The 62,449-nt window shown below is 30.6% G+C and overlaps 4 protein-coding genes across 4 annotated transcripts; 3 read left to right on the forward strand and 1 right to left on the reverse strand.

The window, feature by feature from the left end:
- The first annotated feature begins 992 nt into the window (after positions 1–992).
- On the forward strand, positions 993–13,069 carry LOC146141316 (receptor-type tyrosine-protein phosphatase alpha-like). Its single transcript, XM_083392880.1, has 18 exons — positions 993–1,085; positions 2,574–2,705; positions 3,260–3,308; positions 4,463–4,510; positions 4,781–4,839; positions 4,898–4,958; positions 5,904–5,971; positions 6,503–6,637; positions 7,746–7,885; positions 8,415–8,550; positions 8,991–9,091; positions 9,517–9,569; positions 9,892–9,935; positions 10,203–10,316; positions 10,796–10,936; positions 11,175–11,323; positions 12,153–12,288; positions 12,992–13,069. Exons 1-18 carry the CDS (start codon positions 993–995, stop codon positions 13,067–13,069), a joined length of 1,737 nt encoding a protein of 578 aa, XP_083249006.1.
- A 17,047-nt stretch (positions 13,070–30,116) lies between these two features.
- Positions 30,117–35,982, forward strand: LOC146141317 (receptor-type tyrosine-protein phosphatase alpha-like). The gene is made up of 10 exons (XM_083392259.1): positions 30,117–30,199; positions 30,720–30,855; positions 31,397–31,497; positions 31,954–32,006; positions 32,418–32,461; positions 32,746–32,859; positions 33,662–33,802; positions 34,040–34,188; positions 34,987–35,122; positions 35,635–35,982. Exons 1-10 carry the CDS (start codon positions 30,132–30,134, stop codon positions 35,710–35,712), a joined length of 1,020 nt encoding a protein of 339 aa, XP_083248385.1. The 5' UTR covers positions 30,117–30,131; the 3' UTR covers positions 35,713–35,982.
- A 230-nt stretch (positions 35,983–36,212) lies between these two features.
- Positions 36,213–45,426, forward strand: LOC146141318 (uncharacterized). Its single transcript, XM_083392881.1, has 12 exons — positions 36,213–36,353; positions 36,556–36,732; positions 37,061–37,223; positions 38,305–38,402; positions 38,715–38,882; positions 39,684–39,866; positions 40,469–40,578; positions 40,997–41,101; positions 41,162–41,332; positions 41,967–42,080; positions 42,687–42,792; positions 45,365–45,426. The coding sequence occupies exons 1-12, from the start codon at positions 36,278–36,280 to the stop codon at positions 45,424–45,426; spliced, it is 1,533 nt and encodes a 510-aa protein (XP_083249007.1). The 5' UTR covers positions 36,213–36,277.
- A 3,514-nt stretch (positions 45,427–48,940) lies between these two features.
- LOC146141319 (receptor-type tyrosine-protein phosphatase alpha-like) lies at positions 48,941–60,548 on the reverse strand. Its single transcript, XM_083392882.1, has 18 exons — positions 60,406–60,548; positions 59,887–59,966; positions 59,592–59,652; positions 59,276–59,349; positions 58,219–58,315; positions 57,922–57,989; positions 57,511–57,645; positions 56,743–56,871; positions 56,074–56,213; positions 54,532–54,667; positions 53,959–54,059; positions 53,233–53,291; positions 53,107–53,147; positions 52,318–52,431; positions 51,109–51,249; positions 50,363–50,511; positions 49,618–49,753; positions 48,941–49,059 (listed from the first exon to the last, which is right to left on the reverse strand). The coding sequence occupies exons 1-18, from the start codon at positions 60,425–60,427 to the stop codon at positions 48,985–48,987; spliced, it is 1,758 nt and encodes a 585-aa protein (XP_083249008.1). The 5' UTR covers positions 60,428–60,548; the 3' UTR covers positions 48,941–48,984.
- Positions 60,549–62,449: the final 1,901 nt, after the last annotated feature.

Here is a 62,449-nt window from a genome sequence, read left to right on the forward strand (position 1 = left end):
ACATAATTTGAAAGAAAAATAACTATTTATTAGTTCTGTCTCTAACTTGATTTCTTGTTCTGTTTACTTCCATTTTTACATAATAGTAAAGCACTGAAGTGTCATTATGATTACTTTAGTGTATAGTTCCTCTTAAACTATTTAAATGTTTCAGTTGTAATTTAGGCAGGGATTTTGTCTCATCAATGTTCAAGTAAATGTTAAATGTGCATTTAATTAATATTCTTTTAAGGTTGACACTAAAGTAGTGAAATTTAGGTTTTTTTTGTGTGTCAGTTAAATCATAAATGGTGTTAAAGTTTTGGTAAAATTGAAAACTTTTCAGTTGAATTTTCTGAGTTGTAGCACATTTTTGTTTATTTCAGCAATTTGCAATCCAGCTATAAATGGAGTTGGGTCAAAGCTGTTAAAGTTGTCAAATGATATTTTGAATTCAAATGATGCTGAAAACAATTGTGCATTGTTGGGAGGACATCTAGTGGTGAATAATGATGAGAAAACAAATCAAACAACAACATCGATGGCTGACACCTTACGGACAGGTTGAACAAAAACATTATATATTGCTAAGTTAAGGTTTTTATCCTGTACAATTGTTGTTAATCAACAGAAATAAATAGTGATATTACAATGTCAAAGAAGTAAAGTGTTTTTAGTTGATTTTTTTTTTAATTTTGGTTTGTGCAATATTAATCTAGACCAGTTAAATACCTTACACTAAAAAAATAATCTTAACCAAACAACATTTTTGAATTTATTTTGCAGATCTTACAAGAGTTTGGATTTTCTACAAGCGAAATAACAGTATTCATCTAAACGCATTGTTTTACAAATACTCGAAATCACCTGATAAAGTTGGTGATTGGAAAAGCACTTCTAGGTTGGGGCACTTGTCATATGTCGACCTTTACAACACGTAAGTCATCTGGATTACATCATATTCTCACATTATTCATCACATGAGTTTCATGCAATTTAACACATACACAGAAATGCGACTGGGAGGACTGCCATATACTTCTGTTATGCTGATGGAAGAAGATATAAATGGTCTGTTCAAAACGGAACAACATGTGATGGTGATGGTAAGAAATAGTTTACTCACATTGGTTGTTTAAATTTGCCAAACACCTAATTACAATAATTAGTTATTATCAATCTATCAATTGTCTGCATTGGAAACACTAGATTACTTACACAAATTTGTACAGGGTGTCTAAACAGTCTTTTGTAGACTGTCCCACTTCCAACTTAACAGATTCACTTAATCCAGTATTTTGAGGGCAAACTAATTTCTCAACGGAAACTATTAATTATGTAATAGAACTGCCAAACACACTTTACTGACATTTTTAATAAAGCATTACTTTTTAGGTTGGACTTATGATTTTACATTGTTCGCAAATAAATCACCAACCCCTGGACATAAAGCAATATTTATTTACCAACGAAGGATGAAAGAAATTTACTCGAATCGTTTGACAGACGTCAGTGGTGAGGTTCATTACAATCACAAGTTTACAGTTGGAACATTCTATGTACCAGGTAAAAATGTTTATGAAATTAGTAATCTAGTCCAAAATAAGATATCAATATTTAATAAAATAAATTTTAAAAGCTACAATTATTTGCTGCCTTGAAGATGACAAATACCCTTTAAGAACATAATATTCATCTTTTTCTGAAAGTTTTTATTAATAGTTAAGCTATTTTTTTTTAGATATTTGTGTATATTTTAGGTTTATTAACTGATTTTGTAAAAAAGTATATTGGTCATTGTCATGATTGCTCTTAGAAACAAAGTTTTGACTGAAGAGTTTATTTGTTTTAATAGTAGACAAAAAAATATTACTTGGAGCCAAATGGAAATCCAAGCAATGGTTGTGGAGCGATGGAACAACAGCAAACTTCACTTCACTAAATAAAACAACTTGTCAGCAAAAAGCACTTTCTTATGGAACTAATGGATGGGAGACAGTTAATGTCAACTGTACAACTAAAGCTTACTACATATGCCAAGTCAAATGTAAGGTTTTAAATTAATTAGGCTTGAAAAAGTCCTATTAAAATTTAAATCTGAAAAGGCAATTTTTAATAATGTTTTTTATATTTTCATTTTTACAGTTACCCCAATTTTAAAAGAAACAACAACTAAATGTAATTCGTCAAATGCTACTATAATGTGGACCGATCAGTTTGGTAAAATAACAAACCAAACTGGACTCACAATCAACAAGGTAAGTCTATAATTTCACAATAAATATGATTTTAACTCAAGTTTAACAGTTCCAGGTTGATCTATCAACACAAAGTTATGGAACTTTTGATTTCAATAAGCTTTCTAGCCTTAATAATAACTAGTTCTTGGTGCAATATAACTTCATATTTCAGGTTGATGTGTTAACCCAGAAAAACGATTTAAATGTTCAATCAAAAAGTATTCAGTATATTGACTTGCAAGCTACAATAAATACACTTAGACCAATGACAAAATATGCGCTGAAGGTATGTTCTCATTATGAGTTTCAATAAAAAGTTGAAAATCTACAATTTCAGCCTATATTATGTTTCAGATCGCAGTTGAATTTATCGGCTGCAGCAACTTTTCAGTTGAAAGCAGGTTAAACTTGACAACAAGAGCAGTAATACTTCCAGATGCAGTTACAAGTGCATCGGTGATCTCAAGCAATCCTTGTCTGTTGCAAGTAAACACAAACCACACAAACATTATCTACTATAATGTAGGTATTTTTCAATTTTGGGAATTTTCTATTTATTATAACAAGGAAACATGAAGCTTGAATAAGTAAACATCCTTGTAATAATTTCTTTCTCATGTCAGCACAAACAACTATTAGTCTGAAGCTTACACCATTGGTTCCTATTTTTTAAATCTCACTGTTCAGGTTTCGGCTTCAAGTGACATTTTGACAACACTTCAACTTTTTGAAGCCAAAAACAACAATTCATTGAAAATAAACACAACAATGCATCCAAATGGAAGAAATATTACTCTAAAAGTAAGCTGCATATGTTAATGTGTACAAATCAAACAAAGTGAAGTAATGTGATTTGTTATGCTGTATCGATTTTCCATCGGATAAATACACCAAATATGTATACAGTTTTATGCCTTTTTTATTCAAAAATCTGTTTTTTTTTATTCAGAGAAGGTAATGTCGTTGTAAAATCATTTAAATTTCGAATAAATTAGCAAAAAATATTGAATTATTCAAATTTAACTTAACATCGTTCCCAGATTCAAACTCTCACGTGCGAGGGGTCAAGTGAACAAAGTGAGGTCAAAGGTCAGTGTGAAAAAGCAAATAAAGAAGTAAAGAAACAAGAAACAAACACAGGTAAATAATATTTTGCTGAACATAGTAAGATCACATTTATTTAAAATATATTGCACAGAAATCTAGTTATAATGTATTTACTTTTAGTTATTATGTATTTTATTTAAGTTATTATGTATTGTGTTACATTCCATTAATATAGTACTTTCTATTTTCATAATTATTATTTAGTGAAAACAGTTGGCTATGTATTACATTAAAATTTGATAACCCAAGCTTGAAAGGTTGTAAACAATAAAATGACGATTTAATCGAATGTTATGACTTTAGTATATTTATCACAATTATCAATATGTGTATTGTGTTCCAAAAATAAATTAATATTGTTTTTACCTGTCAGTAGGCCTGATTGCTGGAATAGTTGGAGCAATAATACTGGCTTTGGTTGCAATGGCAGTTATGTTCTTTATTGTGAGGTAAATTGTGAAAGGAATACCATACTGTGGGTTATTAGATTTGCAAATCAGTCGTTTATTACTTTTTTTAAATAAATATGTTACATAGATAATGGCTTCTAATCTATCAATATACTTGTTAAATACAATATAATATGTATTCCCAAATACTTTCTTTGAAGTATGTATAATTGTAAATAGTGTGTAGCGTACATTTATTAAAAATAATGTTATTGACCTTTAAAAGTTTATGCATAAAACGTTTTTTTACAATTAAACCCTTGGGTACACTATGCAGTATACATAGATCTATAATGTAGCTTAATATAACACATTGCAAAGCCAAACTGGTTGAGATCGATATGAATTGACATCCTCTCGATTAAGACATTCCAAATGACTGAAAATAGCTTAATCAAGCTGATGTCGATCTACTCAACCTTTTTGGCTTGCAATTCATTATTAAGCTTAATAATGCCTTGGTGTAGCAAATCCTTGCATCATATTACAGGAAACGCCGAACTGCCAAGAAAAGTTTGCCACCTAGTCTTAATGTTACAGGTTTGTTTTGGGAGTTTGTTATAAGAATGGTCAGCCTACTACTAACCTATAAACTTTGTCTAGTAAATTTAATTACTATTTAGTTTAAGGTTTTCACAAATTTTCTAAAATAGGAATAAAACTATATCATTAAAACATTTATACTAGTCCCAGATGGACCAATTGGAAATGAACTGGATCAAATAAGTCTTCAAGGTAAGTTAATAAAATAAGGAAGAAAGTTAATTAATCACATTTGTGTTTAGGCACAGATTTAAAAGACAGAAATAATGCAGCATTCAAGGGATTTGCTTTTATCAAATTAATGCTCTCTCACACTATTTAGAAAATCATTGTAGAAAAATTATAGCTTATACAGTTTTAATGGTTTAGTTATTAGGGTCATTAAATTGTATGTGGCAGGTATCATTTATACTAAACCCTGGAAAAAGTGTTTTTGGATAATTAAAAACCTATTTTCTACAGCTGCCAGCAATACTGAAGCTCCTGAAATCTTGCCAAGACTAAACACTGAAGAGCCAAAGGTATGTAGACATATGCATAACACAGCACTACTTAATTAAATCATTTGCACTTTTATAGACTGAAGTATGCCACTATGAGAACTTTATTAAAGGAGATGGCAGTACTACAAAGCCACAAAGTAAGTTATTAATGTTATTTTACTGTTACTTATAAGTATGAGTGAATAACTAAAGACAAAATCAAGGAATCAAACTAAAAAACGCTTTTAGAAACTTGGAAAATGAAAATGTTGTTTGAAGAAAAGGCTGGAAATAACATGATGCTCTTCACCAAAGAATTTCAGGCAAGTTTATTGTTGTCTGTTAGACAATGCAAAATGCTTTTAGAGCAACTATTAATAATAATTAAATGATTTCTTTGAATTTGAAATCAGTTGCTGTCTTTAAGTCATGGATACCTACTAAAATAAACGTATTCAAATTGATGCTGTTTATTGTCATTAATACTGGAGTTTTATAGAAAACATTTAAGTAAAGGAAATAAATAGCAACAATGACTTACTGAGCTGAATTGTTAATATATTTTTCAGGAAATTGTCAATACGAGCAAAGTCAACACAAAGGAAAATCATTTCTCTCAACTTCCACAAAATGCTGAGAAGAATAGATACAGAAACATACATTCTTGTAAGTTGTACTAATTAAACATCTAACCAAGTTGTGTCTTAAATGACATAAAAACAACAACTCCTCATTGGAAGTATGTCTTTTTTCAGTTTTATTATTGTAACCTAATATATTAAGGTTCAATGTGTTTGTAGTTGACATTGTTAGGGAAAGGTAAATAATAATACATAAATGTTCTTTTTTTAGACTGTTTAATATAAAATAGGTGCAAAGCATAAATAATTTAATAAAATTTACAGAAATGTATAGTTCGCCGTATAAACACATATACCATCAGTATCTTAATTCTTATGAATCAATTAAACATTATACACATTTAAAGTTTCACAGTTATTGTCTGTACGAGATTTTTGTTTAACTAAAGTGTAACAAATTCTCCAACATAGAAGTGTAAGTGCTACAGAGCTAGAAATGACATACTTTTGTTATTATCACAGTTGACCATGCGAGAGTTGTACTTGGAGGGCAAGGACAGGATGATTACATAAACGCTTGTTTTATGGAGGTAAACAAACTTGTTTCCATCTGTTTTTAAATAAATACCTCAGTATGCATCGTTTGATGTTAAGTTAATTATTGTTGGCTTTATCTGTGTTGTGGCCTTTTTAGAATAAAGTTTTGTTTAAAAGTTGTCTGCTTACACGAGGTCTGCGACACGCTGTTACGTTGGAACGAAGATTTGGTGTAACATTTGTTTCGTTTCTGTTTTCGAAGACATTTAAGTTTGACACCTTAATCCTTCAATAATTACTTCTATATAAAACAGCGTTGAAGATATTAACATTTTAAAGTAGTTCAATGAAACATGCACACACATATGTGTGTCAACAACTGAGATCTAGCACCCCGGCTTGACCCGAGGTCGTGAGTTCGCAGTATATAAATAGCCAAAAATGGCATAACATTTATTTGTAGCTTGTTTCACGTTGTGCTTTAGAATTGAATAATTTGGATGAATTCTTTCAATATTTGCCACTAATATCTTATAGTGTGTTTTAACAGCCAACCAAAAAAATTAAATCCATTTTTTATAAAGGGATATTCCAAGAAGAATAAGTTCATAGCATCTCAAGGCCCCAAGCCAAACACTATGGGTGATTTCTGGCTGATGGTTTGGCAACAAAATGCTTCAATCATCGTCATGCTGACTGGAATTAAGGAAAGGAACAAGGTTCGGGAACTAAAATGTCAATTATTCTACCTGGGCAAAATTGCCAGGTTTAGTAGCTCCTTTTAAAAGTGTAGCAATAACAGACATTGTCGTCCGTATATTTTAAGTCGAAGATATACTGACGATGTTTTTTAAGGCAAAATATATACCTTTTTAAAACATCTTAAAAAGTATCTGATCTCAGTACTAGCTTTGCTAGATATCCTGTTTTTCCGGTCAGGAATTTAAAGTCAACATTGGTAAGAACTTAAAGCTTCAGGTTCCCATAGAGTGTAACCTAGTTTTTAGTATACGTCACAAAAGTCAACTTCTCAAAACCATATTTCTTAACCAAGTAAAAAAGGGTTTGAACTTCATAAATGGTATTAACTTCCCAACTATACAACACCATGTCCTTATTCAATGGTTTTTATAAATTAATGGATATTTCAATTATAATGCAATTTTTAATGAAATAAGTTGGTTGATAATATTACAAAAGTGAATGCTTTCCAGGCGAAATGTGCTAAATATTGGCCTGAACTTGGGACAAGTGTTCAACATGGAAAGATTTCTATCATTTGTGAAGAAGAAACAAGACTTGGTGGAATTATCAGAAGACAGTTTACAATCTGCTTTATAGAGGTGTATATAATGGATTTTATTTTTAGATAAAAATGCATTTTAGATAAAATAAAAATTGTCAATTTAAACAATTAATAGAAGTGTTTTTTAGACTAATTTAAAAGGCGTTAAAAATTCAAGAAGCATATATTTATGTTTACATTAGATAAAAAACGATAAACATTTATTGTGATTTTGTCTAAAAGTTACAAAAAGTTTTTATCTAGACAAAAACAACTTTTCCTAAACTTTATTTTGCAAAGTGTTTTTCTTTATACATATGCTATGGAATTATTGTTTTTGGTTTAAGACTCATTCTGAAAGCAGTATTGTGTTTTTAAATCAGTCATATCCAAACAGTTACACTCTACGCCTAACCACGCTGTCATATTACTTTCAGGAAACGCGTAAGGTTTCTTAATAAAGACAGTGTTGTGTGTTCTTAAATCAGGAATACCCCACAATTTCATTCCCTGCTTAAACCACAGTGTCTTATTACTTTCAGGAAACGCGTAACGTGACTCAGTTCCAATACACAACCTGGCCCGACCATGGAATTCCAACTACAACTTCAAACATGGTTTACTTGAGGAGAATGGTGGAAGAAAAACACGACAAACAAGCTCCTATTGTGGTCCATTGCAGGTGAAAATGTTTTTTTGATTTATTTAAGAGAAATCTTGAAGGATTTTAATGGAAAAAACATAATTTCCTAAATATATAATATTTTCTGGGCTATGATAATTCTGTCCTTGCAAAACTTACAACCTTAAATTAATCATGCACAAAAAAATATTTGCCAAAGAAAGGTAATATGCAGTTCCAATATACTGTTTCTAGACTTTAACACTGTGTTTAGACAGCAAAGAAAAAATAATAATATGAAGGTTTGACTAAGCTTGGAATAACAGAAGTGTTGTTTAAGCTTGCGCACAAAAACAACAAAGATTTCAATGTTGGTTTGCATTGTACCAAATATGTATCTCTAACCTTAAATAAATCTGCTTTTTTAATCCACTCAATAGTATGATATTACAACTAGATATACCTATAACATTTTTTTGTGTTGTGTTTCATTTACCATTCGTCCTGGAGTTTATATTATGTAAGTATTTGTCATATTTTATTGTTTTGTAAGGTCATTATTATCATCAACATTGTCATTTACTTCTAGTGCTGGAGTGGGTCGTACTGGAACTTACATCGCGATGGACGTTTCGTTTGATCAACTCGACGCAGAAGAAAATGTTGAAATTGCCCGAACTGTAATCAAGATGAGGGAGAACAGGACGGAAATGGTTCAGACTCTGGTAAGATTATACTTTTTGTGGCACTAACAGAACATATAGAGAGAAGGGATGTCAGTTACTTGACATTTTTTCTACCCCTTAGAAACAATATTTTAGATGAAACGTACTGCGATCTGCTACCGAATGACTTCATTGTTATGCCTAAACATGAAAAATCACTTTTTCAGTTTGATGACACAAACAGCTGATAAAAAATAGTTGCTTACCTTAATCAGACTAGACTCCTGTTGGTGTAAAAGTGAAAAGTAACAAAAATAATACTTGATCAAATCTAATTGATCTAATTGCAGAGGTTTTGTGACATTTGTTGACACATTTCAATTATTTACCCCTTAGAGGTAACTTCCAGTCTAAATTTAGTAGAGGCCCTTTTTTTAGAACTGTGAGTTGTGCACATTTAATCTGTTCAATTTTGTCCAACAATATTTTATTTATTTCAGCAACAATATGTCTTCATCCACAAGCTTATAATGGAACATGAAATGTTTCCGGCAAGTGATCGGACAACAACCGAACTATTGAGTCTCACTGAAGATGACTTGTAAGTGATTCATAAAATAAAGCGTGTGCCAATAGCGGTGATGCCAACATGTCATTTAAATAATAACTTAAGTCAAGTTTAAAAAAATAAAAAGTTATGATGTAAAAATAACAAAGTAATCGCTTCCCAGTCAAGTCATTATTAGAGCAATTTAATTTTAAGTCAAGTCATTGACATAAAAATAAAACAGTTAACTAATACAATTAGTAAACTCGGCCAATTATGAGAAATAACTCAACTAAAAGTAACAAAAACGGAATATATAACATGTTTTAGTACAAAAATTGAAACAAATAACTCATTTTATTCTGAAATTTTTAATGAAAACACTTTTTAAAAGCGGTGACTTAAGTGTTTGAGTTAATTTTAGTGATATGCTTGTTTTACAGAACAACAGTAAATTATAATTTTTTTATATGTTTTAGAGCTGAAGTCGTAAATGAAGAATTCAATCTTCTTTCTCAAATCCAGACGATGGGTAAGTTATTATTTGTAAATGCAAACCAAACAGTTTTACCAAAAAGTAGTGTTGATAATACAAATTTACGAAAAAAAGACAAACCAAGTACAAAGCTTAGAAAACCTAAATGAGCTTGTTTTAGTGTTGTGTGGTGAAAACATTTGGCTCTTATGAGAATCATTAATCTTAATTTGATTTTATTTGAAATAAATTGTGATGAGACTTGTAGGAATAAACTGCATTTATCCATTTGGGTTTTTGTTTTTAGGAAAAAAAAATTCTAAAATTTTACAGAACTATTGATATTTATGTAGAAACTAAAATTCTTTAACACATTTAGGTCAAGTGCAATCAAGAACAGATGAAAGCATCACAGACATAAAGGTAAACATATTTTACAAAAAAGTATTTGCTTTATGGGCTGGCATGTAAATCAGAACACAATAGTTCTAGATTAACAACGTACACAGCTAAGCTTAACTTTTAACGTATACCCTAACATTAATGTCTACTTATTTTACTACCAGCCAATGTAGAGATACAATAAGAACCTTGGATAATGTATTTTTATTAGTTACAGCAATTATTCGATTGCTTTCAACCATTGTATTTTTTCATACTTAAAACCTATTGATGAATTTCCTTTATCAGGGATACAACTGTTCTACAACCTTTATTGCATCACAATCACCTTCTAGTGACAAACAAGCAGAGTTCTGGAAGTCAATGGTTTATCAGCGAGTCAACACTGTTGTGTGTTTGGAGGTATGTTGTTGTGAGTAAAAAGTATCAATAATAACTAAATTTACAATCCAAAACATCCATAACACAAGTCTGCTTAGGTAGAAATTGTCCTACAGAGTTACGGTTTCTTAATATTTGTCTTTACCTTGTCTTTTGATGAATAAAATTCACCACTGAGTGTAAGTCACTAGCATGATGGTTATGTTATGGCCGGTTCATGAGTTGGAACCTCACAACAGACCAGTTGTTTTTTAGCCCGCCCTGCTTGCATCATTGATCGACAGATTCGGTCAGTCGTGATGGCTTCCGGTGTACTATGATACAAAAGCCGTAATCGTTGGTCAGTGCGACATCTGAAGAGCTAAATCACAGTTGTACACACAGTATTAATGTTTCTTTTTAGCCATTACTTTTAAACAAATCCTAATGGCTGACTAATTTATTTGTCCCTAACAAGACAATGCATTGTTGTTAATGTAACACAATTTCACACTTTTTAGCCTTATGAAGCTGACATGATTACTAGAAGTGGAGGAGAAATGGTGGACTTTGGAGATGTGAAACTCACAATTGAGTCAACGAATAATCGAGCAAGTTTTGTTGAGAGAACTGTGAAAGTGGAGATGACGTCACCAGTTAAGGTGGAGTAATATGAAATATATGTTGGAATAATAATATACATACTTATTATTACGCATGGCCACAAAAACATGCTGTAAATTTCCTTTATTAAGGAAAGTTTTGTAAGCACATTAATATTTAAACATTTTCATGTATTAAAAAAATGAATTGCAATAAAATATGCAAAGTAACTAGGAAAAATTATTATTGCAATTGGAAGTTTAAAATTATTTTTCATTATCATTATCCAACAATAAGGATTCAATTGTGGTGAAATACCTGGTTTTGAACACCTGGAAAAATGTTAACATCCCTCCGAATACAAAGTTCATGTTGGAGCTGATCAAAGAGGTTCAAAGGTCACAAGAAAGCTCACAAGAGGGCAGCAGAGTTCTGGTTAAATGCAGGTAAATCCACAAGGTGGCAGCAATGTGATAAACACTGTGAATGAAATGTTATGTTAGGCGGTGGTTCAATGGAAGATGCACAATCGCACATACAAGTGTGTTAAAAAGTGTGATCTAGTCCTTCTGAAGCTGCTTTTTGACCAACGATGATGATAGGTGGGAGGTTTATTTATAGTTTGCACTCATAATTTTGAAATTTTAGCTATTTCAGGAGTTACATTACCACATTGCCAAAATCTCATGGTTTTATAAGTTCTCTGTAGTAATAAGATAAAATGGTGAAGGATATCCACGAGATTACAAACTTGAAACTAATGCAGGTTTTTTCTTATATTGTCATTTTTGGTCACCAGAAATTTGTTTGCCATTACCATAGAATTTTGTTAAAGGATATTGACTCGGGCTCCAAAGTAGTAAATCACCTTACAGGTGTAAAGCGCAAAAGAGCAATTCGGCCTATCAGCCCTTCCTGAGGCTATTTACCTGGCTAAAAAAGCAAATCTAAAACTCGGAAAATTAAATTTAATGCTACCACCCAAACACTAACCCCATCCTAACTCAAATCAATAGATATTCCTGCATTGGTGCATGTGTAAAAGAGCGATCTGGTCAAATAGCCATTTTCTAGAGTTTCTGGCATAAAATGAAAGATATACATTACAACACAAAATATACATGAATATAACAACTAAAATGTTTGTTATCACTGAAACCTGCCAATTTACAAAACTGCTTATAAAATAAACTAGAGATTGCTGTCGCTCAATGCTCTAAAACTTCAATATTATTTGTTTACTTCACCTGTTGTTCAAAATATCATTGTTTTCAGCAAAGGAACTTTGAGGACCGGCGCCTTCATTGCTCTGATGAACATTCTGGAAAGATTGAAAGCTCAGAATAAAGTCGATGTTTTAAGAACCGTGAAAGATCTGAGGGATGTGAGACCAAACATGGTGGACAACCTGGTTAGTTAAACAATAAGTTTAATAAGACAAGAAGGGTCTTCTACACTTTGATTTCAAATAACACAAAGAGCTCAAGAAACAGTTTTACACAAAGAACTTAAACCAGTGGTTCTTAATTTTTTTTAAGCCAGGTGCACAAAACAAATTAAAAACAATTTGCCGCACACTTTTAACAAATAGCTTACGTTTAATTTTTAAGACAAGGACTTGACTTGGATTGTGACTTGACTTGTTATTTATTCCAAATGACTACTTGGAGTTGAGTTTTTCTATAAATGACTTGGCTGGGAGATATCAAAATGACTTGTTTTCACATAAATGACACAGTGGCTTAAACTGACAAGGCTAATGTACTTAAACAAGAGCTTAAAGAAAACAATAACAAAAAGAAACAAAAAAATTATAAGTTAATCTCTGACATGAGGCACAATGTTCTTGATGATACACATTTATCTGAACAGATATTCCTATTTCAGCAAGCAGTTAAACTCCAACTTTAATTTGAAATAATATTCAATTGATATATATATTAGAAAGACTGATTATGCAGTATTTTCCTGACAGATGTTTCATATGTGATAAATAGTTGAACATTTTCAATAAAACATTTTTTTTTACATTGCTAGGTTTATACAAGGTAGATTGTTAGGTTATAAATGTAAGGTAAAAGCAACACGCACTCCTAAACATCATTTTTTTCCAGGAATGCTACAAGTACATCTACAAGGTGGTGAAAGAACAACTCTCATCTCCCAACATTTATGAAAATATAAATCAATAAAAAAAATTATAATTACTAATATGCTGTAATAATTTTGTTAAATTAATGTAGTTATTTCCATATGATAGTGTGTTTAGACGTAATAAGAATACCAAAGCCCATACAGAAGTAGGTATCATTTTGTAAGTGTCATTTTTTGGTATCATTTTTTTTTTGTAGGTATAATTTTTTAGGTATCATTTTAGATGTTGAAAATGAATAAAGAGTTATTCGAAATGTTCAAAATAATACCTACTTCTGTATGGGCTATGATATTCTTATTACGTCTTACTACAACCTCCAACCATTATGCTCCAGAGTGTGTTTAGTTTTATGAAATCTTATACCAACTTTTCCATGTTTATTAAGTTTAAAGTTATTTTTTTTATGTCCACACTTTCGTAGTTGATTTCAAATTTTGATTTATTGTTTGGGAATAAACTGTTTTATTTTGTGTGTCAGAAGAATATTGTCTAATTTGCTCTTGTCGTTAAATTTTTTTAGTTTTTTCTGTTTTTTTTTTGTATATTTGGGTTGATGTGTTATGTGTGACCTGTCATTGTCAATAAACAATAATAAAAACACTGGAGTGGTAGATCTATGTTCAGGTGAAACTAAATAAAGCTAAAGTCTATTTAGTTGTTGTTATTTTACTCCCACAAAGGGATTCACACCCACAGTTCTATTTCTAGCTTCAGCAAATAACAATACTTCTTTTGAACCACATAACCAAAGTTTTGTTTAGAACAGTTTTTGTGGTAACATGGTTGATGCTTTGTTGCAAAAAATCGGAAAGTAAAGTAGAATAAATGTGTATATTCTGTGTACCTTTCAGTGTATTATATGTTTATTAATTACAATTGATATCATCAAATTATTTCATAACAATAAAAAATTTTCAAACTTCAAGGTCTTACTTGGAGCCAAATGGAATTCCCATCAATGGCTTTGGAGTGATGGAACAATTGCTAATTATAAACCTCTTAACTCTTGCCAACAAAAAGTTTTGTCATATGAGGTTAATGGATGAAAAACAGTTAACGTTGAATGTACAACAAAAGCATATTACGCTTGCAAATCACTTGTAACTAAACTTGTACCACAACAAATATTTAGATTGGCTAGTCGAGCGAAAAAAATAATTCTAACAACATTAAACGATAACATCTCCCTGTTGGTGAGGTCGATGGTGGGAACCAACATCGGGGGTGCTTCGGGTTCAATCGGCGCCGACCCAACCAATCCTGACCCACTTCGCGATCTCTGTAGGGGGGGGAATTCAACGTATATTTTAAATGATAAATATGGGTTATGGAAAAACTCTAGTAAAAACTAATTAATTTTCTATTATTTACACAAAGAGTATTTTCCACAAATTTGTGCTGCATGCATACAGACATGCCCACACAAATGACAAATGCCTACACAAACCTCAATGTTGTGATTGACTAAAAGTAAAACAACAAACAAAACTGCACAGTTATTTTTTCTTACCATGAGGTTCCATTTAGTTAAAGCAGTAAATAATAAGTATTGATGGAGTTATTCTTACCAATATCATAGTTTGTGTTTCAACTAATAATTTCAGCAAATCAATACTAGTGTAAATTGCTTTAAATGAAATTGGTGTAGATAAAACTAATAACTTAAACCATATGGTTACGCTTAGTCAAAGCACTGAGAGATTCAGCATCTTAACTATTATGTTTTATAATTGTAGTTAAATTAAATAGAACAACTTCTAGCAAATATGCTTATTATTATTGCTTTTATCGTTGCATTTTTTGCAAGTCAATGTACAGGTAAGTTCAGAAAATGTTTTATTACAAACATAATTTGAAAGAAAAATAACTATTTATTAGTTCTGTCTCTAACTTGATTTCTTGTTCTGTTTACTTCCATTTTTACATAATAGTAAAGCACTGAAGTGTCATTATGATTACTTTAGTGTATAGTTCCTCTTAAACTATTTAAATGTTTCAGTTGTAATTTAGGCAGGGATTTTGTCTCATCAATGTTCAAGTAAATGTTAAATGTGCATTTAATTAATATGCAAGGTTGACACTAAAGTAGTGAAATTTAGGTTTTTTTTGTGTGTCAGTTAAATCATAAATGGTGTTAAAGTTTTGGTAAAATTGAAAACTTTTCAGTTGAATTTTCTGAGTTGTAGCACATTTTTGTTTATTTCAGCAATTTGCAATCCAGCTATAAATGGAGTTGGGTCAAAGGTGTTAAAGTTGTCAAATGATATTTTGAATTCAAATGATGCTGAAAACAATTGTGCATTGTTGGGAGGACATCTAGTGGTGAATAATGATGTGAAAATAAATCAAATAACAACATCGATGGCTGACACCTTACGGACAGGTTGAACAAAAACATTATATATTGTTAGGTTAAGGTTTTTATCCTGTACTATTGTTGTTAATCAACAGAAATAAATAGTGACATTACAATGTCAAAGAAGTAAAGTGTTTTTAGTTGATTTTTTTTTTAATTTTGGTTTGTGCAATATTAATCTAGACCAGTTAAATACCTTACACTAAAAAAATAATCTTAACCAAACAACATTTTCGAATTTTTTGCAGATCTTACAAGAGTTTGGATTTTCTACAACCCAAATGACACTGTTTATCATGCATTGTTTTACCAATACTCGAAATCACCTGATGAAGTTGGTGATTGGAAAAGCACTTCTAGGTTGGGGCACTTGTCATATGTCGACCTTTACAACACGTAAGTCATCTGGATTACATCATATTCTCACATAAGTCATCATTCTCACATTATTAATCACATGAGTTTCATGCAATCGAACATTTACACAGAAATGTGACCGGAAGAACTTCCATATACTTCTGTTATGCTGCTCGAAGGCATAAATGGTCTGTTAAAAATGGTACATCATGTGATGGTGAAGGTAAGCAATAGTTTACACACATTGGTTAGTTAAATTTGTCAAACACCTAAATACAATAATTAGTTATCATCAATCTATCAATTATCTGCTTTGGAAACACTAGATTACTTACACAAATTTGTACAGGGTGTCTAAACAGTCTTTCGTAGACTGTCCCACTTCCAACTTAACAGATTCAATTAATCCAGTATTTTGAGGGTCAACTAATTTCTTAACGGAACTTATTAATTATATAATTGCACACTTTATTACTTTACAGGTTGGACTTATGATTTTATGTTGTATGCAAATACATCACTAACCCCTGGACATAAGGCAATTTATATTTACCAACGAAAGATACAAGATATTTACTCGTATCGTTTGACAGACGTCAGTGGTGAGGTTTATCACAATCACAACATTTTAGTTGGAACATTCTATGTACCAGGTGAAAATGTTGTTTGTACATTAAAATAAACTCTAGAATTAAATGCAACGCACATTAACTAAGAAGCCCAAACAAATAATAAATGCTACTGTTATCGAAGATCACGTATAAACGTAATTATACCCCCTTTAATTATTATTATGTTGTTATTAAAGTTTATCAACAGATCTCGGTTTAATTTCCCAGTGTTATTTTGAAAGTTATTAAAAGCATACTGGTCATTGTCATTATATCTAACCTGTTGTAAATATTTTTGGTTTTTATATAATTATGTTGTTTTTTATTGATAATTGTGGTAATTTTATCTATTTACTGATCTTGGTTAGGTTGGAAAATAGTTATCAAAAATATAATGGTCATTGTCATGATATCTAATCTGCTGTTACGAACAAAGTTTTGACTAAAGAATCTATTTGTTTTAATAGTAGACAACAAAGTATTACTTGGAGCCAAATGGAAATCCAAGCAATGGTTGTGGAGCGATGGAACAACAGCAAACTTCACTTCACTAAATAAAACAACTTGTCAGCAAAAAGCACTTTCTTATGGAACTAATGGATGGGAGACAGTTAATGTCAACTGTACAACTAAAGCTTATTACATATGCCAAATCAAATGTAAGTTCTTCATCTGTTAAAAGTAAAAAAACTCAAAATCTTTGAATGTAATGAAAAATGCTTTGTTTTTATTATTATTGTTGTTACAGTTACCCCAACTTTAAAAGGAACAACAACTAAATGCAATTCTTCAAATGCTACTATAATGTGGACCGATCAGTTTGGTAAAATAACAAACCAAACTGGACTCACAATCAACAAGGTAAGCTTCTAATTCCACAATAAAAATGCACTTTTAACACAAGTTTACCTGTTCCAGGTTGATTTATCAACACAAAGTAATGGAAATGTTATTTCAATGAAGACATTTCAGTACAATGACTTCAAAGCAACTTTAAATACACTGAAGCCAATGACCGAATATTCAATTAAGGTGAGATCATATTTGCACCACAAACACTTTTACAGTATTTGTCACCAAACTTTTTAAATGAAAATAATTATTTCAGATCAGAGTTGAATTTATTGGCTGCAGCAACTTTTCAGTTGAAAGCAGGTTAAACTTGACAACAAGAGCAGTAATACTTCCAGATGCAGTTACAAGTGCATCGGTGATCTCAAGCAATCCTTGTCTGTTGCAAGTAAACACAAACCGCACAAACATTATTTACTATAATGTGAGTGTTTCAATATTTAGAATACCTTCTTGATTTATAGCAATTTAAAAATATGTGTGTATTTATGCAAAGAATGTTTAATTTTTATCTGAAACAACATATTTTCCAAGAATTTGAAATTAAGATCAAACAAAACGTTTAACAGAATATACTACATTAAATATCCTGCTAAATTTTTCATAAAATTTCTTTATTAATGCAAAACTTCAATTGTTGTTCAGTTTAAGTAAAGTATGGTAACGAAACCTACAACAAAACGTTTAACAATGAAACTTTTAAAAACTAGATTTCAGCAACTGATGGAATTCTAACAACTTATGAAAAGTTTGACGTCAGCGGAACTTCACAACTTCAAATAAACACATCCCAGTTTGCAGAGGGAACTAATATTAGCTTTACTGTGAGTATACCTTGGTGAACATAATTCAATAAAACTTCAGTGGAAATTAAAATACTAATTATCTCTAACAGAAGTATGATAACTAACATTAGCATTACTGTAAGTATCATAAATGTTGGTCTGAGCCTTTATAGGGTAATCAATTTGTTAGTTACTTGAATTTTTTCTTCTTACAATACCAAATTTTTGATTGTATATTACTTAAGTGAAAATATACGTAAACTTCAAAGATCTATTTATTCAACATATTACAATTTCTGACAACACCTTTTTCACAGATCCATGCTGTATTCTGTGAAGGTCAAAGTGAACCGCTTAAGGTCAAAGGTCATTGCTTACGACCAAAGGTCAAGATGGAAACAACACAACATACAACTTTGGTAACCAACACAGCAGGTAACTTTATACATGATAATATGTAACTTTCAAATTTAGAACTGTATGCAATGAAGCACAATCTACTGAATCAAATTAATGGTAAAAAAACATTATTACAGTATATTGAGAATTTACGTGTGATAATAAAACTGGTGTGTAATCAATTAACCTAACTATTTTTATGTTCTTGCAGATAACAGTAATGTTGTTGGAATAATAGGGGGTGTTATTGGAGCAATTGTTTTCATTTCCATTATGCTTGTCATTATTTATGTAAAGTAAGTAATTGTGAAAACATCAAATGTTATTGTTGCTTATTAAAGCTGATAATTATATCAGTGGCGTCACACATTCACACATTTTTTTTTGTAACAAAATTAAAGCAAATTAAATAAATGATTCAATTGCAGATGCTTTTATTAAACTATTAGGTAATCTTCCAAATGCCTCATTATATTCTTAATTATCATTTTCAGGAAATCTTTTGCGTGCATGAAAAGTTCACCCGACAATTCTCGTGCAGGTGAATTTAACTAATTAACTGTTATCATGATTATTTCTTCAAATGTTAAACATATTGATAACTTAAAGCAAGTAGGGTTTCAGTGTCTTCACTCTATGTTGAAAATGAAAAGAGTTATTCAAAATGTTCAAAATGATATCTACTTCTGTATGGGCTTTGATATTTTCATTACATCTTACTACAATCTCCAAACATTATGCTACAAAGTAGGGTTTACAATGTGTAAAGAATTGAATCAAATATTGCGGCAAATCATATTCCAATCTGTTTAAATATTAAACTGATTGCGAACAACACCTAGAAAAACAATTATTGTTCGTGCAAGCACCACATAAGTCTGTGGTCCGTAGCGATATGAAATTAAAAAGCCACACAGATACGTTGTACAGTACGTACCCTTTTAAATAAATTGCAGCAGTTTCTCACAACATAACGATTTCAAAAGCTTTCCCTATCCAGTATCGTAAATCTTACTTGTTGCACCTTCGTTGTAGTCAAAAAGTTGTTTATGAAAAATTCTTGTATTTCTCATTTATGACGTAATAATATATTATTGTGTGAAAGAGCATTTTCAGCTCTTATCAACATAAAATTCAGGTCCAGGCATTCCGTGGATTCTGACTTATTAGTTTGCCTTTCACAAATAACTCCTAGAATTTATGATTTATGCCGAAAGAAGCAAACACATACGTCTCCTTGTTGTTGTCAGTTTTTCTGACATAAGTAATTGATATAACTGATAGAAAACATCTGTAAATTTTCAATTTTATCACTTACACTTTACAGATGTAGCATCCAATGAGCCTGCCGAAATAAACATGGTAATTATTGTTTTTCAGCTCTTAAGCAGTTTCATAGTTTTTTTACTCAATTTAATGTTGTTTTCTACACAGGAGAATAGAAGACAGTATGAGAATGTAAAAACTGGAAACCAGAATGCAATACAAATGAGTAAGTTGAAAAACGCAACTGTTTTCTTATTTCAGAATCAAATTTGCCGAGATAAAAACTATATGAACACATTTAATTCAAAAATTACATTATTTTTTTTATATAAATGTCCAAATTTTTAACTTATGAAACCTTTGTATTCGTATTCATGCATTTTATCTCTTTTGTACAATTAAATTTAGAAAAACTAAATCGTATTTAACTTCTAGATTCCATGCAAGATCATATCTATGAACAACCGGACAATCTTTATGAAAATTAACAAGATTTGCATAGAACTAAATTACTTGATGGTTTTAAAATAAAAAAGAATAAAAAATTATGGCAATTGGAAATATGAGTAACCGACTATGAATTCTATGCAATGTTTTCTATGCTATACTTTTGATTGCAGTACATTTACACACACTTAAATCTGTTAGAAACAAATAATAAAGACATACAAGTGAATAGCAGAAATAAATTAAAGATAAATCTGTCTAGAAAATACTGATATTTTGTTAGAATTATATCCAAGTTCAAGTAAAGGTAATGCCCTGTGCAGCAAACTGTGTAGAGTTGATATTTGCAACTGAATTACCATATCTGTTTCTAAATTGTGGTTTGCTTTGTAATTGATTATTCTACAAACTACAACTGCAGGTTAATAGCTAAACTGACAACATATTTCGACATATACTTAAAGCTTTTCAAACTCAGAGAAATGATTAATTTAACTTGCTTGCCAATCTACCAGCAACAAATCACAAATTGAATTTATATTTAATTTGCAGTTTAGAATAATATTAGCATTTTATACAGTATTTGCTTTTTTTTGTAAATGCACTTTATTAAAAATAGCTATAAATTTTGTAAAATTGTATTATTATGTTTAGTTGTAAGTATATAATTTGCAATACAACTTTTAAATTGTCAATATTATAGAGATAAACACTTTTAGTGAATGTGTTTTATAACGTTTGTTTTAAAATATAGATGATAACAAAGAAAATATTCTTGTGTACCATTACATTGTTAAATAGGTGTACTATTCTATTTTAATTGTATTGTTTTTTATAATCAACTACACAAAGATTTAATATAAACTCAATTAACCTTCATGGGATTGATAAGTCCTATATAATGTAATTCCTAAATTTTTGCAAAATTACACTTTTGATTGCAGTACATTTGTTAGAAGGAAATAATAAAGGCTTACACGTGAATGCCACACATAAATGAAGAATAAATCTGTCTAGAAAAGACTGATATTTTGTTAGAATTATATCCAAGTTTAAGTAAAGGTAATGCTCAGTGCCACAAACTTTGTAGTGTTGATATTCTCAACTTTTGTAGTTATTAATATTTGCAACTGATATATCGTATTTGTTTCTAAATTGTGTTTTGATTTGTAATTGATTGTTCTAGAAACTAGAGGTAAACTAACAATAAATTTTGTCATTTACTTAAAGCTTTTCAAACTAGGAGAAATGATTTATTTAACCTGCTTGCCAATCTTCTAGCAACAAATCATGATATCAAATTTCTATTGTAATTGCAGTTTAGAGTAATCTTAGCATTTTGTACTGTACTTGCGTTTTTTTTTGTAAATGCATTCGTGATATATTGCTATAATTTTTGTAAAATTGTATTATTATGTTTAATTGTAAGTATATGATTTGCCATACAAATTCTAAGTTGTCCAAATTAAAATTGACTTAAAAAAAATAATAAAGTAATATAGAGATAATCGCTTTTAGTGAATGTGTTATTATAACGTTTGTTTTGGAATATTATTGATATAATAAAGAAAATTAGTCTTGTGTATTACAGTATTGTGAGAGGTGTTTCATGAGTTTTATGTTTTATGAATGTTGATTTTTTTATAATCAACCACACAAAGATTTAACTTAAGTATAGTTTTCATAAAATTCATAAACAAATGCCATAATTAGTTTTACAATGATCCCCATATAAGTGGCGAGTGTTACTTCTTAATGCTCACAAAAAACAAAATATATGACAACTATACAACAACAAAACAATAAACAAATTTACCAAGCCTATTTTATTTAGTTACATTTAGACAAACGGGGTAAAAATTTTCTCTTCATAACTTTTAATGCTAAAACCTTATTAAGCTTAAATTCTCTTGGCAAAACAAACACCAGTACATTGTAAAAAGCGTAAACATCACATAAAATAAACTATTTAATGTAGAGACTGAAAGAAGTATGATTATAATATGAACAAACTTGATAGGGGTGTAGAATTAAATACACCATTATGACGTCTTAACACTTATTTTTCAATTTTTACCCCCACTATAGATACCATGTTGGAAGACCTAACACTACTCAAATTTTTTCAGTCCATATATTAAGCAATTGTATCGCTTTTTAAAACACAAAATCAAATAATCGCGATAAACAAATCTATCTAAAGACTTAATGCCCACACAAATCTTAATGTATTGGCAACTGAACTGAGTTAAAACAACAAACTGATCTACATTGTCTTTATCTATTCTTAACATAAGGTTATATTTAGTCAAAGCAGTTAGATCAAGAGACATCTTAATTATCATAATAGTTTTATATTAAATAGAACAACTTTTATAGCAAATATGCTTGTTATTGCTTTCATCATTGCATTTTTTGCAAGTCGATGCACAGGTAAGTTCAGGAAATGTTTTAATATTACAAACAAATTTTGAAAGAAAAATAGTTATTAGTTCTGCCTCGAACTTGATTTCTTGTTCAGTTTTCTTCCTTTTTCAATTAATAGTTTTTAGTAGGGAAGCACTGAAGTGCTGTCATGATTACAATGATTTCTATTTAAATGTATAAAAATGTTTTCAGTTGTAATTTAGGCAGGTATTTTGTCTCATCAATGTTCAAGTAAATGTTAAATGTGCATTTAATTAATATGAAAGGTTGATACTAAAGTAATGAAATATATGTTTTTAATGTGTCAGTTAAATTATAAATGATCTGAATGTTTAATTCAGTTGAATTTTCTGAGTTGTAACATGTTTTTTGTTTAATTCAGCAATTTGCAATCCAGCTATAAATGGAATTGGGTCAAAGGTGTTGAAGTTGTCAAATGATCTTTTGAATTTAAATGATGCTGAAAACAATTGTGCATTGTTGGGAGGACATCTAGTGGTGGATAATAATGTGAAAACAAACCAAATGACAACATCGATGGCTGACACTTTACGCACAGGTTAAACAAAAAGATTACAATGTCAAAGAAGTAAAATGCTTTTAGGACAAATATAATATTTTGGGCAATCTTAATCTTGGCCAGTTAAGTAATTAGGATTAAATACATATTCCGATATAATCAACTTTTAAAAAAAATTTTTTTGCAGATCTTACAAGAGTTTGGATTTTCTACAACCCGAATGATAGTGGTTTTCATGATAAATTGTTTTACAAATACTCGAAATCACCTGATGAAGTTGGTCCTTGGAAAAGCACTTCTAGGTTGGGACACTTGTCATACGTCGACCTTTACAACACGTGAGTCATCTGGATTACATCATATTCTCACATTATTCATCAAATGAGAGTCATGCAATCGAACACTTACACAGAAATGCAGTCGGAAGAACTGCCATATACTTCTGTGTTGCTCAAGAAAGATCACATAAATGGGCTGTAACATTAGGTACATCATGTCCCGGTGAAGGTAAGAAATTATTTATGCACATTGTTTTTTTTTATTTGCCAAACACATACAAGAATTTAGTTATCATCATTCTTTGCATTGGAAACACTAGATTAATTAAATTTGTACAGGGTCTCTAAACACTTTTCGCAGACTGTCCCATTTCTAAATGCTAATGAAACTTTAGAACTGCAAAACATATTTCCAGTGACACATTAAACAATACAATACTTTCCAGGTTGGACTTTTGATTTTATGTTGTTTGCAAATACATCACCAACCCCTGGACATAAATCAATATATATTTACCAACGTAAGCTGGGAATTTACTCGTATCGTTTGACAGACGTCAGTGGTGAGGTTTATCACAATCACAACATTTCATTTGGAACATTCTATGTGCCAGGTAAAAAAAAAAATAAAATTTAATTAATCCAAAATAAGATAATAAGTTAAATAAATATTAAAAGTCCGAATTATTTGCTGCCTTGGAGATGACAAAATGAACTTTCAGAACAGATATGCAGTTTACTTCTTTTGCTGGAAGTTTTTAATAATAATTATGTTATTATTGTTAATAATTGTGCAAGTTTATAAACTGATCTTTGTTAGGATGTTCTACGAGTGTTTTTCTTAATCGGTTAAAAGTATATTGGTCATTTATTCTACTGCTACAAAGAAAGTTTTGGCTGAAGAATCTATTTGTTTTTATTGTAGACAATAAAGTCTTACTTGGAGCCAAATGGAAATCCAAGCAATGGTTGTGGAGCGATGGAACAACAGCAAACTTCACTTCAATAAATAAAACAACTTGTCAGCAAAAAGCACTTTCTTATGGAACTAATGGATGGGAGACGGTTAATGTCAACTGTACAACTAAAGCTTACTACATATGCCAAGTCAATTGTAAGTTTTAAATTTAAAATCAATTACTTATAGACAGAATAGCTTATTGGGCATTAGCTTTTTGTTCAATTTACATTATGTTTAAGTATTTAATAACAAAATCGTATCGTTTACTGCTGATTTCCAGTTACCCCAAGTATAAATGCAACTACAACCAAATGCAATTCTTCAAACGCAATCATCAATTGGGGTGATGAGTTAGGCAAGTTAGCAAATCACACTGGGCATACAATTACTGTCAAGGTAAGCTTTCTAGACTTCATGTTAACTAGTTCTTGGTGCAATATAACTTTTTATTTCAGGTTGATGTGTCAACACAGGAAACCAATTTGAAAATTCAATCAAAACATATTCAGTATATTGACTTACAAGCTACAATAAATGCACTCAGACCAAAGACAAAATATGCAATAAAGGTATGTTCTCATTATGAGTTTCAATAAAAATTTGAAAATCTACAATTTCAGCCTATATTTATTTCAGATCACAGTTGAATTTATTGGCTGCAGCAACTTTTCAGTTGAAAGCAGGTTAAACTTGACAACAAGAGCAGTAATACTTCCAGATGCAGTTACAAGTGCATCGGTGATCTCAAGCAATCCTTGTCTGTTGCAAGTAAACACAAACCACACAAACATCATCTACTATAATGTAAGTGTTTTTTAATTTTCCAAATTTTTCTATTTATTTTAACTAGGAAACATGAGGCTTGAATAAGTAAACATCCTTGTAATAACCATGTTTCTTTCTCATGTCAGCATAAACAAATATTAATCTACAGCTTACACCATCGGTTTCTATGTTTTAAATTTCACGGTTCAGGTTTCGGCTTCCAGTGACTTTTTAACAACACATCAACTTTTTGAAGCCAAAAATAAGAATTCATTGAAAATAAACACAACAATGCATCCAAATGGAAGCCATATTACTCTAAAAGTGAGCTGCATATTAATGTGTACAAATTAAGGGTAAAACCAATAAAGTGTTAAAAACATCAGATTTGTTTAAAGTTTAAATTTTTTTTAATTCCATATTTAAGCTTTTTTCATTCAAAGAAAGTAATTTTTTAAGTATTTTGATTTTCAGTCTGACTAAAAAAACAGCAAGAAGTGTTCACAATATAACAAAATAACCAAAATTTCAAAACTTTTTAAAATTGGTAAAAAATAAAAAAAATACCAAAATTTAACTCAATATCGTTCCCAGATTCAAACTCTCACATGCAAAGGGTCAAGTGAACAAATTGAGGCCAAAGGTCATTGTGAAAAAGCAAATAAAGAAAATGAAGAAACTGAAGTTAAGAAACAAGAAACAAACACAGGTAAATAATATTTTGTCAGAAATTAAAGGATTTACATTTTATTGAAAATAAATTGCACAGAAATTTAGCTATTATGTATTGTGTTATATTCATTAATATAATACTTTCTCTTTTACATAGTCATTGTTCAGTAAAAACAATTGGTTAGGTATTATATCAAAATTTGATTGGTAAACCAAACTGCTTGACAAAAAAAAGTAAAACTTATTACTCAAATTTACAGAAATTTTAGGTAAAACAAAAAAATTAATACATCTGTTTTTTAAATGAAGTATATAAATATTTCAAAAAATATATGAAAAACCATTATTTAGATAAAATTGTTATTTTGTTGTTTTCAAATATTTCGGCAAGACCTTATCCCATTAAATATAAGATGAAGATAAAAATGATAACACATAGACAAAGAAAAAAAAATGTGTTAACATTTCTGTCTTCACTTTTTGTTATGAGGAATTGCTAAAACATTTGGAAATAGCGAAATGACTATTTTGTTGAATATAATGGCTTTAGAATATTTATTGAAGCTACCAAAAAGTGTGTATTGTGTTCCGAAAATAGATAAATATTGTTTTTACCTGTCAGTAGGCCTGATTGTTGGAACAGTTGGAGCAATAATACTGGCTTTGGTTGCAATGGCAACTTTATTCTTTATTGTGAGGTAAATTGTCACAGCTTCACCATATTGTGGGTTATTTATTACATTTTAAATCTGTTCATAATAATACTTAATGTTCAGATAAATATGATAATAAATGGCTTCTAATCTATCTATATAGGTTAAATATTCTGAGATATCTTATTTGAAGAGTATATATAATTGTAAATAGTGTGTAAAGTACCTTCAATGCACATAACTATTATGGACCTCCGAAAGTTGATGCATAAAACGTTTTGTAAAAATAAAAGGCTTGGATACAATATGCAATTGCAAAGCCAAAAAGGTTGATTAGATTGACACCATCTTGGTTTAGATGTTTAAATCATCTAAAAACAGCTTAATCAAGCTGATGTCGATCTAGCCAACCTTTTTGGCTTTGCAATTCATTATTAAGCTTAATAAATGCCTTGTGGTAGAAAATCCTTGCATCATATTACAGGAAACGCCAAACTGCCAAGAAAAGTTCGCTGCCTAGTCTTAATGTTACAGGTTTGTTTTTGGTTTGGAGTTTGTGAGTCTGTTGTTATAAGCAGTGGCAGCCTACTACTAACTTACTAACCTATAAAACTTTGTCTAGTAATTTTAATTACTATTCAGTTTAAGGCCAATTTTTTTCTAAAATTTATATAGAGCTATATTATTAAAACATTTACACTAGTTCCAGATGGACCAATTGGAAATGAACTGGATGAATTAAGTCTTCAAGGTAAGTCAATATAGGAAGAACATTAATTAATCACGTTTGTGTTTAGGCACAGATTGGAAAGACAGAAATAATGCAGCATTCAAGGGATTTGCTTTTATCAAACTAATAATTAATGTGGATAAAAACATGCAGATATTATGGTTTAAATATTAGGGTCATTAAACTGTATATAGATGGTATAATTTACACTAAACCCTGGAAAAAAGTGTTTTTGGATAAATTAAAAACCTATTTTCTACAGCTGCCAGCAATACTGAAGCTCCTGAAATCTCGCCAAGACTAAACATTGAAGAGCCAAAGGTATGTAGAAATGTGCATAGTGCAGCATTTCAACTTATTTAAAAACATTTACACTTCTATAGACTTCTATAGAAGTATGCCACTATGAGAACTTCAATAAAGGAGATGGCACAAAACCACAAAGTGAGTTATTTTTTGTTATTTTGCTATTACTTATAAGTATGAGTGAATAACGTAAGACAAAAACAAGGAATCAAACTATAAAACGCTTTTAGAAACTTGGAAAATGAAAATGTTGTTTGAAGAAAAGGCTGGAAATAACATGAAGTTATTCACCAAAGAATTTCAGGCAAGTTTGTTGTTGTCTGTTAGTTAATGCAAAAGGTGTTTGGTACAACTATTAAATTAAATGATTTCTTCGAATTCAAAATTAGTTGCTGCCTATTAAGTCATGGATTAAAATAAATGTATTTAAATTCATGCTGTTTATTGTAATAAATAGTGGAGTTTGTTTGAAAATATTTAGGAAAAGTAATTAAATAGCAACAATGACTTACTGGGCAGAATTGTAATTTCCAGGAAATTGTCAATACGAGCAAAGTCAACACAAAGGAAAACCATTTCTCTCAACTTCCACAAAATGCTGAGAAGAACAGATACAGAAACATACATTCTTGTAAGTTGTATTAATTAAACATAACCAAGTTGTGTATTAAATGACATTAAAACAAATATATTTTTAAACCCCATTGGATGTATGTTGAATTAAATTCATTTATTTGTAACTTCGTATCTTAAAGTCAACGATATGAATGTTTTCATCAAATTTTTACACTGTTTGATAAAAAATGGTACAAAGCATAATTAAAATTATGCATAAAAAAATGGTAGCATAAATTATTATTTAAAATTACCAGAAATTTATAGTTCGCTGTGAAAAAACAGACATCCTAGTATCCTAATTGAATCAAATTAAACAGCATAAATATTTAAAGTTTTACAAATACTATATGCGCGAGATTTTGTTGAACAAAAGTGTTTTATTTATTTTTATCAAATAAATTCCTCCAACAGTTGACCATGCTAAAGTTATGCTTGGAGGACAAGGACAGGATGATTACATAAATGCTTCTTTTATGGAGGTAAGTTGTTCCTGTCTGTTATATCTAAATATACTAGTATGTGTCGTTAATTCATTGTTGGTTTATATTAATATAGTGGCCTTTCCCATAACAAAGTTTTGTACCCGCGACAACCCGTTAAGCTGTGGCATAACATTTGTTTTTTCCGGCATTTAAAGACATTTAAGTTTGTCACCTCAATCTTTTGGTTACTATTTCTTCATAAAACAACATTGAGTATATTCACCAGTTTAAACTAGATCACAACTTCAACATTATGTAGCAGTATATAAATACAGAAAAAAAATGGCAAAAAAATTTCATTATTTTTTTCACAGGGATATTCCGAGAAGAATAAGTTTATAGCATCTCAAGGCCCCAAGCCAAACACTATGGGTGATTTCTGGCTGATGGTTTGGCAGCAAAATGCTTCAATCATCATCATGCTGACTGGAATAAAGGAAAGGAACAAGGTTTGGGAACTAAAATGACAATTATTCTACCTGGGTAAAAAATTGCCAGGTTTAATAGTTCCTAAAAGTGTAGCAATAACAGACATTGTTGTCAGTATATTTTAAGTCAAAGATATACTGACGATGTCTTTTATGGACAAAAATATACCTTTTTAAACAAAAAGTATCTGATCTAAGTACTAGCTTTGCTTGATATTCTGCTTTTACCGGTCAGGAATTTAGAGTCAACATTGGCAAGAACATAAAGCTTCAGGTTCCCATATAGCGCAACCTAGTTTTTAGTATATGTCACAAAAGTCAACTTCTTAAAAACCATATTTCTTAACCAACTAAAAAAGGGTGTGAACTTTCATAAATGGTATTTAACTTCCCAACTTCACAATTACATGTCCTTACTGAATGTTTTTTATAAATTAATGGACATCTCAATTATAATGTAATTTTTGATGAAATAGGTTGATAATATTACAAAAGTGAATGCTTTCCAGGCGAAATGTGCCAAATATTGGCCTGAACTTGGGACAAATGTTCAACATGGGAAGATCTCTATCACTTGTGAAGAAGAAACAAGGCTTGGTGGAATTATCAGAAGGATGTTTGCAATCTGCCTTAGAGAGGTCTTTTTAAAACTAACCTAATGTATTTTAGATAAATAAAAGTTATCAATTAAAATCCACTAATTTAAAGGCGTAAAAAATTCAAGAAGCATATATTTGTCTTTACATTGGATAAAAAAAGAATAAATAATTATTGTGATTTTGTCTAACAGTTATAAAAAGCTTTTATATAGACAATAATAATGTTTCCTAAACTTTATTTTGCAAAGTGTGTTTGTTCATACAAGCGCCATATGGAAGTGTTGTTTTTGATTTAAGACTCATTCTGAAAGAGTTATTGTGTGTTTTTAAATCAGTCCTATCCAAACAGTTACACTCTACGCTTAACCACTCTATCATATTGCTTTCAGGAAACGCGTAAGGTTTCTTAATAAAGACAGTGTTGTGTGTTCTTAACTCAGTGTTGTGTGTTTCTTAAACAGGAATACCCCGCAATTTCATTCCCTGCTAAAACCACAGTGTCTTATTACTTTCAGGAAACGCGGAACGTGACTCAGTTCCAATACACAACCTGGCCCGACCATGGAATTCCAACGACAACTTCAAACATGATTTACTTGAGGAGAATGGTGGAAGAAAAACACGACAAACAAGCTCCTATTGTGGTACATTGCAGGTGAAAATGTTTTTTGATTTAATTAGAGAAATCTTGAAGGATTTTAATGGAAAAAAAATAATTTCCTAAATATATAATATTTTCTGGGATATGATAATTCTGCCCTTGCAAAACTTACAACCTTAAATTAATCATGTACAAAAAAATATTTGCCAAGGAAAGCTAATACAGTTGGAATATACTGTTTCTAGACTTTAACACAGTGTTTAGACAGCAAAGTAATAATATTATGAAGGTTTGACTAACCTTGAAATAACAGAAGTGTTGTTTAAGCTTGCGTACAAAAGCAACAAAGATTTTTATATTGGTTTGCATTGTACCAAATATGTATCTCTAACCTTAAATAAAACTGCTTTTTTAATCCACTCAACAGTATGATAATACAACTAGACATACCTATAACATTTTTTGTGTTGTGTTTATTTACCACTCATCCTGGAGTTTATATTATAGAAGTATTTATAATATTTCTTTGTTTTGTAAGGTCATTATTATCATCTACATTGTGATATACCTCTAGTGCTGGAGTGGGTCGTACTGGAACTTACATCGCGATGGACGTTTCGTTTGATCAACTCGACGCAGAAGAAAACGTTGAAGTTGTTCGAACTGTGATCAAGATGAGGGAGAACAGGACGGAAATGGTCCAGACTGTGGTAAGATTGTACTTTTTGTGGCTCTAGAAGTTTATATAATAACAAGTGATGTGCTGTACTTGGCATTTTTTTCGACACTGAGACCAGATATTTTAAATAAAACGTATGGCGATCTGCTACCGAATGACTTCAGTAATATGCCTAAACATGAAAAATCAATTATTCAGTTTGATGACACTAACAGATGATAAAAAATAGTTGCTTACCTTTATGATCATTTAAACCATACTAAACTCCTGTGCAAATGGGTAGACAAAAAAATGAAAACAACCCCTAATTTCATTCTTTAAGTGAAAGTATAGTATCACCAATAACAACAAGTTAAATTTTATACAATGGGGAAAATTGTTTTTGTATCTTCCAAATATAAATATGTTTGGTAAAAAATAGAAAAACTTCTTTCATCTGAACAAACTTATTTGCAGAGGTTTTTATTTAAAATGTCACCTTATGAGGTATTTTTCTGCCTAAATTCAGTTTTATGTTATTTTATCAGAACTGCTATTTAAACACATTTAATTTGGTAAATTTATTATTCCAGCAACAATATGTCTTCATCCACAAACTTATAATGGAACATGAAATGCTTCCGGCAAGTGATCGAACAGCAACCGAACTATCGGATCTAACTGAAGATGATTTGTAAGTAATTCATATAATAACCCCAATGTGTGTCAATAGCAGTGATGCCAACAAGTCATTTTGAAATAACTTAAGTCAAGTCAAGTCAAGTCTTTTGCGAAAATAACCAAGTCTTAGTTGCCAATTCATTGGTTCCAGTCAAGTTATTATTATTCAAGCAAGGTAATTTAAAGTTAAGTCATTGACATAAAAATAATACAATTGGTAAACTCGGCCGAATATGAGCAATAACTTAATTAAAACTAACAAAAAACAATATACAGCATGAAAATTGTTTTACCTACAAAAATTGAGATAAATTACCAAATTTTATTCAAAAATATTTATTCAAACACCTAATTTTAACCCAAGGTATATTACAAAATACTTAATAAGTGTTTGAGTTAAGTATTCATGTTAATTTTAGTGACATGCTTATCTTACACAACAGTGTGGTCGCTTAATTTTATGTTTCAGAGCTGAAGTCATAAATGAAGAATTTAATCTTCTTTCTGAAATCCAGGCAATAGGTAAGTTAATAAATAAACATTTATAAATTCAACCAAACAGATTTACCAAAAAGTAGCGTTGATAAAAAAAAGAAAAAGTAAGAAAAACAAACTAAGAAAGAAACTTATAAACCTAAATGAGCTTGTTTTATTGTTTTATGATAAATATATTTTGCTTTTATGAACATCATCAGTTACTTATTCTTATGCTATTTGAAATAACTTACTGATGTTACCGTAGGAATGAAACATATTTTTATTAATTTAGTATTTTTTGATTTTAAGAATCCTTAGTTGATTTTTTATTGAATAATTTACAAACGGAATCCTTTTTTCACCAATCGTTTGCAGAAAATTTCTCCAAAAAAAATTCTAAAAATATTACAAAACTGTTGATTTTTAACTCCTAAATAAAACTCCTCACATATTTAGGCCAAATGCATTCAGGAACAGAAGGAGAAATCACAGTCATACAGGTAAAGTAAGGTGAAATTTCCAAAAATATCTTGTCTCGCACATGTACATTAAACACACAAAATATAAATCACAACACTATAGTTCTAGATTAACAAAAAACACAGCTAAGCTTTGTTTTTTACTTTATATCATAACATTTATGGCTACTTTTTAAATGCCGGCCATTGTAGAGAAACAGTAAGAATCTTGGCTAATATTTTTATTTAATAGAAACTATTTATATGTTTTCTACCATTGTATTTTTTTATACTTGAACCTATTTATAAATTTCCTTTATTTTCAGGGATATAACTCTTCTACAATCTTTATTACATCACAATCACCTCATAGTGACAGACAAGCAGAGTTCTGGAAGTCAATGGTTTATCAGCGAGTCAACTCTGTTGTGTGTTTGGAGGTAAGTTGTTGTGAGTGAAAATTATGACTTGTTTGTTAATTTACAATCCAAAGAAACAATAACACAAGTTTGCTTTCGTAAAAATTACATGGTCATAAACATTTGTCTTCATCCTGTCTTTTGATAAATATAATTCACCACTGAGCCTCATTTGCTATTATGATGGTGTGTTATGGTTGAGGTCGTGAGTTCGAACCTCACCACAGGCTAGTTTTAAGAACAGGATGCAGCTATGGTTGTTTCTCAACTTGTTCCTCTCTGAGCCTGTGTAGCTCAGTTGGTAGAGTGAAGGTCCCCGACACCCGTATAACCGCAGTCATGAGTTCGAACCTCACCACAGACATTGCATTTTCAAGCCTGACCTTGCTTGCTTTAAGTGATTAATTGATGTCGGTTAACCCTCTAAAGGTTCCTGTGCACTATGATATGTGTGCCTTTATTATCAGTATGATTTCTGGACAAACTAGTCTATGAATGTTTAAGTGATTTCCAGTTTGGCCGGTGTAGTGAGTTCGAACCTCACTGCAGACTAGTTGTTTTTTAGCCTGCCCTGCTTGCATTATTGATCGACAGATTCGGTCAGTCGCGATGGCTTTCAGTGTACTATAATACAAAAGCCGTAATCGTTGGCCAGTGCAACATCTGAAGAGCTAAATTGCAGAATACATACTTGTGTATGAATGTTTCATTATTTTAGTGGCATCGACATTACTTTTAAACAAATCCTAATGGCTGACTGATTGTTTGTGCCTAACAAGACAATACATTTGTTGTTAATGTAACACATTTTCACACTTTTTAGCCTTATGAAGCTGACATGATTACTACAAGTGGAGCAGAAATGGTGGAGTTTGGAGATGTGAAACTCACAATCGAGTCAACGAATGATCGAGGAAGTTTTGTTGAGAGAACTGTGAAAGTGGAGATGACGTCACCAGTTAAGGTGGAGCAATATGAAATATATGTTGGAATAATAATATTTATACTTATTATTACGCATGACCACAAAAACATGCTGTAAATTTCCTTTATTAAGGGGAGTTTTGTAAGGACATTAATATTTAACCATTATTATGTATTAAATAAATGAATTGCATAAGATATGCAAAGTAACTTGAAAAATTTAATATTGTATTTGGAAGTTCAAAATTATTTTTCTTTACCGTTATGTAACAATAAGGATTCAATTGTGGTGAAATACCTGGTTTTGAACACCTGGAAAAATGTTAACATCCCTCCGAGTTCAAAGTTCATGTTGGAGCTGATCGATGAGGTTCAAAGGTCACAAGAAAGCCCACAAGAGGGCAGCAGAGTTCTGGTTCAATGCAGGTAAATCCACAAGGTGGCAGCAATGTGATTAACACTGTGATTGAAATGATATGTTAGGCGGTGGTTCAATGGAAGATGCACAATCGCACATACAAGTGTGTTAAAAAGTGTGATCTAGTTCTTCTGAAGCTGCTTTTCAACCAACGATAATGATAAGTGGGAGGTTTATTTATAGTTTGCAATAATTTTGAAATTCTAGCTATTTCAGGAGTGACATTACCACATTGCCAAAATCTCATGGTTTTATAAGTCCTCTGTAGTAATAAGATAGAATAGTGAAGGATATCCACGACAATACAAACTTGAAACTAATGCAGGTTTTTTCTTATATTGTCATTTTTGGTCATCAGAAATTTGTTTGCCATTACCATAGAATGTTGTGAAAGGATATTGACTCAGACACCAAGGTAGTAAATCACCTTACAGGTGTAAAGCGCAAAAGAGCAATTCGGCCTATCAGCACTTTCCTGAAGGCGGAAAATTCAATTTAATGCTACCACCCAACCCAAACACTAACCCCATCCAAACTCAAATCAATATATATTCTTCCATTGGTGCATGTGTAAAAGAGCGATTGGGCAAATAGCCATTTTCTAGAATGTCTGGCATAAAACAAAAGATATACATTACAACAGAAAATATACATGAATATAACAACTAAAATGTTTGTTATCACTGGAACCTGCCAATTTACAAAACTGCTTATAAAATAAACTAGAGATTGCTGTCGCTCAATGCTTCAAAACTTCAATGTTATTTGTTTAATTCACCTGTTGTTCAAAATAACATTGTTTTCAGCGATGGAACTTTGAGGACCGGCACCTTCATTGCTCTGATGAACATTCTGGAAAGATTGAAAGCTCAGAATAAAGTCAATGTTTTAAGAACTGTGAAAGATCTGAGGGATGTGAGACCAAACATGGTGGACAATCTGGTTAGTTAAACAATAAGTTTACTGTGACAAGAAGGGTCTTCTAAAGTTTTCTTTCAAGAGTAAATAATTTTACACAAAGCGATTAAAACAGTCGTTCTCAAATGTTTTCAGCCAGCTGCACAATTAAAAATGTAAACAATTAGCAGCACACTTTTCTCAAAAATGTACTAAAACTACAAGGGAAGATAATGGGTATGTACAATCATATCTACAGTTATCTTGTGAATAGTGTGCATTCAGTCTTTCATGCTTGCCAATTTGTAATTCAAATAGGCTCTTTTCCCAATAACAAAAAGTTTTTTGTCTCACTTGAGAACCTTTCGAGGCACACAGTTTAAGAAACACTGGCTTAAACTGCCAAGGCAATTGTACTGTAAGAGCTTCAAAATACACAATAAACTTTTACAAAATTGCCTTTTACCATAATCGTTAATGTTTTAAACACTGTATATTGCTTAGGTGGTATATAGAAAGTAAAAAAGAAAATTTCTAAACATCTACATTTTTTCCAGGAATGTTACAAGTACATCTACAAGGTTTTGAAAGAACAACTCTCATCTCCCAACATTTATGAAAATATAAATGGATAAAAAAAATCATAATTACTTATATGCTGTAATAATTTTGTGAATGTTAGTAGTTGTTTCTACATTATTTTTATTGCTTTTGTATGAGATTTTTGATTAAGTTCCAAATTAATTTATTGTGTTAAACCTTATTTTTGTAATTTATTCTGATAATAATTTATTTATCAGAAATAAACTGTTGTATTTTTTGTGCGGAGATTGCAAAGAATATTATTTAATTTGCTCTTGTAGTTGAAGTGAATATTTTTCTGGAAATTTTTGTTATATTTTTGTAATGGGTTATTCGCAGCCTACAAGTGAAACTAAAATATTGTTAATAAACAGTTATAAAGCACTGGTATGGATATTTGTATGTTCAGTTGAAAACAAACAAGCTACATTAAGAGGTGGGGAAATTAACATAGGATGTTACACCCACAAGTCAATTCACACCCACAGTTCCTAATTATGCTAAAACAAAAACACATAGCAACTTATTTTAAACCACACGAGCCCAGTTTAACAGTCACTGTGTTGGGGTGTGGTTGATGTTTTGCTTTTAAAAAAATCAAGCCTCTAAAACGGTTCAATGTCAAATAAAAGAAACTTTAATATTCTGGGATTGTTGGCTGTAGGTTCAGTTCTGTTTGTTATTTCAAGCTCAGGTAGGCAACTGAAATAATTCTGATATCGCTAAAATTATATCAAAAATAACAAAGCCAAACCATAATTGTTTGATTTCTAATGAAAAAAATTCAATGAATTGTTATTTGGAAGATTTTTGTAAGATTAAATCAAAATGTAGACATTGAAAAAGATTTATAAATTATGTAACTTTGTATAGAGAAATGAGTTTATGTTTAACAGAAAATTGCAGTTCGCCATTAATTGGCGTTGAAAACAAAGTGTTGAAATTATCAGACGATCTTCAAAATGCAAATGAAGCCGAGAACAATTGTTCATTGTTGGGAGGACATCTAGTGGTAGACAATAACGAGAAAGTCAACAAAAGTTTAATTAAGTTGGCGGACACTTTAAGAACAGGTTGAAATAAATACAAAGATAACTTAAAAGTAGGAAAAATAATACCACACCGCCAATATATTGTATTATTATCGTGAAAAAAACAACATATTACAACCGACAATGCAGGAACTAAACAATAAAATGTTAAGACACCATGTGAAATATGTCAGCTATTATAGCAATTTTTTTAATTCCTTAAATTTCTGGCGCCGTGGATATCAAATCTTGTCTCACATTATTTTTTTTAGATTTGGGTGTTTCAAAAGAACTCTTAAGTCTCTGTTTATTGGGGTTGTTGTTTTGATATTTTTTTTGAGTATTATTTAATTAAAAACAATATGTTAAGGTCTCACAAGAGTTTACATTTTCTACAAATTAAATGTTAGTCATCCATTCCTTCCAAAGCTTTATGGATTTTTTTACAAATACTCAACTTCACCACTTTTGAATGATAGTTGGAAAAGTGCAAGTGAATTGGGGCATCTGTCCTACATTGACCTTTACTCAAAGTAAGTTAAAGCAGTTATTAACAGCAGAATAATGAGGTAAAGCTAGCAATTTAGACACTTTTAATAGATATAACCGAGTGTTGCTCATCCAGTAGTTTTATATAAACAATCAATGTTATACAAGACGCCATAATGTCATATCATGCAAGACAGATTTCTTATCAAGCGACTAATTTCAACCAACCACAAATATAAAACAGCAATATCAAAACTCGCACCAACAAAGTGATAAAACAACCTCAGTGGTGTAAAAGCAATCATTAATATTTGTTGAGTAATATATATATATATTTCATAACTTCTTTGTTTGCTAATATTGATGTACTAAAGGGAACTCGTTATTATACAGCTAAAAAAATTTTTTGATTATAAAAAAACACTTTTTTAGATACTATTCAAGATGGAGGCATAGACTAACAAACATACAAATTGTAAAGTGTTATGTATTACCAGCTAGCCAAATTGATTTTGCACTTATGTTCTATGGTGTCTGTGTTATTTTGCAAGTGGCGTGCTGTGCCAGATTAATTTGTTATACGCACACTATGTTGAAGCAATGTTAATATCAGGCGAGCGTTGCACGCCATTTCCTCTGTTGTGAGTGCTTGGGCTCGTGTGGTTAAGATAAGCAATCCACTTGAAAAGTAAACTTCTTTTTTATTGACTTGCGTACTGTAAACTGCGCTGATATATTTGTAATCTTCCTTTTGCTCACTTATCTGTCGAGTTCAGGTTTGCTCAATTATTTGTGCAGTTTATCGTTTTGTTCATCGTTTTCCAATCCTTTTGTACACATCGCTTGGCCATAGAATCATTTATCAGAGGTTCGTTAATGGGAGGTAAATAACATCTCCAGTTACTTAACACGGTCAATTTTTTATGGTCATTGGGTCATGTCATAAAATTTGGCTATAAAACTTGGTTTTGAATTATAGCAACAAATAATAAAATGTCCACTACAAAATAATTTTTGTTGAAAACTCAATTTTCACGAAATCTAACTTTAAATAGTTTTAAAACTCAGGTCTTCAAATGCTACATTTACAATTATGATCAAGGTTAATGTTGTCCTGTTTTTTAGAATGGCCCTTGGTCGGATGGCGATATACTTTTGTTATGCTTCCAAAAATATTATATATAAATGGACAGTAACAATCAATGAAACATGTGCTGGACAAGGTAAGAAAAATAGAAGATATTATCACATAGACTACTCTTTAAAGGGTAATAAAAAATATATATTGAATAATTTTTACTGTAGAAAGCCTACTTCTGTATGGGCTTTGATATTATTCTTAACCTAACTGCAACCTCCAGCCATTAACTGAAGATTATTTTGAAATGTTGACAAAATGTTGCCTAATTATGCATGGGCATAAAAAGCCATGCTATGTCTAACTACAACCTCAAGCCATTATACTTCAAAGATTTACTGTAATCTTGAATAAAAGTTAAACAAAACTTTAAGCTTCACAATTTAAATAAACTTAGGTTGGCATCTTGACTTTAAATTGTACGGAAGTGAACTTGCAAACCCTGGACATAAGCGTATTTATATTTATGCGCGAAAAATTCTTCACTTGTATTCACACCGACTGACAGACATAATTGGTACATTCAAGAACCACACTGAGCAAAAAGGAACCTTCTATGCACCAGGTAAAATATACATTTCACTTCACTATTAGTTTGTTTATTTATTTGTGTAATTTAATTAACTTTGCTAACGCATTAGCATTCTATTTTTATTTGAACTGTTCTAACCATGCATAATTGTAATCAAAAAACAGACACTCTTATAGTTATATTTCTTGCTCAACAATTACAAGCGTTCGGTGTCATTCACGTTAAAAGGCGACTTAATTAGGAGGCCAAAACATGACCTCGGTCATACCAGGACCGTCGCTCTACCAACTACACAACCTAAGACAGGAGCGAGTCGAGAAACAACCATAGCACCGTTGACTGCTGCATCATGTTCATAGAACTAGTCTGTGATAGAGTTCGAACTAACGACCTCTGCCATACTGGGACCGTCGCTTTATCAACTTAGCTATACAGGCTCAGAGGGGAGCAAGTCAAGAAACAACCATAGCACCGTTGCCTGATGTATCCTGTTCGTTAAACTAGCCTGTGGTGAGGTTTGAACTTACGACCTTGGTCATACCGGGACTGTCGCTCTACCAACTTAGCTACACAGGCTCAGAGGGGAGTGAGTCAAGAAACAACAATGCTTGCCACGTTGTGTTAGTATAAGCAACTTTACATTGACGGGGATCTACAGTACCGTATCATTAAAGAAAATATACAAAAACATATGTATTCAACAACTTTAATCTAGCCTTTTCCGAAACAGTTGTTGAACACATATGTGTGTGTATATTTCATTGTATTATTTGTTGATCAATTTAAATTGATATTATTATTTCACAATTTCACAATACCATAAAAAATGTTGAGATATCAAGGTTTTACTTGGAGCCAAATGGAATTCCAATCAATGGCTTTGGAGTGATGGAACAATTGCTAATTTTAAACCTCTTAACTCTTGCCAACAAAAAGCTTTGTCATATGAGGTTAATGGATGGAAAACAGTTAACGTTGAATGTAGAACAAAAGCATATTACGCTTGTCAAATCACTTGTAAGTAAAACACAACTAATATTTAGATTGGCTAGTCGAGTGAAAAAAAAAATTTAACTACATAAAAAATATAATTTAACAACAAGTTTTTTTTAAAAGTGCTTTGAATAAAAATCAGTTAACAAGTTATTGAAAACTTAAAATATAAAATATGCAGGTAAATTTCATCATCAGTTTTTTATCGTCGGAATTATTTGTTCTATTTTGAGGGCAAGATTCTGTTGTTGAAAAACATACCAAAAGTTTTTTAATTATAAAGCGGGTTCTTCTGACAAATATGTACAGCGCCGACGTTTCGATTACCTATACGGGTAATCTTCTTCAGGGAAATAAACTTGTAACTTTACACAAAGGTATATATACAGTGAGTCAAAATACGAAAAAACTAGGTGGCAAACGAGGCGAAAAAAGGAAACAATAACTTTTCTATTGGCCGCTTCTGAAAAATCTTATTATCTTATTGCCCTGAAGAAGATTACCCGTATAGCTACAGGTAATCGAAACGTCGGCACTGAATACATATTTGTCAGAAGAACCCCCTTTATAATTGATACAATGCCTGGCAGCAGCAGTATATTCAAAAGTTCTTTGCTTGTGCATAGTTAAACCAGAAGTCCACAAACCAAAATGCAACATGACTTCAGGAACAATTAAATGGCCACAGACTTTTGCCAACATAGCACAAACTGAGGGCTTCAAAGTTGAAATTGAGGTAGGAGAGATTATCTTCACTCAAAATTTTAGTTATCAAAAATAAATTTAAAATATTTGTATTATTACATTACCTTTTCTGCTATATAAAAAACCAAAGGCCATAAAGTTTATTTACACAGGCTAGAGTTTAATATGGCACAGGTTTTATGGGCGCTGGTCTAGAATCCTATCACTTATTTAAAGTAACAAAACAAGATGTCAAAATGGAAATTGCAAGAAATAAATAAATATGAGAGAATAAATATAATTAATACTTGACCCACGCAAACCCAAATACTATATTGCACCCAAACCCAAATAATGTTAGCAATCTAAACCCTGGGAATGTGGTAAGATTCTAGACCAGCGTCGTTTTCTATAAACTCTTGCCCACCACATTAATCTTTATCATCAACCCCCTGTTGTTTTCTTTCCAGATAAAAATCAAGACCAAAAATTGGGAATCTGTGAGCCAACGTCATCCATATAATTTACAAATCAATTTCAATTTACTTCAAAATGCAGCTGATTACTCAATTAAGGTATAGTAAGTAACAAAAGTCCTATACTTAAAGCATTCACTTTTTATAAACTTTAAACAGGTCTCGGCAATATTCACTGGATGTTCAAACTTTACAATTGAATCAACTTTGGATTTTACAACAGCCACAAAAATATCAACAAGAGTAGTTGGAGCAAAAGTTGTTTCGTCAATGCATTGTGTTATACAAGTTCCTTACAATAACAACAGCAATGAAAATACTTCATACATTGTAAGCATTATTTTACTCTACTTGTTTTTTAGTCACAATAAAAACTTAAACTAAACAGTATAATTACCTGAACTGTATAAACATATGTGTAAGGCTTATGGTATTCACCAACACTTCAATAACATAACTCAGTGACGATTTTGGTGACTGTTATAAGAAGAGGTAAGGTGCTCAAATTGTTTTTTAAAGCCACTGTGAAGTTTGTATATTGACAATCCCGTATAACTGAGGTTGTGAGTTTGTCAAGATACAGCAAGCAAAAAAGCTAATAAAAACATCAAAGCCCACACTGAAGTAGGCATCATTTTGAACATTTCAAGTAAAATAGATAAAATTCATCCGAAACGTTTAAAATAAGACCTACTTGTATATGGGCTTTGATATTGTTACAATATCTTACTACAACCTCAAACCATAATGCTCCGAAATGCTACAGTTGTTTCTCAAGTTTCTCCCCTCTTAGCCTGCCTAGCTCAGTTGGTAGAGCAGGAATAAGGTTGTAAGTTCCAAGCTCACATCCATTTTTTTGTTATTCTCACCTAAAGCAGAATGCCAGAAACAAACAGTGGCCTGTTTTACTTTGTATTTTCTAAGCTTTCAACAATAATACAGCTAATTTTATAATTGAACTTAGATTGTCGGACAAAGCTCCGTGAACCGTACAACTCATATCCAAGCAACAAAAGTGGATGGAAAGATTACAATTGACCTTAAAGATCATATGGGTGGAGGAAAAGTTGTTTTTACAGTAAGAATATATGTAAAATTACTTTTTAATTGAAAAACGTTATGTTTCCTTGATTCATCTTAATTTATGTTACCACTAAGTATTTTCAACAATATCAGATCGGAGCCAATTCCCGATAACAAGTATTAGTATCGATTCCTGTCTGAGATTAGGATGGAATCAGTGTCAAATTTAATATAATAATTTACTGCAACGATTTTTACCTTAAAAGGTAAATTTATACAAAAATACTAGAACACCCATGAAACTAAACTTCTTAAAAGCGACATTTGGCTCAATAAACTGGATAAAATTACCTTTTAAATATTTAAATTTCATCTAATTGTTTAAGCATAGTAATAAGGCAATTTGGTGTAATAAGATTGTGACACTTTTTGTCAAAAATAACAGGCATTGGCATCAGACTAAAATGTACATTTGGCTCAATAAACTGAATAAAATTGCCCTTTAATCATTTAATATTATCTATTTTGCTTGTTAGGGCATAGTAATAATGTCATTTGGTGTCCAATAAGATTGTGACACTTTTTGTCCGGAATATTAGGAATTGATTTTGGAATAAAATGTATCGGACATACCTGGTTGATGTTGTTCCTTGTATTGTAGATCAAAGATTTAACTGATGTTTCATGCAACGACAAGAATGAGTTTGTTTCTGTGAATGGATCCTGCCTTGCGCCAAGCTACACAAACAAAAGCATCTGCGTGAAAAGTAAGAATTAAGATGTATTTTATTTTTGGAAAAGAAACAAACAGCAAAAATAAGATGACAAAAGTAAATCGCAAAATTTTTTGTTAACAGTATGAATATATTTTAAGATACTTTATACATTTTTTTTAGAAAAGTTGTTTATGTCACTAGAGTATGTAGCAATATATATAAAAAATTACAATAAATATTTTCCTTTTAACAAGTTGTCAAGTGAAATCCAATAATAAAACACACATAACTAAGGGTTTCATCAACTGTGTAAAATACGTTTGATTTTTTTACTGTGTTTTTTTTCTCAGTTGTATATATACTTAAGTTTGATGCTTGTAATATCAAGTTTCACATACTGGCCTGATTTGTTTGTTATAGAAATATTTTTTTTTCAACAGTTGCAAAGTTTGATGCAACACTTAACAATCTTTAATGTAACACTGTTTTGGAACCATTTTCAGTCTTGACATAATTGCTGCTATATATAGTAAAAACAAATACCAATTGTTAGAATTATAACTCAAAATGGACCACCACTGCTATTGTTAAGACCAGACACTTTATAAACATGTTAGAAAGAAATATAGACATTGTCAGTAGATCTGAGTAAACCCATTTTACAATGACGGTGTTGACAGCCTTTTTCTAGTCCTGGGCCAAAACCAAATTTAGAAAGGTATCTACGGCCCTACGTGTCATTAAATGTTAACTGTAAACTTTACACATTTTATAATAACAACCGCAACAACTGTTAATCAGGGATAAAAGTAACGTATTTTGCCGAACTACATGTTACACTCGATACAGGAACAAGATTTGCATAAAACACAAAAAAAATTTGCTTTTACTTACTTAAAATAACCAAAAAAAAATATGAGAAATGGCCTCGTTCTCAGTAAAACAGGTCGCGGGCCGGATGATTGGCGTTGGTGGGATCTGACTAGCGAACCATGGCCTACCTCTGGCCAAGGTGATTTCAAATACATTCAGTGCAACATAGTTAATATTGTACTTTATTATCCAAACACAGATTCCGACTCATTATATGCTGCTGTTGGAAGTATATCTGCCATTTCCGTAGCAATCATTATTTCACTTCTAGGAATCATATATTCTTTAAAAAAGTAAGTTGTGACAATTACATTAAAATGTTACCAACTAGTGCGTGTTGACTTCATAATGTTTGGTCAATAAAAGTTTCAAAGTACTAAAATCTACAAACCTTCTACTCACAGGAAAACAGTTTCCATGGAACCTTCCCCAACGGCTGTTAACGTCCAAAGAAATGGTAAATAACTTCATACCTGACGCAACCTAAACACAACTTGAGTTCTATAATAAGTATGTTTCAAGTACAAACAGAAATGGCAGCATCATGGGGATTATACATCTTATTACAAATGCTTAACAGTATAATAAAATACAAAAGCTCTTTAACTTGACCCCAATTGAGCATGCACATTACCAAATTTCAAAGCTGATATAGCCACGGCGAATTGTAAGGGTGGAATAGCATATGAAAATTGTATAGAGGGTGGAACGTGGATGCGAAAATCATATTTTTAGCACACCTAGCATAGAATCTTACCACAACCCAAAAAAGTTTAGGTGCGTACACAAATGTGTAAACAAGTCATTTTGAAATGACAAATGTCAGAGTCAAGTCATTTGTAAAATAACAAGTCAAAGTTTAAGTATTTTTGAATAAATAAATTTGAATGGATTGCTGAATATCCACCTGGATTTAGTTACCATACATAAAATGGCAAATTACGTAGGCTGTAGAGTGGCAGCCGGACTCGGGACTCAACGACTCAGTTTTATTTAATTGCCATTTTATGTATGGTAACTAAATCCAGGTGGATATTTAGCAATCCATTCAAATTTATTTATTCAAAAATACTTAAACTTTGACTTGTTATTTTACAAATGACTTGACTCTGACATTTGTCATTTCAAAATGACTTGTTAGACTCTGGTTATTTTTAACCGGTTCCACAACCCTGGTAGAAAGTGTCACTCAAAATTTATTGATAAAATTGGAAAGCTCTTTAGAATTGGTGCTTTTTAAAGTTGAAATGCAAATGATTTGTTACTTTTAGTAGCATCAACCAAATCAGACAACTACCATGAACTGGCAATAACATCCAACATTAGACAAAACAACTTGGTAATAATGTCTTCATTGTCAGTTGCTGTAGCTTAGGGGTTCATAAACTGGGGTCCATGGATCCCTTTGGGGTCCGTGAAATAGTTTTAGGGGTCCATGAAAGCCTAATTAAAGTTTTAATGCTTTATTTAAAAAGTAATCTATATAGTTAAGGTTTGTTTCACATTTTTTCGGAAACAGAAGATTTCTGTCTATTTGCATTGTGGCTTAAATTTATGACGTCAACTCTAAAAATTTGTTTTTGACACGGCGGAAATTTCTTTAGGGGTCCGTGTTAAAAAAGTTAAGAACCCCTGCTGTAGCTGTTGTTTTTATTACAAAACAATAAAAGTTGCGCAACTATTTACTTACAAGTAAAACAGCCATTAAAATATTGTTTGTTATCAAATGCATTTTTGTTTATATTTGCAGAGTTTCCACAAAGAGCTAAACCAAATGCGTTGGAAATGGAGGATCCATACATGAATGCATAGAAATCAAAAGTATCTAACAAAAAAGTTTTACTGCAAATTCTAAACAAAAACAAAGTCATCTAAGTTTTTAATTTTTTTGATGTTATTGCAAAAATATCAGGGTATTTTGGAATGTTGAAAGCTAGTGTGGATTTTCAACATTATGTTTTTGAAGTTTATTAGTGTATTTTAAATGCTGTATTATTTCATATTATATGCTTCCTAATTTATGCCATTGGGGGGGCCAAAGCAAATGATAAATAAAGTTTTAGCAGGAATGATTTTTAAATTATTAATAGTGTTTATTCAACATTTTATTTCTTTTAAATAAAATAATTTTGTCCGTGAAACAAAATTTGGTTAAAATTTTAAATCGAAACTTTCTAGATTAGTGTTTATTCAGGAAAAGGCATTCAATTGGATGACTGTTAAAACAATCAAAAAACACTGCAGTTTTAAAAGGCTTTTATTTAGGTTTATTTAGGGCAGAAATTTTCTTGGGATAAGAGTATTACCATTATTTTGTATATCATAGGAAAAATAAACAACTTATCTTAAACCTAAACTGTATTTTTCTGAAATGAAAAACAGTTGACTGTTCATTGTATTTTTTGTTTGTTCAATGAATATGCCTTCTTGTTGTTACTCATTACATTATGGAGTGGGAAAAAATCTTCGGGCAACAATGCATACAAATAACGAAAATAAAACACTGACCAACCCAGCCGAGATAATAACCATTGAGTTTTTTGGGAGATTTAAATTTGGCCGTTGTTATTGTTGGTGATGTTCTGTGTATGCCGCATGCGCAAACATATCTTTCTATTTGTTTGTTGTGACTGTGACGTTTGGTGGCAATGTTGCGCTTACATAATTTTGTCATTTTTTAAATTATTCTAAACAAAAACTGTAAACTGATAGTTTTAGAAAAACCTTGTTTTTAATTTTTTAACCTGTTTATGTGCATAGTGATTTTACATTAATTTTAACATATTGCTGAGAAGTCGTAATAAATATTCAGCCCGTTAAAGACCCTGCAAAAATATTAAGCATTATAAACTTTTTTACAAAACGTCACTTAGTATTACCCATAGTTCTATAAAGCTTAATATAAACATCATTACAAAATAGTTTTTTACTTTTACATAGATTATTTGCAATACATAGATTATTTTGCTATAATTTATGTATAATATTCTTTATTATCAATTTTGGAATAATTATTTTAAAGATTAATAATGACATGCAAAATAAAATTAATGCATATTTAAAAACATGTTTTTACTAAATGTTGTAATTTGTGTTCATATTTATAAGTTTGCAAAAACGTGAAGATTTATAGTGAGCCAGGCAACACTTATTGTGCAAGAATTAACAAAATATACAGTTGTGCTTGCCACACCAATAAAAGTATGTTAAATAAAAATAATACACCTGGTAAAAAACAATCCTTAATAACTGCCAGTGATTTGCTTATGTAAACAACAACAAGATTCCATACTCAAAAAAAAACACTGGGAAAAATAAGATAAATGGAAAACCTTACGAGAGAAACACAGTTTGCTTGTAAGCAATAATAAAAATATAAAAAGATGATTGTATATAGTTTAACAAAAACATTGCTGTTAGATAATTAGAGACCAGGGCTGCAGAGTCGGGTAAAAACAACCAGAGTCCTAATCCGGCCAAAAAAATACACCCGAGTCCGACTCCCGACTACGACCAAATGTAAGATTTTGTCGAGTCCCGAGTCCAGCTCTGACTCTACAGCCTGTATTTTACCCATTTATGCAACTAAATTAAGGTGGATTTTCTGCAATCCACTCATATTGGTGTCATAATTGATCCACCCGCATTACATGGTTTAAAAATATTTCACAATTGCTATTACACTTTTACAACTTACATTTTGCCGCCTTTACAGTTTTAAAGTTTGATACTGGCATGCGCATGTCACAATCGGGTAGTTTTACATGGTCTAAATCGAGTCCTGAGTCTGGCAAAACAAACCGACTATTTCAAAATAAAAAAAATCGATTCTTATTTGCACATGTGCCTGATTAATCTACTTACATATATATATAAAAAAATATGTTTATATATATGTGTGGATGCATGTGTGTGTGTGCATGTGTGTGCATGCATGCGTGGACATCTACAAAGAAAACATTAGGTATTTCAACCCAAACAAACTAAAACAGGTGCAGAAGTATATAATTATTGCACAATAATCCTGATTAGGCCAACTGATTTCGGTACATATACACACACATATATAGGAATGACAAAAACGAACAGTGTGAAAATATATACTAGTGAGTAAAGTCAAGAAAAATAAATATATTTCAAGTGTTTCTGTGTGTTCTGGAAACATAAAAACCAAAGCAACCAAAAGCTCAGTTGATAAATAAGAATTACAAAAAGTTCAGTGAAAAAACAAGGGTAAAAAATTTAAAAAAGGGAATGGTTTGAAGTGCAATTGTGGCTGTTTGCTTATAAACAATAATAAAAATATAAAAAGATGATTGTATATAGCTTTACAAAAATGTGGCTGTATGGATAATTACAGACATCTAAAAATATATTTCTTGCATAAACTCCATATATTTCCACCATCATTGCAAGTTCAACGTTTCTATACTATTAAATCTTGTGAAGCATTAGTTTATTTTGGCATTTTTTGACCATTTTATTCCTGGGCTGTTCTTGTAAAAAGAAAAAGGAAATATCAAGGAACATCTTTGGTGCCACATTTATAAAACAAATTTAAACTTGCTCTTTAAACATTTGGAGAGTTCAGTTAGAAATGCAACATTTTATTTAGTAGTTGCGAAACATTGTAATGTATTTTCTGAAAATTAAGTGTTAAAAGAAAAAGTTTATTTCAGTAGTTTAATAATTGGTGGCACTTTTAACGAAACATATTCTAATCTCAAATTAATAAATGCTACAATTACATTTACATCTATACTCCTATTGCACATGAGAGACACCTCAAGTAAAACATACAAAATATAAAATAATGAGTCTCATCAAATTATTGTTTATTTTGTTCAGAAATATGTTGGATGAAAAACTGATAAATACATTTCTGAAGAAAATAAATGGATTTTTATTTGCACATGTGCCTAATTAATCTACTTATATATTAGTAAGTGTGTGTGCGTGAGCATCAACAAGCAAATCATAGTATTTTGAAAAGTGCAGAATTAAATCACAAATAATCCTGATTAGGCCAACTGCTTTCCGTAATCCTATCTGAAGGCATACAGTATATACACACATATATAAGAAAAAAAAGTGTGAAAATATATAACAGTGAGTGAAGCCAACAAGAAAAAGCAAAAAGGGTTTTGAATCATGAAGCTTAACTAATACAATATAGTGCAGAACTACTAATATTTAACTTAGATTTACAGTGTTTCTGTGTTTTGTTAATCCATGTGTTTCACAAAAGATAAAAATCACAGCAAAACAAATGAATATAAAACTCTGTAAATAAGAAATATGAAAAGTTCAGTGAAAAAACAAGGATAAAAAATTAAAAAGGAATAGTTTGAAGTGCAATTGTTCTGGTTCCTATTTGTAGTTTGCATAAGTGTTGAACGAAGAAAGATACTCCATGATCACCAAGTATATGAACTTGTAGCATTCCTGGTGAAAAAACACAAGTTATTGGGTCTTAGGCATATTCACACAATATATTTGTTGTTGCAATATCAGAATAAACTAAGTATGAAGGTATAAACCAGATTGTTTTTGTTGAACAATTTTTTTAAATAACGATAAATATATGCAAATAACAATAAAATATATGCATGCTATTTTATTAAACTTAACTGGTTATCAATAATAACATAGCAACTAGTTTATACATAAGTTTAAATGGCTCCTTGGAAAGGTATTGTACAACAAGGAAACATATTTAAGTGACAATAAACTGTTCCAAGGTGTTAATCCAACGTTTCTCAGATTTATTAAGTTTGGTTCTAAAAAAGATTTTTCCAAATTTGAAATAAATCACATAAACAACATGAAGAAGTGTTTATTTCAATTAATTTTTAACTTCATTATGTCTTATGTTTTTTCGCTTGCAAAGAGTTTAGTGGAAAGAATCAGATCTTCAAGGCTTCGTTGTTTTACTTAACGTTTAAAACTTGGGCTGCCAAGAAAAAGGTTGAGAAACACTGGATTACCAATTGTCTAACTAACCAGGTTGTCCGCCATGTTTGGTCTCAGGTCCCTCAGATCTTTCACAGTTCTTAAAACATCGACTTTATTCTGAGCTTTCAATCTTTCCAGAATGTTCATCAGAGCAATGAAGGTGCCGGTCCTCACAGTTCCGTCGCTGAAAACATTGATATTTTGAACAACAGGTTAAGTAAACAAATAACATTGTAGTTTTAAGGCATTGAGGGACTACAATTTCTAGTTTATTTCATGTAAGCAGTTTTTTTAAATTGGCAGGTTCTATTTTTTTTTAATTTTGCAAATGACTTTTTTGGAAATGACTTGACTGGGACTTAAGTCATTTCAAAATGACTTGTTTGTAACACTGTGTGTCAGACATATACAGCATCCTGGTTTTTGTCACTGTTTAGAGTCGTATTTAAATGTAGAGATTTACCAACAACTGGCCTATGTTTAAATCGGCGAGTCGGGTAATAACAACCAGAGACCGGCTCCGGTAAATGTACAATTTTAAATCCTGGGTCGGGTTATGAATCTGCAGCCTACATTCCTAGCATTTACTTAATCAAAGGGTACAGCAATCCCCTCCTCAAAGAGGTGTCATATAATTCATCCACAGCAATGCTTGGTTGAAAAATTTTCCACAATATGTTATTCAACCTTTACAACTTATTCCACAAGTTCAGAGTCCGACTCAGGTCAAATAAAATTAAAATTAGCTTTGTTGAGTCCAGAACCCGACTATACTGCCACCTTGTGTATTTACCTGCATTGAACCATCACTTTACTGCCACCTTGTGGACCCCCTTGTGACCTTTGAACCTCATCCATCAGCTCCAACATCAACTTTGACCTTGGAGGGACGTTGACATTTTTCCAGGTGTTCAGAACCAGGTACTTCACATCAATTTTGTCCTGTTGGTGAAAACACACCGGCTAAAATAACAAGTGATTTAAATAGCAGCATTTTGTATGTTATGGTTGTTCAATAGTTTAAGTACACATTATCACATAAAACACTTTATTATTCAGAAAAATTATTTTAAAACAGAAGTAACTATCCAATATTATGGCTTTAATATTTTTATTAAAATTACTAAAAAAAACGGTGTATTGTGTTGCAAAGAAGTAACTAATTCCAGAGAAAAAAAGACAGAATTTGCAATCAAAGAAATTACAGAAACATGAACATTAGTTTCCAATTTTAAGGCATAATGGACTATACAATTATTAACTATGAAAGTTTAATTTAAGTTTGAAAAAATCATGTTTTAAAGCATGGGGAACTATAGGCAGACAACATTACATGCTGTGGTAATTTTGAACTATAAAAATTTAAATCAAGTTTTAAAAAACAAGGTTTTAAAGCAACATTGTTTAAAAATGCTGAAAATGTTTCTCAGTATTCATTCAATTATATTCAGCTTGGTTTAGGTTATATGACCAATGTTAAAACTTGAATAACAACTCCATGGATTTTATTGTTATATTTAGATTGTCGCAAAGCTCCACCTTAAGTGGTGACGTCATCTCCACTTTCACAGTTCTCTCAACAAAACTTCCTCGATCATTCGTTGAATTAATTGTGAGTTTCACATCTCCAAAATCCACCATTTCACCTCCACTTGTAGTAATAATGTCAGCTTCATAAGGCTGTACAGAAAGAAATATTTAAAACATTTGGATTATTAAAGTATAACAAGTCAATAAAAACTTTGCCTTATTGGCTCAAAAAAGTTGCACAATAAATTATGGTTAGACAGAATATTTCTCCCGCCAGAATTAGGTCAGCTGGGTAAAGCTGTACAGAGAGAAAGATTTTTTACAGAAATTTTAACAACTTTGCACATTAAACTTTCTCAAATAAAAAAAAAATACAACAAATACTTTTCTTTATTGGCTTAACAAAATCACACAAATATGTATTGTTATATAAAATATTTTACAATCATTGATTTGTCATTTCAATGAAAATATCAAAGCCATAACAGTTGATTAAATCAAGATATTTATCTATTTTTAAAACGATTCAGAAATACTTTATGCCATAATAGTTATTTGTATTTCTGAAAGTTTCATCGGAAAGTGAAAATAGTGAACAATTGATACCCAGGGTTTGACCCAAAAAGGCCATTTAAATTAACACAACCGCATGGTAAGATATAAAAGGAAAACTTAATGCCATTGAATTTATGAGTCAGTGGTTTGTCTATATTAGTTTGAATGCATGTGAAACTATGTGTTAGATAATTTAATGATTTTCCGCTAATTATTTTTAAAGTTATGAACTCTTATCTTTCAAAATTAACCCATGCTCTACAAGCCACCAAGCAATTCTTTTTAATATTATATATATTCAATCACCAATCCATTTGTTAGAATGCCAGAATTTATAGAATAATTTCTATGCAATAAGTCATTGATTACCAAGGCCTTAAACAAAGTTGTAGAATTAATAAAACATTTCTCGCAAACAAATTCAAAAACGTGTGATTGAACAAATATTTTAAATATCAAAAAAATTAAAAAAACATTCAATAACCAACCTATTTGTTCAAAAGTTTGCTAATTTATTGCAATTAAATTTAATATTAATTAAAAAGGCGATGCATAGAAAAAACTAAAATAAAAAAAATAAATTATTATTTTTTACTTTTCGCTTTGTACATTTATTATATTATAAACACAATTTTGTCATATTTTTCACTCACACCAACTTACCTCCAAGCACACAACAGTGTTGACTTGTTGATAAATCATTGACTTCCAGAACTCTGCTTGTCTGTCACAAGAAGTTGATTGTGATGTAATAAAGGTTGTAGAACAGCTGTCTCCCTGGAAATTAAAATACAAAAAAAAACACAAAATTTCAAAGCCATAAAGCATTTTGTCACTGATATTACTTCATGTAATTTGTTATTGATACTTTAAAATTCAGAAACCTAACATCATATACTTTTACCATAAGAAATGTATATATCAACATCAACAACAGCTGATAATTGAAACACAAGTCTAAAACACTGATAGGTAAGATTTAAAGGTTATACCAATGGTAATACGAGTAAACATACTAAAATAAACAAGCTCAAAAATTCCAAAGTCCTAGCTGCTCTTTAAACTACTTGCTTTACTTCAGTATGGATATCTAATATTTTAAGCAAAATGTACAACATTTTAAAGCAATATACAATGACGTCTTTATATTAGACAATTTTATATTGTAAATGCACTGATAACACAACACTTGTCTATTCCTGGTCATATTTAACAAACCACGGAATTATAGCCGTGCAGTTTCCAAATGGGTTAAGAACTCTATGCAATAACCTTTGTTATTTAGAATGGAAACACATTAAAACACAAAAAATATAACAGTTAAATGTTATGTAATTGGCACCGACACAAGCCTAGATTTGGCTAGGTTAATATTTAGCATAAAAGCACTATAGTTAAGGACTACAGGCAATGATGTTTGTTATTTGTAATAGAAATACATTTGCACCTTACCTGTATCACTGTGCTCCTTCCATGCAAACTTGTTGCTTTACCTAGAAGCAAAAATGAGAAAATAATGTAAGAAACATTTTAAATTTGCCAATTTAACAACTGATATTTACTAACAACAATAATCACCTTTTGATTGTGACTGAATCTGTTGAAGTAAGTTAAACTCCTCAATGCTGATTTTAGGTCTGAAATATAACATTGATTACTTTTTCGTTGCAGGGATATCTAAATAATCTTCAATATAGACCTCTGCAGATTAAAGTGTTGCCATTCTAGCTTTAATTCTTTTACTTTTAAAGTAACACGAAATGTGATGTATTTTGGCAATTCTTGGTTAGGAAAAAACATTCACTCTTTTTGCAAGTTGAAAACAAACTTTTACATGATTTTTTTGGTTTAACCAGGTTACATATTATAACTATACATAAATGTCGTGACCGCATACATATTTTTTTTGCGCCCAGTTGCAAGATTATTGCCCCTAATAGATCATCAAAATGTCAGTACGTATAATAATTTATACAATGCCTGGCAGCAATAATATGTCTAGGTTATTTTTTAAAAAGACTTGACTTGGACTTAAGTTATTTGTCAACACACTTAAGAGTTATTATAAAACAATTTTCACCCAGTAAATTGTGTTTTTGTTATTTTTAGTTTAGTTATTGCTCATAATTGGCCGAGTTTACCAATTGAATTAGTTTAACATTTTATTTTTGTGTAAATTCTTGACTGGGAACCAATGACTTGGCAACTAAAGTTTGGGGTTTTCAAACAACTCGACTTGGAGTTATTTTAAAATGACTTGTTGCTGCTATTGACACACTTAGGGTTATTATATGTATTACTTACAAGTCATCTTCAGTGAGATCCGATAGTTCAGTTGTTGTCCGATCACTTGCCGGAAACATTTCATGTTCCATTATAAGCTTGTGGATGAAGACATATTGTTGCTGGAATAATAAAAAAGGAAGTTAAACATTGGTGGCCAATTCTAAGTATGTGGAAATTACCATCAATGCTAAATTACAGAAAACAAAATTTTGAAGAGAAATAAAAGTTTTAAGATTAAATACAAAATTTTGAAGATTAAATACCTTAAATAATTTTGAACCAATTTATATTATTTTATTGCTATACTAAAATAATATTATTTTTAGTAGCCAAATTATTGAAGCAAAACAATAAAAAAAAAATGATAACAGTGTTTAAGATTTAATGTTTTACCTGCATAAAGTTGTGTAATAGAAAAATAATAATTGTCTTTAATAGAGAAATTGAACATTGGCCTGATTCATTGCCCTGTTTTATCTAAATTATCTGGTACTAGTGTCGAAAAAAAAAAAAAAAGTATCGGACATCACTTGTCTGTTAATTGACACGTCACGATAAGTACTGTTAGTGCCACAAAAAGTATAATGTTACCAGAGTCTGAACCATTTCCGTCCTGTTTTCTCTCATCTTGATTACAGTTCGTGCAACTTCAACATTTTCTTCTGCATCGAGTTGATCGAACGAAACGTCCATCGCGATGTAAGTTCCAGTACGACCAACTCCAGCACTAGAGGTATATGACATTATTAAAGTATAATAATGACTTTACAAAACAATAAAATCTGATGAATACCTAGATAATACAACCGACTCCAACACTAATGGTATGTGACAATGTTGACCAATAATAATAACAATATAAAATAATGAAATGTGATAAGGCTAGTATGAAGCACTCCAGCACTAGACTTATTTGACCAGTTTTAATAACAGTACAATACAATAAAATGTGATAGTATACCTAACAGCAATATAGGTATTTTACAATGTTAATAATATTAATTATACCGCAAAACATTGAAATATGATAAATATTTAAACAGTGGTAAGTGACAATGATGATAAGTACTAATTATACCACAAAAAAATGAAGACAATACAAAACAATAAAAGCGATAATACATATATAACATAAGTGGATCCACCACTAGGGAGGGGGGTTAACAATGTTGACCAATAATAACAACAGTGCAAAAAAATAGTGGCGGTGAAATACAATAAACTGTGACAAGCCTGGCTGAATCCAGCACTAGTGTTATTTTACAAGGTTGACAATTGTTAATGGCTGCACAAAAGTCTGAACTACTAAATGCAGAGCTAGTGTGGTTTTATACTTTTTAATAGATTAAAAAAGCAGATTTATTATAGAAGCTACAATGCAAACCAATTGGGCAAACTTTTTTGTCTTTATATGTGTTGTCCATTTAACTCCAATCTGCTTTTGGTTTAAGCTTAAAATAACACTTTTGTAACTTTAGTCAAAACTTCATAATTTTATTGGGATATGAATATTATTCTTTGCTTTGTTATTGTGTTCACAAAGTTTGTTAACAGGAACTATATTTTCTTGCATTGGAAAAATATAAAGTTCTATTTGTATATTATAATGATTGTAGAGTGCACAGGTTTTACTAGAAAAAGATAATTTTTAAAACCCTGAAAGTTTTGTTATTTCTTATTGGCATACTTTTTTCCATTAAAAGTCTTAAAGCTTTCTCTAAATGAATCATATCTTAGTTTTTACCTGCAATATATTTAGTAGATTAAAACGCATATTTTTTAAAGGGTTAGAGACCTTATGTCTGGTACAAGGCAACTAATATTCCAAACTTATTTTTGGTTTTGTACACAAGCTTAAACAACACTTCTGTTATTTCAAGATTAGTCAAACCTTCGTAATATTATTTCTTTGCTGTCTAAACACAGTGTTAAAGTCTAGGAACAGTATATTGGAACTATAGTAGCTTTCTTAATATTAAGTTTTCTTTGTGCACGATTAATTTAATATTGTACAGGTTTAACTAGGACTGAATTTTATCAAAGCCCAGAAAGCTGTACTAATTATGATATCTTTTTTTTTTTCATTAAAATCCTTTAAGATTTTATTTTAATAAATCAAACAAACATTTTCACCTGCAATGGACGACAACAGGAGCTTGTTTGTCGTGTTTTTCTTCCACCATTCTCCTCAAGTAAACCATGTCTGAAGTTGTCGTTGGAATTCCATGGTCGGGCCAGGTTGTGTATTGGAACTGAGTCACGTTACGCGTTTCCTGAAAGTAATAAGACACTGTGGCTTGGGAAGGGAATGAAATTGCGGGGTATTGCTGATTTAAGAACACACAACACTGTCTTAAGAAACTGAGTAACCTTTTGTGTTTTCTGCAATAACAAACATTACATTGGTATAAAACAATTTAGGTTGATTAAAAAATACATAATATCTTAAGGTGGTTTCCTTTGGCCAAACACAATTTTTGCATAAGTTTTTTTGTAAATAAAATATTTTTAGTACTTCTTTTTATATATACCTGCCATTAAAACAATAAACTACACAATTTAGATATTAGTTTTAAGACTATAGGTTACTCTATTTTATAAAATAGAGACACTACTAACAAACAATTAGGTCATTAAAAATAAACATCGAAAAAAATGTTGGTGTCTTGAAATTTTCATTTAACAATTTTTTTTAGGTAGATTAAAACAGATTATCTTAAAAACACTACTAACAAACAATTAGGTTATTAAAATTTTTTTTAATTTTTTTATAAGTTAAGTCAATATTCAATTTGTCAAAACCTTGTCTTTGCTGATGTTTAGTTTTCTTTTCATGATTCCTCCCAAAATAATTTCCTCATCACAAGTTACTTTAATCTTTCCATGTTGAACACTAGTTCCAGGATCCGGCCAATATTTTGCACATTTTGCCTGAAAACACATAAATTAGGCAGCTATCAACCCGAAATGTAATATTTTGTTATTTATTTTTTCACAATTCATATGTATTTATTACCAAGCATTAAACACTAAAGTAATGTTGTTGGTTTTTAGGTTTATTTAGCACTGTTTGTTGAAACACAATTTTAAAGCTCATGTGAAAGTTTTGTTCAGTGCCATCTTAAGAAATTTCAAAGACTGTAACAATTTAAAAATAGCCCTAGTTGAAACTGCTGTAGTTATACAAGTAGGTTATATTTTGAGGCATTTCAAAATATGTATTTTAATTGCCCGACTTTGTTCTACAGGTCTATGGGAAGTGTAACATTTAGTTCATTTGGTATATATCGCCATAGTAATAAAAACAGCCTTCTATAAGTTATATAACTACAAATTTATAAGAATGCCAAAAGTTTATAATATCTCTTGGTGTTTGTCATTAGTTAGACAAGAATACATTTTTTTGCAAATTAGTTTATATCCCCTAAGACGCCATGAAAAATCCTGAACACACATTTCTATGAAAAGCAAAGTGGCATTCTTTGTAAAACACAATCTAGTTCTAGTATAACATAAAATATTTACATACAAAGCTATGAAATCAATAAAGCAAAGTTGTTTTCACCAAACCTTGTTCCTTTCCTTTATTCCAGTCAGCATGACGATGATTGAAGCATTTTGTTGCCAAACCATCAGCCAGAAATCTCCCATAGTGTTTGGCTTGGGGCCTTGAGATGCTATGAACTTATTCTTCTTGGAATATCCCTGTGAAAAAAAAAATATTACAATTTTTTAATAATTTATATACTGCTCTATAATGTTGGAAATGTGATTTCCTTTAATCTGTTATATATATTTAATGCTGTTTATATAAAGAATTTTAAAAACTATGCAAAAAAGTAAAAGTGTTTTTAAGTCTTGCAATCGATTATTTTCAATTGTAGTTCGCTGGATTTTTCACATTAAATGATAGCAAAAACTATAATATAAATTTTGTTATGTCTGACAATTGTCACAATTAACTTAAAGTGACAAACTTACCTCCATAAAAGAAGCGTTAATGTAATCGTCTTGTTCTTGCCATCCGAGTACAACTCTAGCATGGTCAACTGTGATAATAACAAAAGTATGTCATTTCTAGCTCTGTAGCACTTGCACTTCTATTTAAAAAAACATTGCCACTAAACGTTATGTGTAAAGTCATTGTAGAGTATAAAGGTAAAGCTGTTTAATAGAATTACAACAATAATTACATTCACAAGTTAAAAGAATTAGAGTTTCAAAGTTAAGTGAAGTAGTAACCCATAACTAAATTAACAATTATAATGTGAAACTTACAAGAATGTATGTTCTTGTATCTGTTCTTTTCAGCATTTTGTGGCAGTTGGGAGAAATGATTTTTCTTGATGTTGCTTTGGCTAGTTTTAACTATTTCCTGTAACAATATGTCGGCATTATATAATGGAAAATAACATAACATTGGTCTCCAGGCATGGTTTAATGCAGAAGTTAAAACTATACAAAATGTTTTCAACATTAAAAACACTATATTGCTTAGAAAAACTAATTAGGGTTTATAACATTAATGCTACCTGAACCTCAACAATAGGGTTGGGAACATTTTTTTTTTGGTTGTTATGCAATTGAAAAATATTATTACTATATGACTTAAAAAGCCATGCAAAATATGGCGTTCGAAACAGTTCTGCTTGTTCGGTTTAAATGGGCAAAACTTTTAAATTAGAAGAAGACATACCACATTAGGCATGCATAAACATATTGCTTATACTCTCGTTGTTAAATGTTGTTAATAAAAAAATAATATACACATACTTTGGAACACTATATACGGATCTGTTTATAAGTTTAATGGTGAAAATAACGGTGATATCACTGATGATGGCATGAGCATTTGCCGAAACGTTTGAATAATAAAGCATGTCACTTTTTACGTCTATTTGGGCCATTATTTTCACCATTAAATGTACAAATAAACTGTATAGATTAAGTTTCATTTTAGAAAGCTCCATGCTATTCAAAATTTACACAGTTTTCATGCGTAAAGATTGACTCAAAACTCAAAACGTAAATATATATTAGCCTAAGACTTTTTGGGGCATATTTGTATGTTTATAAACGCTAATGGAGCATTGTCTCTTTTGAAAGGTAGGCTTGATGATCTACATTGGTTACCGAGTTCTGTTATGTGACACTGAGGTTTTTATGCATTATAGAGAATATTTGGAAAAGATAATCAAGCAACAATGTTTTTCCTGATTTTTTTAAGTATATTTTTTCCTGTCATTTTGTTTTAATTTGCATTCTGATAGGAACCATAATATATAATTATTACTGTAATATCTACAACTATTTCTTTTATAAACACAATATTTACTTGAAACTCTTCGTTAAATAATTTCATGTTGTTTGCTGCTTTACGTTCGTATGCAGTTTTGAACTTCCATTGTTCTAAAAAATGAATGCAGTTTACATTTATTTTATTCAATAAAATTAATATATATTTTTGGTTTCCAAACATTATTGCAATAACTCATGGTATCACCAGTCTATCTATAGTATGTTATTGCCAAACATTTAAAAGCAAAGACAGTGTTAAATATTCAACTGTTATGGATTTATATATATTTTTATTGAAATTGCCGATAAACCTATGCATTGCGTTGAAAATACGACAACAAAAATACACTCACTTTGTGGTTTTTGAATGGCGACTCCATCTCTGTTGAAGTTCTCATATGCAGCATCTGCATTCTGCAAAAAATATAGAATTCAGTAAAAGTCACAACTATAGAAATATGCAATATACTTTAGACTTTCTTGTCTCAGTCAAAATCAGTCACTATAGGTTCTTAATTTGAATGAATCTTTCATTTCATTTAAAATGTATTGCTACCATTTGATGTCATTGTCGTCATTAACGTGCATTAGGGTGAGGAGATATATTCTTTTTTAAATATTTAGTTTGCTATAGAAATATGCACTTACATTTGGCTGCAGTCTGCTTTGGTTTGTTAAGTTTTCTGCCAATGTAAGATTTCTGTTTGGAAATGTTGCATTGCGGTTAACTAAAAAAAACAGCAGTGTTGTAAATTTGAAATCACTTAACCAATTCAAGCCATTGGCTAAAATACAGCAAGTCAGGTCCCATTCCAAGCCATTGTACCAAAAAAGGTGTTAAATATTAAAACTAATAAATTTGTATGATCCTGAGCTATATTTCAATGATAATCAAACAAATAGAATTCAATATATATTAGGAAAACTTCTACACATGCAAAACATGAGGTTAGTAGTTTAAGTTTACAAAAAAAGTGTTTATGAAAAACACTTAGATCAATGTCAAGTCATTTTGCCAAAAATAAAATAATCAACTTTAGTTATTTGAAAACAGTAACTTGAGTGCATATATCGCCAACTTTGGTCATTCTTACACTGGCAAATATTCCATTTATGTTTTGTTGATTAAAACCAAGTAAAACTAAAAACTATGTTTAAGTTTCTGACCTGGCTGCGATAAACTTTGCATTGGTGCATTACCATCTGCAATACAAAAGAAACATTAAAACCTTGTCCTTACCAACAAATCATATTGTTTTTACTAGAATGTCACACAAAAATTCTCTGAATTGTTTTCACTGTATAAATCATATTTTAACAATTTGCATCATCAGGTTACTTTTAGCTTTTTAATGGTATTTTCATTTTTTTAAATTCAAGAAAAATACAAAAGCCAAATCATTAAAAAAACTACATTTTTAAAACTTTAATTTAAAAAAAAAACATATTCAAATGTTCCTATGTTGCACTGAATATGTGAATAATAGAAATCACATTGGCCCTTGCAAGATAAATGTAGACCTTAATTCCTGATCAGTAACAGCAATATACTCTAGCAAAGCTAGCAATTCAGGTCAGACACTATTAACAGATCTTAAAAGATATATATATATTTCGCCAACTAAGGCATCGTCAGTATATCTGAATAAAAACAAACGCAACAGTATAAGAAAGAGTCAGAAACATTAAAGATTAAATAAAACATCGAAGTCCATGCCTCTGCGTTGGTTTAAAGCACACCCAATACATTGTAGTGAAGTAACTTTAAAAGTAATCAGTCAGTTAATCAAACGAAACTTAATTAAGGTTTTGTGTAATTAAGTTAGCTTTTAAATTAAGCGTTGATCCTAACTCCTGTTAACGATTTCACCTAATTTAAAAAGCCTAATCTTTAATTGTTAAATCTTTGTTTTAACTTGGCTTAACGCTTAATCTCCAACTAAATAAAAACTCTAGCAATTAACAACAATAGTTTGTTTAAAAGAAATATATGTTAAGCGTCATTTTCAAATAGAACAGTGTTTTTTAATCTGTTTTTCGGGGCCACCCTAACACCAAATGTAAATATGACAGCGACCTAATTATATTCACCAAATAAAATGTTTTATTTTATCTTTAATGTTTCTGACTCTTTCTTATACTGTTGCGTTTGTTTTTATATCAGATTCATTTGCAGCTGATGTATTAACAGCTGCAATAAAATAGACTATGGATAAGCACGATCTATTTATAGTTTGTATAAATAGAAAAGTTTAAACAAGCACTTTTATTCACTTTGTGGCCACCTAACAATAACTTAAAAACAAACTTGAAAGATTTTATGATATTGTTTATTGACAACAATACAAACATACTAAAGGAAAAAGCATCCAAAAAAAACAATTATGGATAAAAATGTTATAAACTCTCTACAGCTTTGGCTTTTTGCATTTACCTAGAGTTTAATTATTTGAAAAGTTAATCAATGCGATAAGTTATGTAAAAATAGCGATAATCTGCTTGCGATTTATATATGGTAACACTTAGTCACTGAACAAAAGTGAATTATCAACAAACTTCCAAAACATTCACAATTACAATAAAATTATCAGGAAATTTTTTAAAATTGGTTTTAAATAAGGGTTCAAGTTATGTTTTTTCTGATATTTTCTGCTGAAGTTTATATTACCATATAATTATAAGATTGTTTAATCAACACTTCAAACTTCTACACTTAGTAGCAAACCTGCAAGATTTATTCCTGTGGGCACAACATTCTTGGCACTACGCCGTTTCCTGTAATATGATGCATCAAATGGTTTATATGGCTGATAAGTTTACTGTTACTGGCTAAGAAATCCTTACGTAACGCCATATTATAATTATCTATAAAAAATTATAAACATAATCTGTAATCCAGGGCAGATATTGCAATATTCCTTTAAAGTGCAGTTATTTTACAGTACATATAGTAGGCTGTATATTTCAAACGGCCTGGCAAATCAAAATTTCAAAGTTGCTATGATTTAAATTAAAAAATAAAGTTTTATTTGATAAGCGAGTTAAGACAGAAGTCATATTCCTATGTATTCAATAAATCACAAGTAACACATAACTAGGCAGCTCTAAAGGCATCCATAATTGACCATGCTCATTTGTAGTAAGTTTTATGTCAATATATTGCATTGTGTGCTTGTATTTACGTTGCCTACCTTCTAAAAAGAAAGATCAC

The sequence above is a fragment of the Ascidiella aspersa genome, chromosome 6, assembly GCF_963924565.1.
Source record: "Ascidiella aspersa chromosome 6, kaAscAspe10.2, whole genome shotgun sequence".
In the NCBI taxonomy this organism is placed as follows: Eukaryota; Metazoa; Chordata; class Ascidiacea; order Phlebobranchia; family Ascidiidae; genus Ascidiella; species Ascidiella aspersa.

Coding starts and splice junctions, on each gene's coding strand:
- LOC146141319 (XM_083392882.1), bottom strand. CDS start 60,427: ATGCAAAGTTTATCGCAGCCAG. Junction 57,646..57,921: donor TTAACGCTTCTTTTATGGAG/GTAAGTTTGTCA, acceptor TTTTTTTCACAG/GGATATTCCAAGAAGAATAA. Junction 51,250..52,317: donor ACACTGTTGTGTGCTTGGAG/GTAAGTTGGTGT, acceptor CTTTCTGTACAG/CCTTATGAAGCTGACATTAT.
- LOC146141317 (XM_083392259.1), top strand. CDS start 30,132: ATGATTTACTTGAGGAGAATGGTGGAAGAAAAACACGACAAACAAGCT. Junction 32,462..32,745: donor GAGAAATCACAGTCATACAG/GTAAAGTAAGGT, acceptor CTTTATTTTCAG/GGATATAACTCTTCTACAAT. Junction 35,123..35,634: donor CAAACATGGTGGACAATCTG/GTTAGTTAAACA, acceptor CATTTTTTCCAG/GAATGTTACAAGTACATCTA.
- LOC146141316 (XM_083392880.1), top strand. CDS start 993: ATGCGACTGGGAGGACTGCCATATACTTCTGTTATGCTGATGGAAGAA. Junction 9,092..9,516: donor AGTCTCACTGAAGATGACTT/GTAAGTGATTCA, acceptor TATATGTTTTAG/AGCTGAAGTCGTAAATGAAG. Junction 10,937..11,174: donor AGATGACGTCACCAGTTAAG/GTGGAGTAATAT, acceptor TCCAACAATAAG/GATTCAATTGTGGTGAAATA.
- LOC146141318 (XM_083392881.1), top strand. CDS start 36,278: ATGTCAAATAAAAGAAACTTTAATATTCTGGGATTGTTGGCTGTAGGT. Junction 36,733..37,060: donor GGCGGACACTTTAAGAACAG/GTTGAAATAAAT, acceptor CAATATGTTAAG/GTCTCACAAGAGTTTACATT. Junction 41,333..41,966: donor ATGAAAATACTTCATACATT/GTAAGCATTATT, acceptor AATTGAACTTAG/ATTGTCGGACAAAGCTCCGT.